The sequence below is a fragment of the Amblyraja radiata genome, chromosome 12, assembly GCF_010909765.2.
Source record: "Amblyraja radiata isolate CabotCenter1 chromosome 12, sAmbRad1.1.pri, whole genome shotgun sequence".
Taxonomy (NCBI): Eukaryota; Metazoa; Chordata; class Chondrichthyes; order Rajiformes; family Rajidae; genus Amblyraja; species Amblyraja radiata.
Window position 1 is genome coordinate 62,270,971 of NC_045967.1, and position 72,089 is coordinate 62,343,059.

The window sequence follows — 72,089 nt, forward strand, 5'->3', positions numbered from 1 at the left end:
GTGTGGCTATTTCATCTTTTATAATTGACTCCAGGATCTTGCCCCCCCATCGATGTCAGGCGAACTGGTCTATAATTCCCTGTTTTCTCTCTCCCACCTTTTTTTAAAGTGGGATAACATTAGCAGCTTCGCCCTTGCTCCCCCTCCCCCTAGTCGCAGCAGAGGCAGAGTGCTCCTAGTCCTTACCTTCCACCCCATCATCCGTCCCATACAACACATAATCTTCCGAAATTTCCACAACCTCCAACTGAAACCCATCACTGGCCACATTTTCCCATCTCCACCCCTCTCCGCCTTCCGCAGAGACAGTTCCCCCCACAACTCCCTGGTTAACTAATCACTTCCCACCCAAACAACCCCCTCCCCAGGTACCTTCCCCAGCAAATGTATAAGATGCAACACCCATTGTTATACCTTTCCCTCGACTCTGTCCAGGGACCCCGACAGTCCTTTCAGGTTAGGCAGCGGTTCACTTGCACCTTCTCCAACCTCATCTACTGTATCCGTTGTTCCAGATGTGGACTCTTATACATCGGCGAGACCAAACACAGGCTGGGCGATCGTTTCGTGGAACACCTTCACTCAGCCCGCCTGAACCAACCTGATCTCCCGGTTGCTGGACACTTTAATTCACCTTCCCATTCCCACACAGACCTTTCTGTCCTCGGTCTCCTCCATTGTCAGAGTGAGGCTAAACGCTATTTGGAGGAACAGCATCACATATTTCGCTTGGACAGCTTACAGCCCAGTGGTATGAATAATGATTTCTCTCACTTCAGGTAGCCCCCACATTCCCTCTCTCTCTATCCCTCCCCCCCCCAAGGTGCACCAGATTCTCATTTTCAACCTACAAACAGCTAACAATTACCTGTATCATCATTTTTTTGCACATCTCATCATTCATTGTTCTTTATCTCTCCACATCACCGTCTATATCTCTTGTTTCCCTTATCCTGAACCAGTCTGAAGAAAGGTCTGAACCCGAAACATCACCCATTCCTTCTCGCCAGAGTTACTGCCTGTTCCGCTGAGTTACTGCAGCTTTTTGTGTCTATCTTCGGTTTAAACCAGTATCTGCAGTTCCTTTCTTCAGCAGTTCCTTCCTACGCAACTTGACAAGAATTAAATTCTACTAACACTCCCCACTTCCTCCACCCTAGACGTTTGACCAGTTCCACAGTTCACCCCATTGTATCCCTCTGGAGATCACACCCTCCCACCCTGGCCAAAATTGGCCGACCAGGCACCGCCCTGCCCGAGGTCATTTGTTGCCAGCCCTGATTTGTCCTGGTATTTTCTAACCTCCAACTCTTCACCTCTCCCCACCCCCACCCCCATCCCCACCCCTTACTTTCACTCTGAATAACGTTCTCTGCCCTCGAAATGTCACCCATCCCTTTTCCCCCACAGATGCTGCCTGTAAGAAAGTAAGAGAAACTCAGCGGGAGAGACAGCATCTATGGCGATAAGGAATAGGCAACGTTTCAGGTCGAGATCTTTCTTCAGACTCCAGACTGTAGAAGGGTCTCAACCCAAAATATCGCATATTCCTTCTCTCCGTAGATGCTGCCTCAACCGCTGAGTTTCTCCAGTAGTTTGTATCTACCTCCAACCTCATCGACTGTATCTGGTTGACTGTGGGGTGCTCCGGACTGTGTAACCAACTACCGGAGCACCTCACCCTCATCCGCAAGTGCCGGCACCTCCCTAGCTGATGACCTGAACTCCTTTTACGCTCGTTTCGAGAGGGGCAACACCACCCCAGGTCTGCCGACTATCGACAATACCGCCAGCGGGCTGGCTAACAAAGCTGAAGGGAGAAATGTGCAACATTCTCGCTGTCCGAGCACGACGTGAGGAGGGCTCTGACACGGGTGAACACGAGGAAAGCTGCAGGCCCCGATGGCATCTCGGGGTGAGTACTCAAGTCCTGTGCTACGCAGCTAGCTCAAGTGCTCACTACAATATTCAACCTCTCCCTGGACAAGTCCGTGGTCCCTGCCTGCTTCAAAAGATCCATCATTGTACCGGTACCAAAAAATGCCTCCCCAGCCTGTCTGAATGACTACTGTCCGGTGGCCCTTACCTCGGTAGTCATGAAATGCTTTGAGAGGCCGGTGAAGAAACACATCTGCGCCTTCCTCCCTCGGAACATGGACCCGTTGCAGTTCGCATACCGTCCGAACAGATCCACGGACGATGCGGTCTCCCAGGTCTTGCACACCGCTCTCTCCCATCTGGACAGCCAGAAGGGGGCTACATGAGGATGCTGTTCATAGACTACAGTTCAGCCTTCAACATGATAGACCCCACCAGACTGGCCGAGAAGCTAATAGAATTGGGGCTCAACACCTCCCTGTGTGCCTGGGTCCTGGACTTTCTCACCGCCAGGCCCCAGGTAGTCAAGATGGGAAGGAATACATCGACGTCGCTCACCCTGAGCACAGGATCGCCCCAGGGTTGCGTCCTCAGCCCCCTTTTGTACTCCCTGTACACACATGACTGTGTGGCTAGGTTTAGCTCCAACTCAATAATTAAGTTTTCTGATGACACTGTGGTGGTGGGCCTGATCTCAGACAACGATGAGAAGGCCTACCGGGAGGAGGTGGCTGGTCTAGCACTCTGGTGTCAGGACAACAGCCTCCTCTTGAACATCAAAAAAACGAAGGAGCTGATCGTGGACTTTAGAAGGGCACGTCATCCGAGGACGTAGAATAGAATATAGTAGAATAGTTTCTTTATTGTCATTGTAACATGAACCATGTACAACGAAATTGTAAAATGTCAGCCAGTCAGTGCACCATTCAAACATTTCTAAAAGCTAACGATACATACAAGGTAAAATATTAAAAAAAGATAAACAACTAAAATAAATATCATATCACGTACACTCCATTGAGGATAAATGGGGATCCTGTGGATAGGGTGAACTGTTTTAAATATCTGGGAGTCCACATCTCTGAGGATATGACATGGACATCACATGCCTCAGCACTCATGAGTAAGGCAAGGCAGCGCCTTTACCACCTCAGGCAATTGAGGAAATTCAGAGTGTCTCCGAGGATTCTCCAGTGCTTCTATGCAGCGGTTGTGGAAAACATCTTGTCCGGAAATATTACCATCTGGTTTGGGAATTGCTCTGCCCAGGACAAGAAGGCTCTGCAGAGAGTAGTGCGTTCGGCCGAACGCACTATGGGAACTTCACTCGCCCCCCTGCAGGAACTATACATCAGGAGGTGCAACTCCAGAGCCAATAAAATAATGGGAGACCCCTTCCACCCATGCAATGGACTGTTCCAGCTGCTACGGTCAGGCAAACGCCTCCGTTGCCATGCGGTGAGAACGGAGAGGTTGAGAAGGAGTTTCCTCCCAGAGGCCATTCCGACTGTAAACTCCTATCTCACCAGGGACTAACTTTACTAAACGTTTTTCCTTCCATTATTTAATATGTAAAAGAATATGTGTGTGTTTATGATTGTGTTTATAGTTTGTTTGGTTGTTTGTTTGTTTGTCTTTTTGCACAAAGTCTGCGAGCATTGCCACTTTTCATTTCACTGCACATCTCGTATGTGTATGTGACGAATAAACTTGACTTGACTTGACTTGACTTGGTTGAGTTACTCCCTGATCAAAATATGGAGGGGACCGGGGGACACAATTTTTTGGCGTCCGCGCGCTCAAGCGCACACTCACACAAACATACACGAGACTTCAGAGGCTCAATCCAGCGCTAAATGCAGCTCAACTCTGCCTGTCTCTCCGGATTAACCTACTGCAATCGGGTGGGGACTGGACAGCGCCGGAGAGCCGGCTGGGATCGATCTTGGCCAAAGATCATAGAGGATATTTGATCTTGGCTGAGGATGAGGCGCTGGTCTGTGCCACATCTCCCTCCTCCAATCATCACGCTGAATCATCATATCCCACCCCCGATGCCTGCTGACCGACGTCTCCCTCGTCCAATCAGCGCCATCGATTAGCAGTCCCACGTCCACTGTCTCGCGGAAAGCGGAGATTTTAAAATCCGGATGAAAAAAACTTGTAGGGGATGTCCCCCACGTCTCAAAACATGGGGGGATCGTGTCCCCTCTGCCCCCCCCCCCCCCCCCGGGTTTTCCGCTCGGATGAATTGAAGTGAGAGTTGGCAAAAGTGTTCACTGGGTTTCATCGACCAGGGCAGAGTGTGTGTGTGTGTGTGTGTGTGTGTGTGTGTGTGTGTGTGTGTGTGTGTGTGTGTGTGTGTGTGTGTGTGTGTGTGTGTGTGTGTGTGTGTGTGTGTGTGTGTGTGTGTGTGTGTGTGTGTGATCTTGCTAAACCTAGCTCGTGTATACAGGAAACACCCTCCCTTTCTCGGAAATATTTGTTTTCTCGGCTGCAGTTTCGTTTCCAATCTGGGGTCGCAGTTTATGTGAAACAGATCTCACAGAAAACGTGTCCACACCCCCCCCCCCCTCCTCCCACTCCCCATGATGGATCCAGTCCAGTGCCGGTGACCACAAACACACACCCACACCACACTCTCACATCACACTCGCACACATGCACACTTCACACACACACACACACACACATACCGTGTCCATGCTGTATCTCTAAATAACTATTCTGTGTCAGGTCAAGGGGGTCAGTATCTGCTCCCATCGCCATGAAGTGGAAGACCACACACAGGCCTTGTCTTTGGTTTGTACTGAAGCATTAAGGTGGGAAATGGGGCTCCCACATGTTTGGGGAATCTGGCCGCGTGGACATTTATTGAGGATTTGATCATTAAAGTGTTATGTTTACAAAACCCAATCTGATGAGGGGGATGTTAGATACAGCTCTTGGGGCGAACGGAATCAAGGAATATGTGGAGAAAGCAAGAATAGAGTACTGATTGTGGATGATCAGCCATGATCATATTAAATGGCAGAGCTGGCTTGAAAGGTCGAATGTTGGGTGGTCCCATAACTGTTGCTGAGGTCCAAGCAGCCATCACATCGCTGCAAAGCGGAAAGTCATCCGGCCCTGACGGCTTCACTGTAGAATATTACAAAGCTTTCTCTGCTCTCCTCGCACCAGTCCTGAGAGATATGTATATTGTCGCCTACTGCCCACCTTGTCGTGGGCTACTATCTCCCTAATTCTTAAAAAGGAGAAAGATCCCCTGTTTTGTAGTAGCTATAGACCAATCTCACTCCTGAATGTGGACCTCAAAATCCTCTCTAAAGCCCTTGCGCTCCGTCTTCAACGAGTGATGCCCTCTATTATCTCGTTAGACCAAACAGGGTTCATACCAGGCCGACAGTCTTCCCACAATACTAGGCGTCTCCTTAACATCATCCATTCACCGAGTAGTGAGACCCCAGAGATAGTGGTCTCCCTCGACGCCGAAAAAGCTTTCGACAGGGTCGAGTGGAGGAATCTATATGAGGCGATGGACAGGTTTGGCCTCGGTAACAGTTTTATTCTTTGGGTCAGTCTATTATACTCGTCCCCGGTGGCCTCAGTACAAACAAACGGCACACTGTCGCCCCACTTCCCCCTTCAGAGAGGTACCAGGCAGGGTTGCCCGTTATCACCACTCCTGTTTGCTGTCGCGATAGAACCCTTGGCGGTCTGGTTACGCTCACAGAAGGGCTTTAAAGGTATTACACGGTTCGACACAACTCATAAAGTCTCATTGTATGCGGATGACCTGCTCCTGTACATCTCGAACCCAGTCAGCTCTCTCCCTGTGATTACGAATATTTTAGAACGGTTTGGCACGTATTCTGGTTATAAACTTAACTACCAAAAGAGTGAGCTATTACCGATTAACTCATTGGCTAAGCATCTCCCTCGCTCTTTAACCTCATTCAAATGGGCAGAGGACGGGTTTCGCTACCTCGGTGTCTTTATCACAACACCCTTATCTGATATGTTCCGCACAAACTTTCTGCCTCTGGTTGAGAAAGCTGAAAGAGATTTTGAACGCTGGTCAGTTTTACTGCTATCCCTCGTGGGCCGGATAAATCTGGTCAAGATGGTCGTCCTGCCCAAATTCCTGTATCTTTTCCAGCGCGTCCCTATACTTATCACTAAATCTTTTTTTGATGAATTAGAAAGGACAATATCTAAATTTTTATGGGGTAGCAAACCGGCTAGAATCCGAAAGGCGATACTGCAGTCTCCTAAGAGTGAAGGCGGTTTGGCACTTCCTGACTTTAGGCGATACTATTGGGCAGCTAACTTGCAAAAACTCCTGTATTGGATGCATGATGATTGCGACCACCTACCGACCTGGGTACACATGGAAAAGGCAAGTTCACATCTCCCGTTGCGGTCTGTCCTATGCTCCCAACTCCCCCTTCCTATAACATCTGTGGGTGCAGGCACAATTGCGTCCCTCTCGCTCAAGATATGGAGTCAACTCAGGAAAAACTTCGGTTTACAAGACCCTTCCATCTTGACCCCACTGCTTAAAAACCACATCTTTAAACCTTCAAGTACAGACCACGCATTCAAAACCTGGCATAGCAACGGTATCAGTAGTATCAAAAACCTATACAAGGATGGCATATTTTCGTCTTTTGCGGAGCTCTCGTCCAACTATAGCCTCCCAAACTCCCACCTTTTTCGTTTTTTCCAGATTAGGGATTTTGTGAAGAAATCATTCCCCCATTTCCCAAATCGCCCCCCTGAAACCCTGACCGATACCATCTTAGCTCTAGATCCCAACCGGAAGAAATGCATCTCTGTTTTGTATAACTTGTTAGGGTCGGTTATATTGAAACCTCATACCTCATTAAAAGCTGCGTGGGAGGGTGAGCTGAATACGAAACTAACAGACCAGCAATGGGACTCTGCCTTGGATTTGATCCATTCTTCCTCCATATGTGCCCGTCATGGCCTAATCCAATGCAAAGTCCTTCACAAAGTCCACTACACAAATGCAAGATTATCTAGAATTTACCCCGCTGTTAGGGACACCTGCAACAGATGTAATCAATCTCCTGCCAACCATAGCCATATGTTTTGCTCTTGCCCTAAGCTAGCAGCCTTTTGGAGGAGTGCTTTCGACTTGATAAGCAGAGCCTACGGCCAGACTATTCCTCCAAACCCACTGTCAGCCATTTTCGGTACCCCTCCCAACACCAACCTCTCTGTTGAGGTGAAACGGGTCCTAACTTTTACAACCTTGTTAGCCCGGAGACTGACCTTGCTTAACTGGAGGCTCACCTGTCCCCCAACACACGCCCGCTGGATTAAGGAGGTGCTTTACAATTTAAAGCTTGAGAAACTTAGGTTCTCTCTCAAAGGCTCTACCAAGACATTCCTAGATACATGGAACCCTTTCTTGGAACTTGTTAACTTGCCCCCGGACTCGGAAGAGGACTGAGTGCTCTCCACCATTGTTCTGCTCTACTGCAGCTGCTCTCCCCTTAACCCCCCCCCCCCCTCCCCACACTTATTTATTTAATTATTTACTTATTTACTGTTATTAGTGACCCCCCTTTTATCTTTTTTTTTCTTTTAATTTTTTTTCTTTATTTTTTAGTACTTTTTGTTTCGTTTATCTTACCATATTTGTGTGGATGTGTATTATGTGAGTGTTGTTTGTCCCCGTTTGGTTCCGACCTGATTCGGGTGGGTTGAAGGTGGGTAGGGTAAGGGCTTTGAGGATCGCTTACATACTGTTGCACAATTATGCCTTGACTGTCACTGTCTGTTATCATTGTATGTATGCAAATTGCTGTGAAATTCAAATAAAAAGATTTAAATCAGAAAGGTCGAACAGCCTCCTCCTGCACCCATTGTCTATGTTCCTATGTCCCCTATGATCTTAGATGTCCATATTTCGCTTGGGCAACTTAGACCTCAGTGCAATGAACATTGACTTCTCTATCTTCAAGTAACCCTTGCTCTCCCTCTCTCTCCATCCTTTCCCCTTCCCAGTTCTCCTATCAGTCTCCATCAGTTCATAACAAGGGAGTTGAGTATAGGAGCAAAGAGGTCCTTCCGCAGTTGTACGGGGCCCTAATGAGACCAAACCTGGAGTATTGTGTGCAGGTTTAGTGTCGAAATTTGAGGAAGTAGAATAGACAACAGGTGCAGGAGGAGGCCATTTGGCCCTTCGAGCCAGCACCACCATTCAATGTGATCATGGCTGATCATCCCCAATCAGTACCCCGTTCCTGCCTTCTCTGCATATCCCCTGACTATGCTACATTTAAGAGCCTTAATTCTTGCTATTGAGGGAGTGCAGCGTAGGTTCACAAGATTAATTCCCGGGATGGCGGGACTGTCATATGCTGAGAGACTGGAGCAGCTGAACTTGTATACTCTGGAATTTAGAAGGATGAGAGGGATTCTTATTGAAGCATATAAGATTATAAAGGGTTTGGACATGCTACAGGCAGGAAACGAGGATAAGAGGTAAGCCATTTAGAATGGAGATGAGGAAACACTTTTTCACACAGAGAGTTGTAAGTCTGTGGAATTCGCTACCACAGAGTGCGGTGGGGGCCGGTTCTCTGGATAGTTTTAAGAGAGAGCTAGATGGGGATTTTAAAGATAGCGGAGTCATTGGATATGGGGAGAAGGCAGGAACGGGGTACGGATTGTGGATTGTGGATGATCAGCCATGATCACATTGAATGGCGGTGCTGGCTAGAAGGGCGGAATGGCCTACTCCTGTACCTTGTCTATTGTCTATTTCCGACTACATTTTATGGGGTCAATGAAAGAGCGTTCAGGTTGCAGCCCTGTTTTCACCAATCTTCCCACCACCAGCACAAGATGCACAAGAAGAACAAGACAGGCACCATTGAGCAGATACAGAGACGTGTGTTCAGCTCTGGCTGATCAACGTATAATTTTGTGCATGGATTAGATAAGCGGAAGACTACATTTTATCTCTGTTTGCTTCTTTGATCACTTCTCCAAGCTAACAATGTTCTTTTCTACATTTGGTCCGCATCCCCTTTGTCCCATTTTCACACCTTACACTTCCTTATCTATGGATCTCCCCCACTCCTGACTTCAGTCTGAAGAACGGTCTTGAACCGAAAACTCACCCATTGCTTCTCTCCAGAGAAGCTCCCTGTCCCGCTGAGTTACTCCAGCATTTTGTGTCTATCTTGTTTCCCCCCCCCGTGATGTATTCAGTCCATTGCCGGTGACCCCATTGGGCGGCACGGTGGCGCAGGCAGCGGTAGAGTTACTGCCTTACAGCGCTTGCAAAAGAGTAAAGAGTAAAGTCACCCGGCAACAGGTGAGCTCACACACATCTTGAACCTTATTGGATAACGTGCAGCAATCCATCCAAGTACTTGACACGGGGAGAGGGAAAGTCCAGACACACAGCGGACTGGAGTAGCGATCACAGCGGACGTTCACTGACGGAGTCTCCTCCTGAACCGAAGTAGGTAAGGAGCAGAATCGGAGTAGCGACACTGGAAACTGTTCAAAACACTCAGTGAGACAGGCAGCAGCCGCGGAGAGAATCAGTTATCAGTTTCTGAGTTATTTCTCTCCAGAGATGCTGCCTGTCCCGCTGAGTTACTCCAGCTTTTTGTGTCTATCTCTAAGTTATCAAATGTGAGTGAAGTGTTTCAGCTCGAGGATCCATTGGCTGCCTGGGCTGCTGAACGTTTCCAGCGTTTGATGTGATTTTTATTTCAGATCTCCAGTGCACTTGGTTTTCATTAACGGGATGAATTGAAGTGAGAGTTGGCAAAAGTGTTCACTGGGTTTGATCGACCAGGGCAGCAGTTGTGTGTGTGTGTGTGTGTGTGTGTGTGTGTGTGTGTGTGTGTGTGTGTGTGTGTGTGTGTGAGTGTGTGTGAGTGTGTGTGTGTGTGTGTGTGTGTGTGTGTGTGTGTGTGTGTGTGTGTGTGTGTGTGTGTGTGTGTGTGTGTGTGTGTGTGTGTGTGTGTGTGTGTGTGTGTGTGTGTGTGTGATCTTGCTAAACCTAGCTCGTGTATACAGGAAACACCCTCCCTTTCTCGGAAATATTTGTTTTCTCGGCTGCAGTTTCGTTTCCAATCTGGGGTCGCAGTTTATGTGAAACAGATCTCACAGAAAACGTGTCCACACCCCCCCCCTCCTCCCACTCCTCATGATGGATCCAGTCCAGTGCCGGTGACCACAAACACACACCCACACCACACTCTCACATCACACTCGCACACACGCACACTTCACACACACACACACACACACATACCGTGTCCATGCTGTATCTCTAAATAACTATTCTGTGTCAGGTCAAGGGGGTCAGTATCTGCTCCCATCGCCATGAAGTGGAAGACCACACACAGGCCTTGTCTTTGGTTTGTACTGAAGCATTAAGGTGGGAAATGGGGCTCCCACATGTTTGGGGAATCTGGCCGCGTGGACATTTATTGAGGATTTGATCATTAAAGTGTTATGTTTACAAAACCCAATCTGATGAGGGGGATGTTAGATACAGCTCTTGGGGCGAACGGAATCAAGGAATATGTGGAGAAAGCAAGAATAGAGTACTGATTGTGGATGATCAGCCATGATCATATTAAATGGCAGAGCTGGCTCGAAAGGTCGAATGTTGGGTGGTCCCATAACTGTTGCTGAGGTCCAAGCAGCCATCACATCGCTGCAAAGCGGAAAGTCATCCGGCCCTGACGGCTTCACTGTAGAATATTACAAAGCTTTCTCTGCTCTCCTCGCACCAGTCCTGAGAGATATGTATATTGTCGCCTACTGCCCACCTTGTCGTGGGCTACTATCTCCCTAATTCTTAAAAAGGAGAAAGATCCCCTGTTTTGTAGTAGCTATAGACCAATCTCACTCCTGAATGTGGACCTCAAAATCCTCTCTAAAGCCCTTGCGCTCCGTCTTCAACGAGTGATGCCCTCTATTATCTCGTTAGACCAAACAGGGTTCATACCAGGCCGACAGTCTTCCCTCAATACTAGGCGTCTCCTTAACATCATCCATTCACCGAGTAGTGAGACCCCAGAGATAGTGGTCTCCCTCGACGCCGAAAAAGCTTTCGACAGGGTCGAGTGGAGGAATCTATATGAGGCGATGGACAGGTTTGGCCTCGGTAACAGTTTTATTCTTTGGGTCAGTCTATTATACTCGTCCCCGGTGGCCTCAGTACAAACAAACGGCACACTGTCGCCCCACTTCCCCCTTCAGAGAGGTACCAGGCAGGGTTGCCCGTTATCACCACTCCTGTTTGCTGTAGCGATAGAACCCTTGACGGTCTGGTTACGCTCAGAGAAGGGCTTTAAAGGTATTACACGGTTCGACACAACTCATAAAGTCTCATTGTATGCGGATGACCTGCTCCTGTACATCTCGAACCCAGTCAGCTCTCTCCCTGTGATTACGAATATTTTAGAACGGTTTGGCGCGTATTCTGGTTATAAACTTAACTACCAAAAGAGTGAGCTATTACCGATTAACTCATTGGCTAAGCATCTCCCTCGCTCTTTAACCTCATTCAAATGGGCAGAGGATGGGTTTCGCTACCTCGGTGTCTTTATCACAACACCCTTATCTGATATGTTCCGCACAAACTTTCTGCCTCTGGTTGAGAAAGCTGAAAGAGATTTTGAACGCTGGTCAGTTTTACTGCTATCCCTCGTGGGCCGGATAAATCTGGTCAAGATGGTCGTCCTACCCAAATTCCTGTATCTTTTCCAGCGCGTCCCTATACTTATCACTAAATCTTTTTTTGATAAATTAGAAAGGACAATATCTAAATTTTTATGAGGTAGCAAACCGGCTAGAATCCGAAAGGCGATACTGCAGTCTCCTAAGAGTGAAGGCGGTTTGGCACTTCCTGACTTTAGGCGATACTATTGGGCAGCTAACTTGCAAAAACTCCTGTATTGGATGAATGATGATTGCGACCACCTACCGACCTGGGTACACATGGAAAAGGCAAGTTCACATCTCCCGTTGCGGTCTGTCCTATGCTCCCAACTCCCCCTTCCTATAACATCTGTGGGTGCAGGCACAATTGCGTCCCTCTCGCTCAAGATATGGAGTCAACTCAGGAAAAACTTCGGTTTACAAGACCCTTCCATCTTGACCCCACTGCTTAAAAACCACATCTTTAAACCTTCAAGTACAGACCACGCATTCAAAACCTGGCATAGCAACGGTATCAGTAGTATCAAAAACCTATACAAGGATGGCATATTTTCGTCTTTTGCGGAGCTCTCGTCCAACTATAGCCTCCCAAACTCCCACCTTTTTCGTTTTTTCCAGATTAGGGATTTTGTGAAGAAATCATTCCCCCATTTCCCAAATCGCCCCCCTGAAACCCTGACCGATACCATCTTAGCTCTAGATCCCAACCGGAAGAAATGCATCTCTGTTTTGTATAACTTGTTAGGGTCGGTTATATTGAAACCTCATACCTCATTAAAAGCTGCGTGGGAGGGTGAGCTGAATACGAAACTAACAGACCAGCAATGGGACTCTGCCTTGGATTTGATCCATTCTTCCTCCATATGTGCCCGTCATGGCCTAATCCAATGCAAAGTCCTTCACAAAGTCCACTACACAAATGCAAGATTATCTAGAATTTACCCCGCTGTTAGGGACACCTGCAACAGATGTAATCAATCTCCTGCCAACCATAGCCATATGTTTTGCTCTTGCCCTAAGCTAGCAGCCTTTTGGAGGAGTGCTTTCGACTTGATAAGCAGAGCCTACGGCCAGACTATTCCTCCAAACCCACTGTCAGCCATTTTCGGTACCCCTCCCAACACCAACCTCTCTGTTGAGGTGAAACGGGTCCTAACTTTTACAACCTTGTTAGCCCGGAGACTGACCTTGCTTAACTGGAGGCTCACCTGTCCCCCAACACACGCCCGCTGGATTAAGGAGGTGCTTTACAATTTAAAGCTTGAGAAACTTAGGTTCTCTCTCAAAGGCTCTACCAAGACATTCCTAGATACATGGAACCCTTTCTTGGAACTTGTTAACTTGCCCCCGGACTCGGAAGAGGACTGAGTGCTCTCCACCATTGTTCTGCTCTACTGCAGCTGCTCTCCCCTTAACCCCCCCCCCCCCTCCCCACACTTATTTATTTAATTATTTACTTATTTACTGTTATTAGTGACCCCCCTTTTATCTTTTTTTTTCTTTTAATTTTTTTTCTTTATTTTTTAGTACTTTTTGTTTCGTTTATCTTACCATATTTGTGTGGATGTGTATTATGTGAGTGTTGTTTGTCCCCGTTTGGTTCCGACCTGATTCGGGTGGGTTGAAGGTGGGTAGGGTAAGGGCTTTGAGGATCGCTTACATACTGTTGCACAATTATGCCTTGACTGTCACTGTCTGTTATCATTGTATGTATGCAAATTGCTGTGAAATTCAAATAAAAAGATTTAAATCAGAAAGGTCGAACAGCCTCCTCCTGCACCCATTGTCTATGTTCCTATGTCCCCTATGATCTTAGATGTCCATATTTCGCTTGGGCAACTTAGACCTCAGTGCAATGAACATTGACTTCTCTATCTTCAAGTAACCCTTGCTCTCCCTCTCTCTCCATCCTTTCCCCTTCCCAGTTCTCCTATCAGTCTCCATCAGTTCATAACAAGGGAGTTGAGTATAGGAGCAAAGAGGTCCTTCCGCAGTTGTACGGGGCCCTAATGAGACCAAACCTGGAGTATTGTGTGCAGGTTTAGTGTCGAAATTTGAGGAAGTAGAATAGACAACAGGTGCAGGAGGAGGCCATTTGGCCCTTCGAGCCAGCACCACCATTCAATGTGATCATGGCTGATCATCCCCAATCAGTACCCCGTTCCTGCCTTCTCTGCATATCCCCTGACTATGCTACATTTAAGAGCCTTAATTCTTGCTATTGAGGGAGTGCAGCGTAGGTTCACAAGATTAATTCCCGGGATGGCGGGACTGTCATATGCTGAGAGACTGGAGCAGCTGAACTTGTATACTCTGGAATTTAGAAGGATGAGAGGGATTCTTATTGAAGCATATAAGATTATAAAGGGTTTGGACATGCTACAGGCAGGAAACGAGGATAAGAGGTAAGCCATTTAGAATGGAGATGAGGAAACACTTTTTCACACAGAGAGTTGTAAGTCTGTGGAATTCGCTACCACAGAGTGCGGTGGGGGCCGGTTCTCTGGATAGTTTTAAGAGAGAGCTAGATGGGGATTTTAAAGATAGCGGAGTCATTGGATATGGGGAGAAGGCAGGAACGGGGTACGGATTGTGGATTGTGGATGATCAGCCATGATCACATTGAATGGCGGTGCTGGCTAGAAGGGCGGAATGGCCTACTCCTGTACCTTGTCTATTGTCTATTTCCGACTACATTTTATGGGGTCAATGAAAGAGCGTTCAGGTTGCAGCCCTGTTTTCACCAATCTTCCCACCACCAGCACAAGATGCACAAGAAGAACAAGACAGGCACCATTGAGCAGATACAGAGACGTGTGTTCAGCTCTGGCTGATCAACGTATAATTTTGTGCATGGATTAGATAAGCGGAAGACTACATTTTATCTCTGTTTGCTTCTTTGATCACTTCTCCCAGCTAACAATGTTCTTTTCTACATTTGGTCCGCATCCCCTTTGTCCCATTTTCACACCTTACACTTCCTTATCTATGGATCTCCCCCACTCCTGACTTCAGTCTGAAGAACGGTCTTGAACCGAAAACTCACCCATTGCTTCTCTCCAGAGAAGCTCCCTGTCCCGCTGAGTTACTCCAGCATTTTGTGTCTATCTTGTTTCCCCCCCCCGTGATGTATTCAGTCCATTGCCGGTGACCCCATTGGGCGGCACGGTGGCGCAGGCAGCGGTAGAGTTACTGCCTTACAGCGCTTGCAAAAGAGTAAAGAGTAAAGTCACCCGGCAACAGGTGAGCTCACACACATCTTGAACCTTATTGGATAACGTGCAGCAATCCATCCAAGTACTTGACACGGGGAGAGGGAAAGTCCAGACACACAGCGGACTGGAGTAGCGATCACAGCGGACGTTCACTGACGGAGTCTCCTCCTGAACCGAAGTAGGTAAGGAGCAGAATCGGAGCAGCGACACTGGAAACTGTTCAAAACACTCAGTGAGACAGGCAGCAGCCGCGGAGAGAATCAGTTATCAGTTTCTGAGTTATTTCTCTCCAGAGATGCTGCCTGTCCCGCTGAGTTACTCCAGCTTTTTGTGTCTATCTCTAAGTTATCAAATGTGAGTGAAGTGTTTCAGCTCGAGGATCCATTGGCTGCCTGGGCTGCTGAACGTTTCCAGCGTTTGATGTGATTTTTATTTCAGATCTCCAGTGCACTTGGTTTTCATTAACGGGATGAATTGAAGTGAGAGTTGGCAAAAGTGTTCACTGGGTTTGATCGACCAGGGCAGCAGTTGTGTGTGTGTGTGTGTGTGTGTGTGTGTGTGTGTGTGTGTGTGTGTGTGTGTGTGTGTGTGTGTGTGTGTGTGTGTGTGTGAGTGTGTGTGAGTGTGTGTGTGTGTGTGTGTGTGTGTGTGTGTGTGTGTGTGTGTGTGTGTGTGTGTGTGTGTGTGTGTGTGTGTGTGTGTGTGTGTGTGATCTTGCTAAACCTAGCTCGTGTATACAGGAAACACCCTCCCTTTCTCGGAAATATTTGTTTTCTCGGCTGCAGTTTCGTTTCCAATCTGGGGTCGCAGTTTATGTGAAACAGATCTCACAGAAAACGTGTCCACACCCCCCCCCCCTCCTCCCACTCCCCATGATGGATCCAGTCCAGTGCCGGTGACCACAAACACACACCCACACCACACTCTCACATCACACACGCACACACGCACACTTCACACACACACACACACACACATACCGTGTCCATGCTGTATCTCTAAATAACTATTCTGTGTCAGGTCAAGGGGGTCAGTATCTGCTCCCATCGCCATGAAGTGGAAGACCACACACAGGCCTTGTCTTTGGTTTGTACTGAAGCATTAAGGTGGGAAATGGGGCTCCCACATGTTTGGGGAATCTGGCCGCGTGGACATTTATTGAGGATTTGATCATTAAAGTGTTATGTTTACAAAACCCAATCTGATGAGGGGGATGTTAGATACAGCTCTTGGGGCGAACGGAATCAAGGAATATGTGGAGAAAGCAAGAATAGAGTACTGATTGTGGATGATCAGCCATGATCATATTAAATGGCAGAGCTGGCTCGAAAGGTCGAATGTTGGGTGGTCCCATAACTGTTGCTGAGGTCCAAGCAGCCATCACATCGCTGCAAAGCGGAAAGTCATCCGGCCCTGACGGCTTCACTGTAGAATATTACAAAGCTTTCTCTGCTCTCCTCGCACCAGTCCTGAGAGATATGTATATTGTCGCCTACTGCCCACCTTGTCGTGGGCTACTATCTCCCTAATTCTTAAAAAGGAGAAAGATCCCCTGTTTTGTAGTAGCTATAGACCAATCTCACTCCTGAATGTGGACCTCAAAATCCTCTCTAAAGCCCTTGCGCTCCGTCTTCAACGAGTGATGCCCTCTATTATCTCGTTAGACCAAACAGGGTTCATACCAGGCCGACAGTCTTCCCACAATACTAGGCGTCTCCTTAACATCATCCATTCACCGAGTAGTGAGACCCCAGAGATAGTGGTCTCCCTCGACGCCGAAAAAGCTTTCGACAGGGTCGAGTGGAGGAATCTATATGAGGCGATGGACAGGTTTGGCCTCGGTAACAGTTTTATTCTTTGGGTCAGTCTATTATACTCGTCCCCGGTGGCCTCAGTACAAACAAACGGCACACTGTCGCCCCACTTCCCCCTTCAGAGAGGTACCAGGCAGGGTTGCCCGTTATCACCACTCCTGTTTGCTGTAGCGATAGAACCCTTGACGGTCTGGTTACGCTCAGAGAAGGGCTTTAAAGGTATTACACGGTTCGACACAACTCATAAAGTCTCATTGTATGCGGATGACCTGCTCCTGTACATCTCGAACCCAGTCAGCTCTCTCCCTGTGATTACGAATATTTTAGAACGGTTTGGCGCGTATTCTGGTTATAAACTTAACTACCAAAAGAGTGAGCTATTACCGATTAACTCATTGGCTAAGCATCTCCCTCGCTCTTTAACCTCATTCAAATGGGCAGAGGATGGGTTTCGCTACCTCGGTGTCTTTATCACAACACCCTTATCTGATATGTTCCGCACAAACTTTCTGCCTCTGGTTGAGAAAGCTGAAAGAGATTTTGAACGCTGGTCAGTTTTACTGCTATCCCTCGTGGGCCGGATAAATCTGGTCAAGATGGTCGTCCTACCCAAATTCCTGTATCTTTTCCAGCGCGTCCCTATACTTATCACTAAATCTTTTTTTGATAAATTAGAAAGGACAATATCTACATTTTTATGAGGTAGCAAACCGGCTAGAATCCGAAAGGCGATACTGCAGTCTCCTAAGAGTGAAGGCGGTTTGGCACTTCCTGACTTTAGGCGATACTATTGGGCAGCTAACTTGCAAAAACTCCTGTATTGGATGAATGATGATTGCGACCACCTACCGACCTGGGTACACATGGAAAAGGCAAGTTCACATCTCCCGTTGCGGTCTGTCCTATGCTCCCAACTCCCCCTTCCTATAACATCTGTGGGTGCAGGCACAATTGCGTCCCTCTCGCTCAAGATATGGAGTCAACTCAGGAAAAACTTCGGTTTACAAGACCCTTCCATCTTGACCCCACTGCTTAAAAACCACATCTTTAAACCTTCAAGTACAGACCACGCATTCAAAACCTGGCATAGCAACGGTATCAGTAGTATCAAAAACCTATACAAGGATGGCATATTTTCGTCTTTTGCGGAGCTCTCGTCCAACTATAGCCTCCCAAACTCCCACCTTTTTCGTTTTTTTCCAGATTAGGGATTTTGTGAAGAAATCATTCCCCCATTTCCCAAATCGCCCCCCTGAAACCCTGACCGATACCATCTTAGCTCTAGATCCCAACCGGAAGAAATGCATCTCTGTTTTGTATAACTTGTTAGGGTCGGTTATATTGAAACCTCATACCTCATTAAAAGCTGCGTGGGAGGGTGAGCTGAATACGAAACTAACAGACCAGCAATGGGACTCTGCCTTGGATTTGATCCATTCTTCCTCCATATGTGCCCGTCATGGCCTAATCCAATGCAAAGTCCTTCACAAAGTCCACTACACAAATGCAAGATTATCTAGAATTTACCCCGCTGTTAGGGACACCTGCAACAGATGTAATCAATCTCCTGCCAACCATAGCCATATGTTTTGCTCTTGCCCTAAGCTAGCAGCCTTTTGGAGGAGTGCTTTCGACTTGATAAGCAGAGCCTACGGCCAGACTATTCCTCCAAACCCACTGTCAGCCATTTTCGGTACCCCTCCCAACACCAACCTCTCTGTTGAGGTGAAACGGGTCCTAACTTTTACAACCTTGTTAGCCCGGAGACTGACCTTGCTTAACTGGAGGCTCACCTGTCCCCCGACACATGCCCGCTGGATTAAGGAGGTGCTTTACAATTTAAAGCTTGAGAAACTTAGGTTCTCTCTCAAAGGCTCTACCAAGACATTCCTAGATACATGGAACCCTTTCTTGGAACTTGTTAACTTGCCCCCGGACTCGGAAGAGGACTGAGTGCTCTCCACCATTGTTCTGCTCTACTGCAGCTGCTCTCCCCTTAACCCCCCCACCCCCCCCCCTCCCCACACTTATTTATTTAATTATTTACTTATTTACTGTTATTAGTGACCCCCCTTTTATCTTTTTTTTTCTTTTAATTTTTTTTCTTTATTTTTTAGTACTTTTTGTTTCGTTTATCTTACCATATTTGTGTGGATGTGTATTATGTGAGTGTTGTTTGTCCCCGTTTGGTTCCGACCTGATTCGGGTGGGTTGAAGGTGGGTAGGGTAAGGGCTTTGAGGATCGCTTACATACTGTTGCACAATTATGCCTTGACTGTCACTGTCTGTTATCATTGTATGTATGCAAATTGCTGTGAAATTCAAATAAAAAGATTTAAATCAGAAAGGTCGAACAGCCTCCTCCTGCACCCATTGTCTATGTTCCTATGTCCCCTATGATCTTAGATGTCCATATTTCGCTTGGGCAACTTAGACCTCAGTGCAATGAACATTGACTTCTCTATCTTCAAGTAACCCTTGCTCTCCCTCTCTCTCCATCCTTTCCCCTTCCCAGTTCTCCTATCAGTCTCCATCAGTTCATAACAAGGGAGTTGAGTATAGGAGCAAAGAGGTCCTTCCGCAGTTGTACGGGGCCCTAATGAGACCAAACCTGGAGTATTGTGTGCAGGTTTAGTGTCGAAATTTGAGGAAGTAGAATAGACAACAGGTGCAGGAGGAGGCCATTTGGCCCTTCGAGCCAGCACCACCATTCAATGTGATCATGGCTGATCATCCCCAATCAGTACCCCGTTCCTGCCTTCTCTGCATATCCCCTGACTATGCTACATTTAAGAGCCTTAATTCTTGCTATTGAGGGAGTGCAGCGTAGGTTCACAAGATTAATTCCCGGGATGGCGGGACTGTCATATGCTGAGAGACTGGAGCAGCTGAACTTGTATACTCTGGAATTTAGAAGGATGAGAGGGATTCTTATTGAAGCATATAAGATTATAAAGGGTTTGGACATGCTACAGGCAGGAAACGAGGATAAGAGGTAAGCCATTTAGAACGGAGATGAGGAAACACTTTTTCACACAGAGAGTTGTAAGTCTGTGGAATTCGCTACCACAGAGTGCGGTGGGGGCCGGTTCTCTGGATAGTTTTAAGAGAGAGCTAGATGGGGATTTTAAAGATAGCGGAGTCATTGGATATGGGGAGAAGGCAGGAACGGGGTACGGATTGTGGATTGTGGATGATCAGCCATGATCACATTGAATGGCGGTGCTGGCTAGAAGGGCGGAATGGCCTACTCCTGTACCTTGTCTATTGTCTATTTCCGACTACATTTTATGGGGTCAATGAAAGAGCGTTCAGGTTGCAGCCCTGTTTTCACCAATCTTCCCACCACCAGCACAAGATGCACAAGAAGAACAAGACAGGCACCATTGAGCAGATACAGAGACGTGTGTTCAGCTCTGGCTGATCAACGTATAATTTTGTGCATGGATTAGATAAGCGGAAGACTACATTTTATCTCTGTTTGCTTCTTTGATCACTTCTCCCAGCTAACAATGTTCTTTTCTACATTTGGTCCGCATCCCCTTTGTCCCATTTTCACACCTTACACTTCCTTATCTATGGATCTCCCCCACTCCTGACTTCAGTCTGAAGAACGGTCTTGAACCGAAAACTCACCCATTGCTTCTCTCCAGAGAAGCTCCCTGTCCCGCTGAGTTACTCCAGCATTTTGTGTCTATCTTGTTTCCCCCCCCCGTGATGTATTCAGTCCATTGCCGGTGACCCCATTGGGCGGCACGGTGGCGCAGGCAGCGGTAGAGTTACTGCCTTACAGCGCTTGCAAAAGAGTAAAGAGTAAAGTCACCCGGCAACAGGTGAGCTCACACACATCTTGAACCTTATTGGATAACGTGCAGCAATCCATCCAAGTACTTGACACGGGGAGAGGGAAAGTCCAGACACACAGCGGACTGGAGTAGCGATCACAGCGGACGTTCACTGACGGAGTCTCCTCCTGAACCGAAGTAGGTAAGGAGCAGAATCGGAGCAGCGACACTGGAAACTGTTCAAAACACTCAGTGAGACAGGCAGCAGCCGCGGAGAGAATCAGTTATCAGTTTCTGAGTTATTTCTCTCCAGAGATGCTGCCTGTCCCGCTGAGTTACTCCAGCTTTTTGTGTCTATCTCTAAGTTATCAAATGTGAGTGAAGTGTTTCAGCTCGAGGATCCATTGGCTGCCTGGGCTGCTGAACGTTTCCAGCGTTTGATGTGATTTTTATTTCAGATCTCCAGTGCACTTGGTTTTCATTAACGGGATGAATTGAAGTGAGAGTTGGCAAAAGTGTTCACTGGGTTTGATCGACCAGGGCAGCAGTTGTGTGTGTGTGTGTGTGTGTGTGTGTGTGTGTGTGTGTGTGTGTGTGTGTGTGTGTGTGTGTGTGTGTGTGTGTGTGTGTGTGTGTGTGTGTGTGTGTGTGTGTGATCTTGCTAAACCTAGCTCGTGTATACAGGAAACACCCTCCCTTTCTCGGAAATATTTGTTTTCTCGGCTGCAGTTTCGTTTCCAATCTGGGGTCGCAGTTTATGTGAAACAGATCTCACAGAAAACGTGTCCCCCCCCCCCCCCCCCCCTCCTCCCACTCCCCATGATGGATCCAGTCCAGTGCCGGTGACCACAAACACACACCCACACCACACTCTCACATCACACTCGCACACACGCACACTTCACACACACACACACACACACATACCGTGTCCATGCTGTATCTCTAAATAACTATTCTGTGTCAGGTCAAGGGGGTCAGTATCTGCTCCCATCGCCATGAAGTGGAAGACCACACACAGGCCTTGTCTTTGGTTTGTACTGAAGCATTAAGGTGGGAAATGGGGCTCCCACATGTTTGGGGAATCTGGCCGCGTGGACATTTATTGAGGATTTGATCATTAAAGTGTTATGTTTACAAAACCCAATCTGATGAGGGGGATGTTAGATACAGCTCTTGGGGCGAACGGAATCAAGGAATATGTGGAGAAAGCAAGAATAGAGTACTGATTGTGGATGATCAGCCATGATCATATTAAATGGCAGAGCTGGCTCGAAAGGTCGAATGTTGGGTGGTCCCATAACTGTTGCTGAGGTCCAAGCAGCCATCACATCGCTGCAAAGCGGAAAGTCATCCGGCCCTGACGGCTTCACTGTAGAATATTACAAAGCTTTCACTGCTCTCCTCGCACCAGTCCTGAGAGATATGTATATTGTCGCCTACTGCCCACCTTGTCGTGGGCTACTATCTCCCTAATTCTTAAAAAGGAGAAAGATCCCCTGTTTTGTAGTAGCTATAGACCAATCTCACTCCTGAATGTGGACCTCAAAATCCTCTCTAAAGCCCTTGCGCTCCGTCTTCAACGAGTGATGCCCTCTATTATCTCGTTAGACCAAACAGGGTTCATACCAGGCCGACAGTCTTCCCACAATACTAGGCGTCTCCTTAACATCATCCATTCACCGAGTAGTGAGACCCCGGAGATAGTGGTCTCCCTCGACGCCGAAAAAGCTTTCGACAGGGTCGAGTGGAGGTATCTATATGAGGCGATGGACAGGTTTGGCCTCGGTAACAGTTTTATTCTTTGGGTCAGTCTATTATACTCGTCCCCGGTGGCCTCAGTACAAACAAACGGCACACTGTCGCCCCACTTCCCCCTTCAGAGAGGTACCAGGCAGGGTTGCCCGTTATCACCACTCCTGTTTGCTGTCGCGATAGAACCCTTGACGGTCTGGTTACGCTCAGAGAAGGGCTTTAAAGGTATTACACGGTTCGACACAACTCATAAAGTCTCATTGTATGCGGATGACCTGCTCCTGTACATCTCGAACCCAGTCAGCTCTCTCCCTGTGATTACGAATATTTTAGAACGGTTTGGCGCGTATTCTGGTTATAAACTTAACTACCAAAAGAGTGAGCTATTACCGATTAACTCATTGGCTAAGCATCTCCCTCGCTCTTTAACCTCATTCAAATGGGCAGAGGATGGGTTTCGCTACCTCGGTGTCTTTATCACAACACCCTTATCTGATATGTTCCGCACAAACTTTCTGCCTCTGGTTGAGAAAGCTGAAAGAGATTTTGAACGCTGGTCAGTTTTACTGCTATCCCTCGTGGGCCGGATAAATCTGGTCAAGATGGTCGTCCTACCCAAATTCCTGTATCTTTTCCAGCGCGTCCCTATACTTATCACTAAATCTTTTTTTGATAAATTAGAAAGGACAATATCTAAATTTTTATGAGGTAGCAAACCGGCTAGAATCCGAAAGGCGATACTGCAGTCTCCTAAGAGTGAAGGCGGTTTGGCACTTCCTGACTTTAGGCGATACTATTGGGCAGCTAACTTGCAAAAACTCCTGTATTGGATGAATGATGATTGCGACCACCTACCGACCTGGGTACACATGGAAAAGGCAAGTTCACTTCTCCCGTTGCGGTCTGTCCTATGCTCCCAACTCCCCCTTCCTATAACATCTGTGGGTGCAGGCACAATTGCGTCCCTCTCGCTCAAGATATGGAGTCAACTCAGGAAAAACTTCGGTTTACAAGACCCTTCCATCTTGACCCCACTGCTTAAAAACCACATCTTTAAACCTTCAAGTACAGACCACGCATTCAAAACCTGGCATAGCAACGGTATCAGTAGTATCAAAAACCTATACAAGGATGGCATATTTTCGTCTTTTGCGGAGCTCTCGTCCAACTATAGCCTCCCAAACTCCCACCTTTTTCGTTTTTTTCCAGATTAGGGATTTTGTGAAGAAGACATTCCCCCATTTCCCAAATCGCCCCCCTGAAACCCTGACCGATACCATCTTAGCTCTAGATCCCAACCGGAAGAAATGCATCTCTGTTTGTATAACTTGTTAGGGTCGGTTATATTGAAACCTCATACCTCATTAAAAGCTGCGTGGGAGGGTGAGCTGAATACGAAACTAACAGACCAGCAATGGGACTCTGTCTTAGATTTGATCCATTCTTCCTCCATATGTGCCCGTCATGGCCTAATCCAATGCAAAGTCCTTCACAAAGTCCACTACACAAATGCAAGATTATCTAGAATTTACCCCGCTGTTAGGGACACCTGCAACAGATGTAATCAATCTCCTGCCAACCATAGCCATATGTTTTGCTCTTGCCCTAAGCTAGCAGCCTTTTGGAGGAGTGCTTTCGACTTGATAAGCAGAGCCTACGGCCAGACTATTCCTCCAAACCCACTGTCAGCCATTTTCGGTACCCCTCCCAACACCAACCTCTCTGTTGAGGTGAAACGGGTCCTAACTTTTACAACCTTGTTAGCCCGGAGACTGACCTTGCTTAACTGGAGGCTCACCTGTCCCCCAACACGCGCCCGCTGGATTAAGGAGGTGCTTTACAATTTAAAGCTTGAGAAACTTAGGTTCTCTCTCAAAGGCTCTACCAAGACATTCCTAGATACATGGAACCCTTTCTTGGAACTTGTTAACTTGCCCCCGGACTCGGAAGAGGACTGAGTGCTCTCCACCATTGTTCTGCTCTACTGCAGCTGCTCTCCCATTAACCCCCCCCCCCCCCCCCCACACTTATTTATTTAATTATTTACTTATTTACTGTTATTAGTGACCCCCCTTTTATCTTTTTTTTTCTTTTAATTTTTTTTCTTTATTTTTTAGTACTTTTTGTTTCGTTTATCTTACCATATTTGTGTGGATGTGTATTATGTGAGTGTTGTTTGTCCCCGTTTGGTTCCGACCTGATTCGGGTGGGTTGAAGGTGGGTAGGGTAAGGGCTTTGAGGATCGCTTACATACTGTTGCACAATTATGCCTTGACTGTCACTGTCTGTTATCATTGTATGTATGCAAATTGCTGTGAAATTCAAATAAAAAGATTTAAATCAGAAAGGTCGAACAGCCTCCTCCTGCACCCATTGTCTATGTTCCTATGTCCCCTATGATCTTAGATGTCCATATTTCGCTTGGGCAACTTAGACCTCAGTGCAATGAACATTGACTTCTCTATCTTCAAGTAACCCTTGCTCTCCCTCTCTCTCCATCCTTTCCCCTTCCCAGTTCTCCTATCAGTCTCCATCAGTTCATAACAAGGGAGTTGAGTATAGGAGCAAAGAGGTCCTTCTGCAGTTGTACAGGGCCCTAATGAGACCAAACCTGGAGTATTGTGTGCAGGTTTAGTGTCGAAATTTGAGGAAGGAAAATAGACAACAGGTGCAGGAGGAGGCCATTTGGCCCTTCGAGCCAGCACCACCATTCAATGTGATCATGGCTGATCATCCCCAATCAGTACCCCGTTCCTGCCTTCTCTGTATATCCCCTGACTATGCTACATTTAAGAGCCTTAATTCTTGCTATTGAGGGAGTGCAGCGTAGGTTCACAAGATTAATTCCCGGGATGGCGGGACTGTCATATGCTGAGAGACTGGAGCAGCTGAACTTGTATACTCTGGAGTTTAGAAGGATGAGAGGGGTTCTTATTGAAGCATATAAGATTATAAAGGGTTTGGACATGCTACAGGCAGGAAACGAGGATAAGAGGTAAGCCATTTAGAACGGAGATGAGGAAACACTTTTTCACACAGAGAGTTGTAAGTCTGTGGAATTCGCTACCACAGAGTGCGGTGGGGGCCGGTTCTCTGGATAGTTTTAAGAGAGAGCTAGATGGGGATTTTAAAGATAGCGGAGTCATTGGATATGGGGAGAAGGCAGGAACGGGGTACGGATTGTGGATTGTGGATGATCAGCCATGATCACATTGAATGGCGGTGCTGGCTAGAAGGGCGGAATGGCCTACTCCTGTACCTTGTCTATTGTCTATTTCCGACTACATTTTATGGGGTCAATGAAAGAGCGTTCAGGTTGCAGCCCTGTTTTCACCAATCTTCCCACCACCAGCACAAGATGCACAAGAAGAACAAGACAGGCACCATTGAGCAGATACAGAGACGTGTGTTCAGCTCTGGCTGATCAACGTATAATTTTGTGCATGGATTAGATAAGCGGAAGACTACATTTTATCTCTGTTTGCTTCTTTGATCACTTCTCCCAGCTAACAATGTTCTTTTCTACATTTGATCCGCATCCCCTTTGTCCCATTTTCACACCTTACACTTCCTTATCTATGGATCTCCCCCACTCCTGACTTCAGTCTGAAGAACGGTCTTGAACCGAAAACTCACCCATTGCTTCTCTCCAGAGAAGCTCCCTGTCCCGCTGAGTTACTCCAGCATTTTGTGTCTATCTTGTTTCCCCCCCCGTGATGTATTCAGTCCATTGCCGGTGACCCCATTGGGCGGCACGGTGGCGCAGGCAGCGGTAGAGTTACTGCCTTACAGCGCTTGCAAAAGAGTAAAGAGTAAAGTCACCCGGCAACAGGTGAGCTCACACACATCTTGAACCTTATTGGATAACGTGCAGCAATCCATCCAAGTACTTGACACGGGGAGAGGGAAAGTCCAGACACACAGCGGACTGGAGTAGCGATCACAGCGGACGTTCACTGACGGAGTCTCCTCCTGAACCGAAGTAGGTAAGGAGCAGAATCGGAGCAGCGGCACTGGAAACTGTTCAAAACACTCAGTGAGACAGGCAGCAGCCGCGGAGAGAATCAGTTATCAGTTTCTGAGTTATCTCTCTCCAGAGATGCTGCCTGTCCCGCTGAGTTACTCCAGCTTTTTGTGTCTATCTCTAAGTTATCAAATGTGAGTGAAGTGTTTCAGCTCGAGGATCCATTGGCTGCCTGGGCTGCTGAACGTTTCCAGCGTTTGATGTGATTTTTATTTCAGATCTCCAGTGCACTTGGTTTGTGTGTGTGTGTGTGTGTGTGTGTGTGTGTGTGTGTGTGTGTGTGCGTGTGTGTGTGGCTAAACCTTGCGTGTCTGAACAGGAAACATATTTTCTTTCTCGGAAATATTTGTTTTCTCGTCTGTAGTTTCCGCTCCGAATTCGCAGTTTATGTGAAACAAATCTCGCAGTTTGAAACGTGTCCAAATTGCACACTTCACGCAAACACACACACACTCACATATCACACTCGCACACTTCACACGCTTCACACAAACACACACTTCACACACTTACACACACACACACACATCGTTTCTTGATCACACCCTCTCCATCACATGAGATAGAGTATCGATCACGGTAGTGATTGTGGGAGATTTCAATTTTCCACACATAGACTGGGAATCACATTCTGTGAATGGGCTGGATGGGTTGGAGTTTGTAAAATATGTCCAGAATAGTTTTTTAAGGAATACATAGAGGTACCTACTGGAGAAGTGGCGGTGCTGGACCTCCTGTTAGGAAATGAGACGGGTCAGGTGGCAGAGGTATGCATTGGGTTACTCCAGCTTTTTGTGTCTATCTCTAAGTTATCAAATGTGAGTGAAGTGTTTCAGCTCGAGGATCCATTGGCTGCCTGGGCTGCTGAACGTTTCCAGCGTTTGATGTGATTTTTATTTCAGATCTCCAGTGCACTTGGTTTTCATTAACGGGATGAATTGAAGTGAGAGTTGGCAAAAGTGTTCACTGGGTTTGATCGACCAGGGCAGCAGGTGTGTGTGTGTGTGTGTGTGTGTGTGTGTGTGTGTGTGTGTGTGTGTGTGTGTGTGTGTGTGTGTGTGTGTGTGTGTGTGTGTGTGTGTGTGTGTGAGTGTGCGTTGTGTGCGTTGTGTGTGTGTGTGTGTGTGTGTGTGTGTGTGTGTGTGTGTGTGTGTGTGTGTGTGTGTGTGTGTGTGTGTGTGTGTGTGTGTGTGTGTGATCTTGCTAAACCTAGCTCGTGTATACAGGAAACACCCTCCCTTTCTCGGAAATATTTGTTTTCTCGGCTGCAGTTTCGTTTCCAATCTGGGGTCGCAGTTTATGTGAAACAGATCTCACAGAAAACGTGTCCACACCCCCCCCCCCCCTCCTCCCACTCCCCCTGATGGATCCAGTCCAGTGCCGGTGACCACAAACACACACCCACACCACACTCTCACATCACACTCGCACACACGCACACTTCACACACACACACACACACACATACCGTGTCCATGCTGTATCTCTAAATAACTATTCTGTGTCAGGTCAAGGGGGTCAGTATCTGCTCCCATCGCCATGAAGTGGAAGACCACACACAGGCCTTGTCTTTGGTTTGTACTGAAGCATTAAGGTGGGAAATGGGGCTCCCACATGTTTGGGGAATCTGGCCGCGTGGATATTTATTGAGGATTTGATCATTAAAGTGTTATGTTTACAAAACCCAATCTGATGAGGGGGATGTTAGATACAGCTCTTGGGGCGAACGGAATCAAGGAATATGTGGAGAAAGCAAGAATAGAGTACTGATTGTGGATGATCAGCCATGATCATATTAAATGGCAGAGCTGGCTCGAAAGGTCGAATGTTGGGTGGTCCCATAACTGTTGCTGAGGTCCAAGCAGCCATCACATCGCTGCAAAGCGGAAAGTCATCCGGCCCTGACGGCTTCACTGTAGAATATTACAAAGCTTTCTCTGCTCTCCTCGCACCAGTCCTGAGAGATATGTATATTGTCGCCTACTGCCCACCTTGTCGTGGGCTACTATCTCCCTAATTCTTAAAAAGGAGAAAGATCCCCTGTTTTGTAGTAGCTATAGACCAATCTCACTCCTGAATGTGGACCTCAAAATCCTCTCTAAAGCCCTTGCGCTCCGTCTTCAACGAGTGATGCCCTCTATTATCTCGTTAGACCAAACAGGGTTCATACCAGGCCGACAGTCTTCCCACAATACTAGGCGTCTCCTTAACATCATCCATTCACCGAGTAGTGAGACCCCGGAGATAGTGGTCTCCCTCGACGCCGAAAAAGCTTTCGACAGGGTCGAGTGGAGGTATCTATATGAGGCGATGGACAGGTTTGGCCTCGGTAACAGTTTTATTCTTTGGGTCAGTCTATTATACTCGTCCCCGGTGGCCTCAGTACAAACAAACGGCACACTGTCGCCCCATTTCCCCCTTCAGAGAGGTACCAGGCAGGGTTGCCCGTTATCACCACTCCTGTTTGCTGTCGCGATAGAACCCTTGGCGGTCTGGTTACGCTCAGAGAAAGGCTTTAAAGGTATTACACGGTTCGACACAACTCATAAAGTCTCATTGTATGCGGATGACCTGCTCCTGTACATCTCGAACCCAGTCAGCTCTCTCCCTGTGATTACGAATATTTTAGAACGGTTTGGCACGTATTCTGGTTATAAACTTAACTACCAAAAGAGTGAGGTATTACCGATTAACTCATTGGCTAAGCATCTCCCTCGCTCTTTAACCTCATTCAAATGGGCAGAGGACGGGTTTCGCTACCTCGGTGTCTTTATCACAACACCCTTATCTGATATGTTCCGCACAAACTTTCTGCCTCTGGTTGAGAAAGCTGAAAGAGATTTTGAACGCTGGTCAGTTTTACTGCTATCCCTCGTGGGCCGGATAAATCTGGTCAAGATGGTCGTCCTACCCAAATTCCTGTATCTTTTCCAGCGCGTCCCTATACTTATCACTAAATCTTTTTTTGATGAATTAGAAAGGACAATATCTAAATTTTTATGGGGTAGCAAACCAGCTAGAATCCGAAAGGCGATACTGCAGTCTCCTAAGAGTGAAGGCGGTTTGGCACTTCCTGACTTTAGGCGATACTATTGGGCAGCTAACTTGCAAAAACTCCTGTATTGGATGAATGATGATTGCGACCACCTACCGAACTGGGTACACATGGAAAAGGCGAGTTCACGTCTCCCGTTGCGGTCTGTCCTATGCTCCCAACTCCCCCTTCCTATAACATCTGTGGGTGCAGGCACAATTGCGTCCCTCTCGCTCAAGATATGGAGTCAACTCAGGAAAAACTTCAGTTTACAAGGCCCTTCCATCTTGACCCCACTGCTTAAAAACCACATCTTTAAACCTTCAAGTACAGACCACGCATTCAAAACCTGGCATAGCAACGGTATCAGTAGTATCAAAAACCTATACAAGGATGGCATCTTTTTGTCTTTTGCGGAGCTCTCGTCCAACTATAGCCTCCCAAACTCCCACCTTTTTCGTTTTTTCCAGATTAGGGATTTTGTGAAGAAGACATTCCCCCATTTCCCAAATCGCCCCCCTGAAACCCTGACCGATACCATCTTAGCTCTAGATCCCAACCGGAAGAAATGCATCTCTGTTTTGTATAACTTGTTAGGGTCGGTTATATTGAAACCTCATACCTCATTAAAAGCTGCGTGGGAGGGTGAGCTGAATACGAAACTAACAGACCAGCAATGGGAATCTGCCTTGGATTTGATCCATTCTTCCTCCATATGTGCTCGTCATGGCCTAATCAAATGCAAAGTCCTTCACAAAGTCCACTACACAAATGCAAGATTATCTAGAATTTACCCCGCTGTTAGGGACACCTGCAACAGATGTAATCAATCTCCTGCCAACCATAGCCATATGTTTTGGTCTTGCTCTAAGCTAGCAGCCTTTTGGAGGAGTGCTTTCGACTTGATAAGCAGAGCCTATGGCCTGACTATTCCTCCAAACCCACTGTCAGCCATTTTCGGTACCCCTCCCAACACCAACCTCTCTGTTGCGGTGAAATGGGTCCTAGCTTTTACAACCTTGTTAGCCCGGAGACTGATCTTGCTTAACTGGAGGCTCACCTGTCCCCCGACACAAGCCCGCTGGATTAAGGAGGTGCTTTACAATTTAAAGCTTGAAAAACTTAGGTTCTCTCTCAAAGGCTCTACCAAGACATTCCTAGATACATGGAACCCTTTCTTGGAACTTGTTAACTTGTCCCCGGACTCGGAAGAGGACTGAGTGCTCTCCACCATTGTTCTGCTCTACTGCAGCTGCTCTCCCCTTAACCCCCCCCCTCCCCACACTTATTTATTTAATTACTTACTTATTTACTGTTATTAGTGACCCCCCTTTTTTCTTTTTTTCTCTTTTAATTTTTTTTCTTTCTTTTTTTTTAGCACTTTTTGTTTCGTTTATCTTACCATATGTGTGTGGATGTGTATGTATGTGAGTGTTGTTTGTCCCCGTTTGGTTCCGACCTGATTCGGGTGGGTTGAAGGTGGGTAAGGGTAAGGGCTTTGAGGGTCGCTTACATACTGTTGCACAATTATGCCTTGACTGTCACTGTCTGTTATCATTGTATGTATGCAAATTGCTGTGAAATTCAAATAAAAAGATTTAAATCAGAAAGGTCGAACAGTCTCCTCCTGCACCCATTGTCTATGTTCCTATGTCCCCTTTGATCTTAGATGTCCATATTTCGCTTGGGCAGCTTAGACCCCAGTGCAATGAACATTGACTTCTCTATCTTCAAGTAACCCTTGCTCTCCCTCTCTCTCCATCCTTTCCCCTTCCCACTTCTCCTATCAGTCTCCATCAGTTCATAACAAGGGGAGTTGAGAATAGGAGCAAAGAGGTCCTTCTGCAGTTGTACGGGGCCCTAATGAGACCAAACCTGTAGTATTGTGTGCAGTTTTAGTGTCGAAATTTGAGGAAGGAGAATAGACAACAGGTGCAGGAGGTGTTGCAAGAAATGTAACACCTGTCCCTTCACCTCCCCCCTCGACTCCATTCAAGGTCCCAAGCAGTCGTTCCAGGTGCGACAAAGGTTCACCTGTATCTCCTCCAACCTCATCTACTGCATCCGCTGCTCTAGATGTCAGCTGATTTACATCGGTGAGACCAAGCGTAGGTTGGGCGACCGTTTCGCCGAACACCTCCGCTCAGTCCGCAATAACCTACCTGACCTCCCGGTGGCTCAGCACTTCAACTCCCCCTCCCATTCCCAATCCGACCTCTCTGTCCTGGGTCTCCTCCATTGCCAGAGTGAGCAACAGCGGAAATTGGAGGAACAGCACCTCATATTCCGTCTGGGGTCCTTGCGTCCTTATGGCATCAACATTGAATTCTCCCAATTTGGCTAGCCCGTGCTGTCTCCTCCCCTTCCTTCACCCTCTAGCTGTCTCCTCCCACCCCCCCATCCGCCCGCCCTCGGGCTCCTCCTCCTCCTCCCCCTTTTCCTTCTTTCTTTCCCCACCCCCCATCAGTCTGAAGAAGGGTTTCTCTGGATAGTTTTAAGAGAGAGCTAGATGGGGATTTTAAAGATAGCGGAGTCATTGGATATGGGGAGAAGGCAGGAACGGGGTACGGATTGTGGATTGTGGATGATCAGCCATGATCACATTGAATAATAGTAATAATAATAACTTTATTTATAAAGCACTTTAAACAACTGCAGTTGCCACAAAGTGCTGTACATGAGAACTCATGAACAAAAAGCTTTTACATACAATTAAAAACCATTAAAAACCGTAAAACGAAGGACTATAAAAAACACACTAAAAATTAAAATTGAAAGGCGGTGCTGGCTAGAAGGGCGGAATGGCCTACTCCTGTACCTATTGTCTATTGTCTATTTCCGACTACTGTTTATGGGGCCAATGAAAGAGCGTTCAGGTTGCAGCCCTGTTTTCACCAATCTTCCCACCACCAGCACAAGATGCACAAGAAGAACAAGACAGGCACCATTGTGCAGATACAGAGAAGTGTGTTCAGCTCTGGCTGATCAACGTATAATCTTGTGCATGGATTAGATAAGTGGAAGACTACATTTTATCTCTGTTTGCTTCTTTGATCACTTCTCCCAGCTAACAATGTTATTTTCTACATTTGATCATAATCCCCTTTGTCCCATTTTCACACCTTACACTTCCTTATCTATGTATCTCCCCCACTCCTGACTTCAGTCTGAAGAACGGTCTTGAACCGAAAACTCACCCATTGCTTCTCTCCAGAGATGCTGCCTGTCCCGCTGAGTTACTCCAGCATTTTGTGTCTATCTTGTTTCCCCCCCCGTGATGTATTCAGTCCATTGCCGCTGATCCCAATGGGCGGCACGGTGGCGCAGCCTTACAGCGCTTGCAAAAGAGTAAAGAGTAAAGAGTAAAGTCACCCGGCAACAAGTGAGCTCACACACATCTTGAACCTTATTGGATAACGTGCAGCAACCCATCCAAGTACTTGACACGGGGAGAGGGAAAGACCAGACACACAGCGGACTGGAGTAGCGATCACAGCGGACGTTCACTGACGGAGTCTCCTCCTGAACCGAAGTAGGTAAGGAGCAGAATCGGAGCAGCGGCACTGGAAACTGTTCAAAACACTCAATGAGACAGGCAGCAGCCGCGGAGAGAATCAGTTATCAGTTTCTGAGTTATCTCTCTCCAGAGATGCTGCCTGTCCCGCTGAGTTACTCCAGCTTTTTGTGTCTATCTCTAAGTTATCAAATGTGAGTGAAGTGTTTCAGCTCGAGGATCCATTGGCTGCCTGGGCTGCTGAACGTTTCCAGCGTTTGATGTGATTTTTATTTCATATCTCCAGTGCACTTGGTTTTCATTAACGGGATGAATTGAAGTGAGAGTTGGCAAAAGTGTTCACTGGGTTTGATCGACCAGGGCAGCAGTTGTGTGTGTGTGTGTGTGTGTGTGTGTGTGTGTGTGTGTGTGTGTGTGTGTGTGTGTGTGTGTGTGTGTGTGTGTGTGTGTGTGTGTGTGTGTGTGTGTGTGTGTGTGTGTGTGTGTGTGTGTGTGTGTGTGGTCAACGACAGAGGATGGGGGGAGCGAAGGTGAGAGGAATGTTTGTTGGTTAATTTTAAAGTCTAATTCCTTTATTCTGCAGATGCAACTTGTTCCTGAGAATCACTGGGAGATTCAAAGCAAGTTACTGTCACAGGGTTTTATCCCAACACAACTAGAGAGCAGTCCTGAACTACTAACTACCTCTCCCGGGGCCCTCTGACTATCTTTGATCAGACTTTACTGGCTTTACCTTGCACTAGACGTTATTCCTTTATCGTATATTTGTACATTGTAAATGGTTCAATTACAATAATGGATTGTCTTCCCGCTGACTGGATAGCCACACAACAAAAGCTTTTCACTGTACCTCGCTACACGTGATAATAAACTAAATTGAACTGAACTGAATTAAGCTGGAAAGAGCGCAGAGAAGATTTACGGGAATGTTTCTAAGTCTCGAAGGCTTGAGCTCTAGCGAGAGGTTGGGCAGACTAAGACTTTATTCCTTGGAGCGCAGGAGGATGAGGGGTGATCTGAAAGATGCGTATAACATCATGAGGGAAATTGAGGGTGAATCCACAGTCTCTTACCCGTGGTAGAGGCTTAGGGTTAAAGTGAGGGAGGAAAGATTCCATTGGAGCGTGAGGGTAAGAGGGTAATTTACACCTCTGCTACAGAAAGAACCACCAGCAACCTCTCTGCTTTCCTCTAGGAGAACACACACAACTGAAGACAAGGAGGAGTCCCGGTGCCCAGACCTCTCCCCCCCGGGCAGTGCTGGGACCACTGGATCATCACACAGGCGAGACAAGGACAGACAGAGAAGGAGAATGGAAAATGCCAGCTCCAGGTATGTCCGGATATATCACACAATGTTACTTCTCCACCTCTCCTCCCTCACCTCAAGCACAGCGCTGGAGTAACTCAGCGGGTCAGGCAGCATCTCTGGGGTACAGGTGGCGTTTCGGGTCGGGACCCTTCTTCACTCTGATTGTGATTGGAGGGAGGCGACTGGATGAGGATTGGGGGCAGGACTAAGTCAGGTAAGTGATAGGTTGATAGATGTTGGGGGAGGGGGGAGGGGGTGATGATTGAAGGAAGGCCAGTGATGAAAAGACTGAGAAAGGTAAATCATGTCTGACGAATCTTATAGAATTTTTCGAGGATGTAACTAGTAGCGTGGATAGGGGAGAACCAGTGGATGTGGTGTATCTGGACTTCCAGAAGGCTTTCGACAAGGTCCCACATAAGAGATTAGTTTACAAACTTAAAGCACACGGCATTGGGGGTTCAGTATTGATGTGGATAGAGGACTGGCTGGCAAACAGGAAGCAAAGTGTAGGAGTAAACGGGTCCTTTTCACAATGGCAGGCAGTGACTAGTGGGGTACCGCAAGGCTCAGTGCTGGGACCCCAGCTATTTACAATATATATTAATGATCTGGATGAGGGAATTGAAGGCAATATCTCCAAGTTTGCGGATGACACTAAGATGGGTGGCAGTGTTAGCTGTGAGGAGGATGCTAGGAGACTGCAAGGTGACTTGGATAGGCTGGGTGAGTGGGCAAATGTTTGGCAGATGCAGTATAATGTGGATAAATGTGAGGTTATCCATTTTGGTGGCAAAAACAGGAAAGCAGACTATTATCTAAATGGTGGCCGACTAGGAAAAGGGGAGATGCAGCGAGACCTGGGTGTCATGGTACACCAGTCATTGAAATTGGGCATGCAGGTGCAGCAGGCAGTGAAGAAAGCGAATGGTATGTTAGCTTTCATAGCAAAAGGATTTGAGTATAGGAGCAGGGAAGTTCTACTGCAGTTGTACAGGGTCTTGGTGAGACCACACCTGGAGTATTGCATACAGTTTTGGTCTCCAAATCTGAGGAAGGACATTATTGCCATAGAGGGAGTGCAGAGAAGGTTCACCAGACTGATTCCTGGGATGTCAGGACTGTCTTATGAAGAAAGACTGGATAGACTTGGTTTATACTCTCTAGAATTTAGGAGATTGAGAGGGGATCTTATAGAAACTTACAAAATTCTTAAGGGGTTGGACAGGCTAGATGCAGGAAGATTGCTCCCGATGTTGGGGAAGTCCAGGACAAGGGGTCACAGCTTAAGGATAAGGGGGAAATCCTTTAAAACCGAGATGAGAAGAACTTTTTTCACACAGAGTGGTGAATCTCTGGAACTCCCTGCCACAGAGGGTAGTCGAGGCCAGTTCATTGGCTATATTTAAGAGGGAGTTAGATGTGGCCCTTGTGGCTAAGGGGATCAGAGGGTATGGAGAGAAGGCAGGTACGGGATACTGAGTTGGATGATCAGCCATGATCATATTGAATGGCGGTGCAGGCTCGAAGGGCCGAATGGCCTACTCCTGCACCTAATTTCTATGTTTCTATGTTTCTATAAGGAGAACTCGCGGGATAGATGGGCCGAATGGCCTAATTCCGCTCCTATGCCAAGAGAAGAGACGTGAAATGGGAAGCTGGAGGAATGGATATAGGTGATGGGGGAAAGGGCGGGATTGTGGGATAAATGGTGTGTATCCAGGTGGAACAATGGGAAGAGAAGAGGGAAAGGGAGAGAAGGTGCTTGTCCTTTATTTCAGTTGGTTTCATTTCAACTGGAAACTTTCACCGAACATGTTTCCTTTCAGCCAACAGGCAGCTCTGTCTGAGACCCCCTCATACTTCACACAGGAAGAGCTCAACAAAGTGAATTCTGAGTTCGAAACGGGAGGTGTGGAAAATGTACAACCTCTGCTGGAGAAGAAGGTGAAAGAACTGGACAACACCGAACTGAACATCGCCGTGACGGGAGACACGGGTGCAGGAAAATCCACCTTCATCAACGCCATGAGAGGGCTTCGTAGCGAAGATGAGGGAGCGGCTGCGGTTGGGACCACGGAAACTACAATGGAGCCAACCGGATACACACATCCCACTCTGCCCAATGTCCGCTACTGGGACCTGCCGGGGATCGGATCTACACGATTCACTGCGAGTTCTTACCTGAAGGAAATGCAATTTAAAAAATACGATTTCTTCATCATAGTGTCAGCTGGTCGATTCACAGAGAATGATGCAAATCTTGCCAAGGAGATTAAGCGGCTGGGGAAGGAGTTCTATTTTGTCCGCTCTAAGATTGACGCTGACCTTTATTCAATGCGGAAGGAACGGGGGGAATTTGATGAAGATGCAGAAATGGAAAAGATCCGGAGTGCCTGTGTCAGTCAGTTGGGAAAGGCTGGGATCCCTGATCCCACCGTGTTCCTGATATCCAGTTTCAAGAAGAATATGTATGATTTCTCTCGGTTAATGAAAACACTTGGAGATGATTTACCAAATATAAAGGAATCTGTCTTTATCCTGGCCCTTCCCATCTTCAGTAACGAGATTATCCATAAGAAAGGTGAGGTGTTGAAGGGACGTATCTGGATGTTGGCGATCCTCGCAGGGGGAGCGGGAGGGATCCCTATCACGGGTCTCTCTATCGCCTGCAACATTGGGATATTGATTGGAGCGATAATCTTTTTCCGTGAATGCCTGTGTCTGGATGATGCTGCTCGCAGCAGATTGGCCGAGAGAAAAGGCAAGTCCATGGAAGAGTTGGATGCGGCAGCACCATCACCCCTGTTGGGAAAAATAACTGTAGACGTAATAATATGGCTGTGTAAAGCCTTTGTTGGTGTTTCAGCCTTTGCAGCCGTTGTTTGCTATTTCCCATTCGTCGGTTACCTTTTTGCAGCCGGGTCAACATTTCTGGTGGCCTACAAGGTACTGAATAAAGCGCTGACGCTTCTGATGGAGATCTCAGAGAAGGTGCACGATTTTGCCAAAGGCGCCGCGTAGCCGCTCTGCACCAATATCCATCCCGTCAGTTCACGTCGCGCTGGGCTTCACACTTTGAAAAAAGCTAACGCCCAATCGTGCGCTAATTCTACTCGAACTGATTGCTGTTTGCTTGGATGTATCTGTAAATCCGCCTTTTGCGATATCTTGCTAAAACTGTTGCTAAATTTTGCTAAGTCTCCCATTTGCTAAATACAATACCTTCCCCTCCCATTCCCACACTGACCTTTCTGTCCTCGACCTCCTCTACTGCCAGAGTGAGGCCTCGTACAAATTGGGGGAACAGCATCTCATATTTTGCTTGGGAAGCTCACAAATCCGCGGTACGAATATTAATTAGTCCAATTAATAGACCCCTTGCTTTCCCTCTCCTCCCCCCTTCTGGTTTTCGGACTGGTTTCACTGTCCTCCCGAATGAATTTTACTGATGGAATGCCTCCTTGTCACCTTCCCCTCGGCTAACAATGATCCATTCTACATTTGCCTTTGAGCAGCATCCCCTTTGATCTCTCATTTTCACACATTACCCTTCCATATCTCTGTCTCCCTCTCCCTTAACTATCACTGCAGAGGGTCTCGACCTGAAACGTCACCCATTCCTTCTTTCTGAGATGCTGCCTGTCCCTCTGAGTTACTCCAGCATTTTGTGCCTATCTTCATGTTCTCCTGAGATGCTGCCTGGTCAACTGAGTTCCTCTAACACTTTAAAAAAAAACTGTAAACCAGCATCTGCAGTTCCCTGTTCCTGCTGTTTGCTGCAATCATTTTTGGAAATATTCCACATCCATTTTGAAATTTCTGACACAGTCGTACATTACTGAGGGAGTGGCATATTTCAGTTGGGCAGTTTACAACCCAGCGGAATGAATATTGATTTCTCTAACTTCAAGTAACACTTGCATCCCCTCTCTCTCCGTCCCCCCCCCTCCCCCCACCACCCTCGTCATCATACTAGTCTCACTATCGTCCTGTTGAGTACCACAGTCTGTATAACTCGTTACCACCTTCCCCATAGCCAACAATGCACCATTGTGGGCTCTATCTGTCCTTCATCATCGCGCCTTGTTTTGATTTGTCATTTTACATATATTTCATCCATTTGTTCTCTGTACCATTCCACATCTCTCGTTTCCCTCTCCCCTGACTCTCAATCCGAAGAATGGTGTCGGTCCGAAATGTCACCTATGCCTTTTCTCCAGAGATGCTGCCTGTCCTGCTGAGTTACTGCAGCGTTTTGTGTCTGTCCGTGATTCTACCAGCCAGTTTGTGTCCCTCAGAACTACCCGACAAGCAACAATAAACCAGTCCTCATTCAGCAGCAACACACTCCAATGCATCTACTTTGGTGTCATTGTGAACTGGAAAGTCAGCGCCTTCATTAGATTGTGCCTGGCAGCGAGTGTCTGGGAAGAACGTTTCTCTCCAGGACGGGAAACTTCCAGTGTGGGGAAAGTGGGAACGTGTCTGAGAACCTGCCACTTGTCTTATTCCCAGTAATCTTCACCAAGGTGAAGGAGCGGTGATACATCTGCAAGAAGACCAACTCTCTGTGAGGGAACTGGGACCATGTCTATCATCTACAGCTCCAGACAAAGAGATATGGAGAATGTTTAGAACTGATGAGAATGACCCGCCTGAAATACATCCCAGTGGAATGTGGGCGGCACAGTGGCGCAGCGGGTAGAGTTGCTGCCTCACAGCGCCAGAGACACGGGTTCAATCCTGACTACGGGTGCTGTCTGTTTATGCATGGGCTTCCACCGGGTGCGACGGTTTCCTCCCACACTCCAAAGACATACAGGTGTGTGTGTTAATTGGCTTCTGTCAGCATTGTAAATTGACCCTAGTGTGTAGGATAGTGCTAGTGTACGGGATGATCGATGGGCCACGTGTAATCAGTGGGCCGAAGGGCCTGTTTCCGCGCTGTATCTCTAAACTAAACTAAACTGTAACCATGACTGTTTTGGTATTATTTTGCATTCTGTTATTATATGAAAACGTTGTTTCTAATGTAACCGACAATTACTATTGTAGCTTTGATCATACAGCTCGTTGATTGAACAGGAAACGCTGATGGTAAAATAAGCCACATTGGGGGGTTTAATATGTACTTGTGTAGTAATGTGGACCCTGTTCCCTTCAACTGATTTGTTGATGGGGAATGTGTGTAATCAGATTAGTCTCGCACAGCAACAGGTGACTCTTTGACATATGTAATACTGTTGCTGTTGATGGGTCAACACATGTGAACTGTTTAGACAAGTAGAATTGTATCTATTGTTAATTAACAAGCTTGCTTCAGTACAAATATACACAATAAAAGTTCTATATAAAGCCTAACTCTTAGTATTCGTCCGTTAATTAAAATGACTGCAGCTGATCCGTGTTAGTGAAACTTGTGAGATCCGGTTGTGTTTCAACATGCTGAATATAGAGACAGATATTTCCCCTGGAGGAACGGGTTACATATCACTGCCAGGTCGTGCGGCACTGTGGTCAACCCAGTTCTATAACCCGGGCATTGATGTTGAAAATGGGGCAGCACAGTGGCGCAGCGGGTAGAGCTGCTGATTCACGGCGCGGGTGAAACAAGTTCCATCCTGACATCGGTTCTTGTCCGTGTGGAGTTAGCACAGTCTCCCTGTGACCGTGTGGGTTCCCTCTGGGTGTTCCGGTCTCCTCCCACATCCCAAAGACATGCGTGCTTGTAGGTTGATTGGTCTCTGTAAATTACCCCTAGTACATAGAGAGTGGGCGAGAAAGTGGGATAACTTAGTCAAGTCAAGAGAGTTTATTGTCATGTGTCCCAGATAGGACAATGACATTCTTGTATTGCTGCAGCACAACAGAATATTGTAGTCATAAATACAGATCAGATCAGTGTGTCCATATACCATAGAATATCTATATTACTAAAAGTCTGATCTTGACCGCTTTTGGCTCGCTGTGCTGCGATTTCCGAGAGAATGGAGCCACCTACAGCCGTCATTTTTGGCCACCTCACTCAGAGCCCCCTTCCGCCTTCCTGGACTGGAGGATTTTTTCCAGCGATGAAAAATCAGAGAGATAGTAATGTTTTTTTTTAAATTGCCATTCTCTCTGCTGCCCCTGCTGGTGGGAGGGGGCAGGGACCATAATACCAGGAAGTGGTGTGCCTCACTCAGTCTCTGCAAGATGGAGGAAGCCAGAGGGTCACGTGTCTCTGAGCTCTGAATAACACTGAACACATGTCTACTCAACTGTGAGTTCCCTTAATGTGGTTTGAAAATGAAAATATGGTTGGTTTGAAGTAAACAGGCACTGCATGCAAATGATTGTTTGGGGGGTTTGGGTTGAAGTGAAAAGGCACTGCATGCAAATGGTTGTTTGGGGGGTTGGGGTTGAAGTGAAAAGGCACTGCATTTGAATGTGGTGTTGATGCACCCTGCATGAAATGGTATGAAACTGCATTTGAATTTGGTGGCCTTGCACCCTCCTTGAAATGCAATGAAACTGCACCTGAATTTGGTGGCCTTGCACCCTGCTTGAAGTGGTATGAAACTGCACTTGAATATTGTGGCCTTGCACCCTGCTTGAAATGGAATTTCAAGGAATAGCCGTGAGTCAACTGCCAGCCCACCAGCTGTGAGTGAGCTGCCAGCACTCCAGGCTTGAGGGACTGAGCTGCCACCCCAAGAATCCATTTGGCCCACAATGTCCATACTAGCCCTCTGGAGACCAGTAGTACATGTACCCAACAACACCCATACCAGCGCTCCAGAAATCCCCCCCACCCCACTGGCCACCAATATTGAAATTGGTGGGGAGGTGGAATATTACATTGGGGGACCAACCCTCCCGTGTGAACATGGGACCCAACGGGTCCCACTTAGTCTAGTATATATATACACACATCAATTATCAGATGAAGTACAATAGGCTGATATAGTTCAGAGTTTGTTTGAAGTTGTGTTTAATAGTCTAATGGCTGTGGAGAAGAAGCTGTTCCTGAACCTGGATGTTGCAGATTTCAGGCTCCTGTACCTTCTACTTGATGGCAGTGGAGAGATGAGTGTGTGGCCAGGATGGTGTGTGTCCTTGATGATGCTGGCAGCCTTTTTGAGGCAACGACTGTGCTAGATCCCTTGGATGGTAGGGAGGTCAGAGCCGATGATGGACTGGATGATGGACTGATGAGGAGCAGTGGTTACAACTTTTTGCAGTCTTTTCTGCTCTTGGACGCTCAGGTTGCCGAACCAAGCCACGATGCAACTGGTCACCATGCTCTCTACTGTGCACCTGTAGAGGTTCGAGAGGGTCTTCCTTGACATACCGACTCTGCATAATCTTCTCAGGAAGTAGAGGCGCTGATGAGCTTTCTTTATGATTGTGTCAGTGTTCTGGGACCTGGAGAGATCTTCGGAAATTTGCACACCCTGGAATTTCTTGACCTTTTCCACCATCGTCCCGTTGATATAAGCGGGACTATGGGTCCCCATCCTACCCCTTCCAAAGTCCACAATCAGTTCCTTGGTTTTGCTAGTGTTGAGGGCCAGGTTATTGTGCTGGCACCATTTTGGTCAATCAGTCGATCTCACTTCTATACTCTGACTCGTCCCCATCAGTGATTCGTCCCACAACAGCAGTGTCATCGGAGACTTCATGATGGAGTTCGTACTATGAACGGCTACGCAGTCATGAGTATAGAGTGAGTACAGCAGGAGGCTGAGCACGCAGCCTTGAGGTGCTCCCGTGCTCATTGTTATTGAGGATGACACATTTTCACCAATATGGACAGACTGTGGTCTGTGAATGAGGAAGTCGAGGATCCAAATGAGGACACAACTTAGAACTAGTGTGAAGGTGAGATCGATGGTCGCCCTCGACTAGTTGGGCCGAATGGCCTGTTTCCATGCTGTATCTCTAAATAACTATTCTGTGTCATCTCAAGGGGGTCAGTATCTGCTGCCATAGCCATGAAGTGGAAGACCACACACAGGCCTTGTCTTTGGTTTGTGTCATTGATAACTATGAACTGAATCAGCATGTAACGGAGCCCACACACAACAAAGGTCACACTCTGGACTTAGTCATGTCCAAGGGTGTTAGCATTTCTAAGGTTGTTGTGATTGATGCTGCCCTCTCTGATCATTCCTGTGTTTTCTTTGAGAGTGCTATCTCTGTGCAGACTAATGTTCAAAGAAAAGTAATCACAAAACGGGACATAACAGAAAACACCTGTGGAACATTTATTCAGGCTTTCTCCTCCACGCCCACTCTCCCTTGGGTCTCAGTAAATGAGCTTGTTGATAATTTCAATGTGAAAATTACAAATATTATTGATGCCATTGCACCCACTAAGGTGAAAGTGGTCCCTAGCAAAAAGATGTCTCCATGAAGAAACGTCACGTTGGTAAAAATTGAAAAAAGAGAGTCGGAAAGCTGAACGTAGGTGGCGGAAAACAAATCTCCAGGTTCACTATTACATTTATAAAGAAAGACTTCGAATCTACAACTTGGAACTGAGAAATGCAAGGCAATCCTTCTTCTCTGACATCATTGCCAAAAACAATAATAATGCACGGGCCTTGTTTACTACTGTCGACAGGCTAACAAACCCTCCTGTGTCAGTAGCCCCTGAACTGCTTTCCACAAGGGCCTGTAATGAATTTGCCTCCTTCTTCACCGACACAATTCAGAAAATGAGGCAAGCAGTCAGTGCCTCCACATCAGGTGCAGGACATGTGTTGTCCATGTGTCCACTTATAATCAATTCAAATACCATGACACAATTTTATGTTATTAACCATAAAACCTTGGAGGATATTATACAACATTTGAAATCCTCCTCCTGCTGCCTCGATATTCTACCAACAGGCCTTTTCAAAGGTGTATCAAACTGCATGACCTCAGACCTTCTACAGATTGTAAACACGTCCCTTCTCTCAGGTTTTTTCCCACAGGCCCTGAAAACTGCTGTTATCAAGCCTCTCTTAAAAAAGAACAACTTAGACACTTCACTACTGAACAATTATAGACCAATATCAAACCTCCCATTTCTCAGTAAAATCATTGAAAAAGCTGTTTTTAAGCAGCTGAACAATTTCATGTTAATGAACAGCTGTTTTGATGTCTTCCAGTCAGGATTTAGACCACACCACAGCACCGAGACGGCTCTTGTTAAGGTCTTCAATTACATTCACTTAAACACAGACAATGGCAAAATTTCAGTCTTAGTATTACTAGATCTCAGTGCTGCATTCGACACAGTCGATCACAACATATTACTCGACCGTCTGGAAAACTGGGTGGGACTTTCGGGCACAGCATTAAAATGGTTTGAATCCTACTTGAAGGACAGGGACTACTTTGTGTCTATAGGTAATTACACATCTGAGCGTGCAAACATTACATGTGCAGTTCCCCAGGGCTCCATTCTGGGGCCTCTTCTGTTTAACATCTACATGCTTCCACTGGCTCAGATCATGAAAAACATCAAAATATGTTACCATAGTTACGCAGACGACACACAAATCTACATAACAATATCACCAGGAGACTATAGTCCAATACAAGCACTGAGTAGATGCATTGAGCAAATCAACGATTGGATGAACCAGAATTTTCTCCAATTAAACAAAGAGAAAACTGAAATAATTGTTTTTGGAGCCAAGGAAGAACGATTAAAAGTTAGCACCCAGCTTCAAATGGTAATGCTAAAAACAACAAAGCAAGCCAGAAACTTAGGAGTAGTCATGGACTCAGACCTGAACTTCAACAGCCACATAAAAACAGTCATAAAGTCAGCCTACTATCACCTTGTCAGAACTGAACGAGGAGGAGGACACAAATGCAGGCTCAGACACAGGGCAGATCAGTCTTCGGCGATTAATCGGTCCAAGTCAGTACACAGGTAGGCAAAACAGAGGCAACAGTACCATATAGGAGCAGGCAAGAACCAGTGGTCGAAAATACAGGCAAAGGTCGAGATCACAAGGTCACAAGATTTCGAGAGCTGGAACGAGGTGATACCAAGTAGCATACACCACGAACTGGCAATGGGAACTAAAACACAAAAGGCTTCAATACAGACTAGCAGGGGATAACGAGACACAGGTGAAACACATCAGGGCGTGGCCAACAATCACATGAGGGTAAACGACCTGACAGGAAATGGGACCTGAAACAAGAGGAGATGTGAGACACCAAAATAAAACAAGAATGCAAACTCTAATACTAAAAACCAATAAGAAACAGAAACTAGATCAAACGCGAGACCTGACAGTACCCCCCCCTCCACGGCCGGCTCCTGACGGCCCAGGATCTTCAGGATGTTGGCGCCGATAGTCCCTGATAAGTTCCGGGTCGCATATGTTGCGAGCTGGCACCCAAGACCGCTCCTCAGGTCCATACCCCTCCCAATCCACAAGATACTGACAACCACGACCACGCCGGCGCATCCCCAGCAACCGGCTGACCGTAAACACTGGACCCCCATCAAGGAACCGGGGGGGCGGAGGGGGTGTGGAGGCAGGGACCAGAGGACTCTCCTTAAATGGCTTCAGACGGGAGACATGGAAAGTAGGGTGGACCCTCATGGCACGGGGGAGTTTGAGACGAACCGCCACAGGATTGATGACCTTCGATATGGGGAAAGGACCAACAAAACGAGGAGCCAGCTTCCGGGATTCCACCCTCAGCGGTAAGTCTCGAGTGGAGAGCCACACCCTTTGACCAGGCGAGTATACTGGAGCCGGCGTTCTTCCACGGTCAGCCATCCTCTTGTAACGCGCAGAACTGCGCAACAGCATCTGACGAGCCCCATTCCAAACCTTGCGACAGCGACGGACGAGAGCCTGAGCGGAGGGCACACTGGACTCCTTCTCCACAGCAGGGAACAATGGCGGTTGATAACCATAGGCACACTGGAATGGAGAGAGACCAGAGGATGAGCAAGGAAGTGTGTTGTGTGCATACTCCACCCAAATAAGGTGTTTGCTCCAAGTTGAAGGGTTCTGTGCCACCAAGCACCGCAGTCCTGTCTCCAATTCCTGGTTAAGGCGTTCAGTCTGTCCATTGGATTCCGGGTGATAACCAGATGTAAGGCTGACCGTGGCGTCCAACAGAGAACAAAACTCCTTCCAAAACCTGGACATGAACTGAGGCCCCCGGTCAGACACAATGTCTCTGGGAAATCCATGAATGCAAAAAACATGAGACAGCATGACCTCTGCCGTCTTCTTGACGGAGGGAAGCTTGTGCAACGCAATGAAATGGACCATCTTAGAAAATCTGTCCACTACAGTCATGACTGAGGTGTTACCTTCAGAAGAGGGCAAGCCCGTGACAAAGTCCATGGAGATGTCTGACCAGGGGCGGGAGGGGACAGGCAGCGGATTCAGGAGGCCAAAGGCGGCCCGACGGGAGGTCTTGTTCTGAGCACAAATACTGCAGGCGGCGACGTACTCCTTAATCCCCCTCTCCATGGAAGGCCACCAAAACCGCTGTTTGGCCACAAACAGGGTTCGGCGGACACCGGGATGACAGGAGATCCGAGACGTATGAGCCCAGTGAATCACCTGTGAACGAAGAGACTCGGGAACAAACAGACGATTAGAAGGACACCCTAGCGGAGACTGAACACCAGCAGTTGCCTCGGAAACTCTCTTCTCAATCTCCCAAGTAACCGCCCCAACAAAACAGGAAGCAGGCAGAATGGGAGTTGAAACCTTAGGGGATGGGTCAGGATCAAACTGTCTGGAGAGAGCATCAGGTTTGCCATTCTTGGCACCAGGGCGGTAAGACAGTACAAAATCAAATCGATTAAAGAAGAGAGCCCACCTTGCTTGGCGCGAGTTGAGGCGTTTGGCTGACTTGATGTATTCCAGGTTTTTGTGGTCTGTCCAAACTAGAAACGGCTGCTTGGTACCCTCCAACCAATGTCTCCATTCCTCCAAGGCTGTTTTAACCGCTAACAGTTCACGGTTACCCACATCGTAATTTCTCTCAGGAGAAAGCTTCTTTGAGAAGAAAGCGCAGGGATGTAATCGACCATCTGTGGGGGATTTCTGTGAGAGTACGGCCCCGATGCCCACACCCGAGGCGTCCACCTCAACCACGAACTGGAGTGACGGGTCAGGGTGAACCAGGATGGGGGCTGAGGAGAAGCTCCTCTTGAGTCTCATAAATGCAGTTTCTGCTTGAGAGGACCAAGAGAAAGGCACGTGGGGTGAGGTAAGAGCATGGAGTGGTGCAGCAGTGACACTAAAGTTCCGGATAAACTTCCTATAAAAATTAGCAAACCCAAGGAACCCCTGAAGTCGCTTACGACTGGAGGGTGTAGGCCAGGTGGCCACAGCACTGACCTTGCTCGGGTCCATCTGTATACCAGCAGGTGATACAACATAACCAAGGAATTGAACAGTGTTAACATGAAATTCACATTTCTCAGCTTTCACAAACAGATCATTCAGGAGCAAACGTTCTAGCACCTGGTGTACATGCTGCACATGGGAAGTCTCGTCTGGAGAAAAAATCAAAATGTCATCAAGGTACACAAACACAAATCGGTTCAGCATGTCCCGTAATACATCATTAACCATGCCTTGAAAAACTGCTGGAGCATTAGTAAGACCAAACGGCATGACCAGATATTCATAATGACCACTGGGTGTGTTAAACGCAGTTTTCCATTCATCCCCGTCCCTTATCCTCACCAGATGATACGCATTTCTAAGATCTAACTTAGTGAATACTGCAGCGTCTTTTAACAGTTCAAATGCAGAGGAGATAAGAGGAAGAGGGTATCTGTTCTTAACAGTAATGTCATTGAGTCCTCTGTAGTCAATGCAGGGCCGAAGTGTTCCATCCTTCTTATCCACAAAGAAGAATCCAGCTCCTGCAGGTGAAGAAGGTCTGATGATCCCAGCAGCAAGGGCACCGTCAATGTACTTTTCCATGGCGAGCCGCTCAGGTGAAGACAAGGAGTAGAGATGGCCCTTAGGAGGCGCTGTACCTGGCAGAAGGTCGATGCAGCAGTCGTACGGTCTATGCGGCGGAAGAGATGTGGCCTTGGCCTTGTTGAACACCTCCTTTAGGTCTAGATAATACGAGGGAACCTTGAGATCTGGAAAATCCTCCTCCCTTGAACGGGGAGGCTGCCGGAGGGTGGTCCTGGAAGATCCCAGCAAACTGCTCCTTGACGGATCCTTCATAGACTCAGGAGAAGAACCATGCAGATAGATGAGTTTACAGTTATTCCCCCAAGAAATTACTTCCCCAGTACCCCAGTTCATGTGAGGATTATGGTAAGACAGCCAAGGGAGCCCCAAAACCAGAGGATGAAGAGGACAGTCGAGGAGATGAAAACTGAAGGTCTCAAGGTGATTACCTGCCACGATGAGTTGAACAGGTTGAGTTCGGTGAATTACCCTGTACAGTAGGCGCCCATCCAGTGCACTAGCCTCCATAGGATCTTGAAGCTGTTCACGTTCCAGCTTCAATTCATCAGCCAAGCGAATGTCCATGAAGTTCTCATCTGCCCCAGAATCAACCAAAGCCTGCAGGGAGTGCCACTGGGAATGCACCAACAATTGTACCGTCGACAATGGACGAGAGGAACGGCTCATAGGAGTGGTACAGCTCACCAATGTCCTCTCTTTCATTGGTGAGCTTTGTCTTTTACTGAACAGCTGTTCAACAAATGTCCCAGTTCACCACAGTAAAAACACCTCATTTCCCTTAGGCGGCGCTGCCGTTCCTCCGGACTGAGTTTGGCTCGTCCCACCTGCATGGGCTCCTCCGAAGATGCAGGTGGCGCTGTAGGCTGACTGGACCGGCCGAGAGGGAAGAAGTCCCGACTGGAAGGTGAAGGGCGACGCTGCCGCCACTGCTGGGAGGAGGACCGAACTGCAGCCGATCTCCTCTCTCGATCTCTCTCTCTGAGCCTAGCGTCAATTTGGATAGCCAGGGAAATCATAGACTCGACGTCGGAAGGCAGGGTTAGAGGAGCCAATTGATCTTTGATAGCTTCAGACAATCCATTGCGAAAAGCATCCAACAAAGCAGCCTCATTCCATCCACCCTTAGCAGCAACAGTTCGAAAGTCAATAGCAAAATCCATAACAGAGCGATTACCTTGTTTCATGGAGACCAGGTTCTGTGAAGCCTCTCGGCCAGGATTGGAGTGATCAAACGTGCGGGACAGAGCTTCCATGAACAGGACCGATGTCTGGCAAACAGGAGAATTCCGAGACCACTCCGCCCTGGCCCAAGCCTCCGCCCTACCCGACAGGTGCGTGATGATAAAGGCTACCCTTGAGCGTTCTGATGAAAAGGAAGCCGCTTGAAGTTCGAAATGCAGTCCACACTGAATCAAAAAAGGTCTACATTTCTCCGATTCCCCCGAAAAGTTTTCCGGTCTTGCCAGGTGGACGAATGGAGATGCTGCAGCAGCCGCGGCCATCGGAGCTCCTGGAGACACAGACAAGGAAACAGACTCGGCAGGCACGGGAGCCGCAGCAGGAAACAAAGAATTCAGCCGAGTAACCAGGTCTTCAAACCGAGAACTTAAAGTGTTCACCTGTGAACCGATGTCTGCCTGGAACCCCTGCTGACGCTCGCCGAGATCCCGGAACCCGGCGACGATCGAGGAGAGTTGACCCTCGTAATGCGAGATGCGCTCCTCTTGCTTCTGGAGCGCTGCACGAAAAGGATCAGAGCCCGCTGAGTCCATTGTTGGCCAGTTCGTAATGTCAGAACTGAACGAGGAGGAGGAAACAAATGCAGGCTCAGACACAGGGCAGATCAGTCTTCGGCGTTTAATCGGTCCAAGTCAGTACACAGGTAGGCAAAACAGAGGCAACAGTACCATATAGGAGCAGGCAAGAATCAGTGGTCGAAAATACAGGCAAAGGTCGAGATCACAAGGTCACAAGATTTCGAGAGCTCGAACGAGGTGATACCAAGTAGCATACACCACGAACTGGCAATGGGAACTAAAACACAAAAGGCTTAAATACAGACTAGCAGGGGATAACGAGACACAGGTGAAACACATCAGGGCGTGGCCAACAGACTAGCAGGGGATAACGAGACACAGGTGAAACACATCAGGGCGTGGCCAACAATCACATGAGGGTAAACGACCTGACAGGAAATGGGACCTGAAACAAGAGGAGATGTGAGACACCAAAATAAAACAAGAATGCAAACTCTAATACTAAAAACCAATAAGAAACAGAAACTAGATCAAACGCGAGACCTGACACACCTAAAGAATATATCAAGGATTAAAGGACTTATGTCTCAGCAGGATTTGGAAAAACTTGTCCATGCATTTATCTTCAGCAGGCTCGACTACTGTAACAGTGTCTTTACAGGTCTCCCTAAAAAGTCGATCAGACAGCTGCAGTTAATTCAGAACGCTGCTGCTCGAGTCCTCACTAAGACCAACAAAGTAGATCACATTACTCCAGTTCTGAGGTCTTTACACTGGCTTCCTGTCTGTCAAAGAATTGATTTCAAAATACTACTGTTGGTTTACAAAGCACTGAATGGTTTAGGGCCAAAATACATTTCTGATCTTCTGCTTAGCTACGAACCACCCAGACCTCTCAGATCGTCTGGGACAGGTCTGCTCTGTGCCCCCAGAGTCAGAACTAAACATGGAGAGGCAGCATTTAGTTTTTATGCACCACATATCTGGAACAAACTCCCAGAAAACTGCAGGTCTGCTGCAACTCTCAGCTCTTTTAAATCTAGACTGAAGACTTTTCTGTTTGCCGCTGCCTTTCAGTAAACAATACAATTTATTAATTACCTATATTGCACTGTAACTTCTATTCCTGGTTTTATTCTATTTTAAATATTTTATTTGATTGCTTTTAATTTTGTAATTATTTTATCTGAATAATCTAATAATCGTTTTACATCTAAATGTCATTTCATATGTGTTTCTTTCCAATGCTTATAATGTTTTATGTAAAGCACTTTGAATTACCTTGTTGTTGAAAGCTGCTATACAAATAAACTTGCCTTGCCTTACTGAAGCAGTAATGTGGGAAATGGGGTTCCCAGATGTTTGGGGAATCTGGCCCCGTTGACATTTGTTTATTGACTGGACTAAGTGGGACCCGTTGGGTCCCATTCTCACACAGGAGGACTGGACCCCAAACGTAACATTCCACCTCTCCACCAATTCCAATATTCCGCCACTCACACATAGCCCCCAACCTGATGGGTTCCCGTTGTGATACCTCTGATCCCCCCTCCTCCCCTCCCCCCCACCACTCTGCCCCTTGCCCCCGACCAGTGGGGGGAGACTGCTGCCCCCTGCCGCTGCCATGGCCTGCCGTGAGGGGGTGTGAGGGGATGGGGGTGTGTGGGTGGGGTTGGTGAGCCCCGCCAGTACCCGACTCACTCAATCCCCCACTCTCAGTCCTCACTTCCCCAGGATCTCGAGCTTGCAGCAATCAGGCAGGCTCCGTGCTCCGGCCAGCTTCTGGACTCACAGTTCACTGACTCACGGCTTCTGGACTCACAGTTCACTGACTCACGGCTTCTGGACTCACAGTTCACTGACTCACTCACAGCTTCTGGACTCACAGTTCACTCACTCACGGCTTCTGGACCCACAGTTCACTCACTCATGGCTGCCAGACTCACAGTTCACTCACACGGCTTCTAGTCTGGACTCACAGTTCACTCATTTACGGCTTCTGCACTCACAGTTCACTCACTCAAGGCTTCTGGAATTACAGTGCACTGACTCACAGTTTCAGGACTCACAATTCACTGACTGACGGCTTCTGGGCTCACAGTTCACCCACTCATGATATCTGGACACAGTTCACTCACTCACGGCTTCTGGATTACCAGTACATTCACTCACGCCTTCTGGACTAACAGTTCACTCAATCACGAATGCTGCACTCAACTCTCACTCACTCACGACTTCTGGACTCACAGTTCACTAACTTACAGCTTCTGGAATCATAGTTCACTCACTCATGGCTTCTGGACTCACAGTTCACTGACTGACGGCTTCTGGACTCACAGTTCACAGACTCTCAGCTTCTGGACTCACAGTTCCCAGACTCACGGCTTCTGGACTCACAGTTAACTCACTCACGGCATCTGGACTCACAGTTCACTCACTCACGGCTTCTGGACTCACAGTTCACCCACTCACGAAAGCTGCACTCGACTCTCACTCACTCATGGCTTCTTGACTCGACTCTCACTCACGACTCACGCCCGGCTCCAGGACTTTATTCTCCTCGCCCTGGTGATTGACAGCGAGTGCCGGAAGGAGCGTTATCTTCCTGGCGACTGACAGGCGAGAAGACCAATCTACTGATCTCACGATTTTTAAACCTTCATAACTCATGTAATATTCCACCTATGAACCTGGTGCGGTTGGAGCAGAGGGAAACGGTAAGGTGGCAAAAAAATCCTGGCGATATAGGGTACCGTTTTTGCTCCAATTTAAAAACAACGCAAACCAGAAGAGGACAAGATGAGAGTTTTAGTAATAGTATAGATAATTAAAGTGTTAGGTTTAAAAACCCAATCTGATGTGGGGGATCCGTGCATCCGTGTCTTTCCGAATAGGAAACCATGGATGACTACGGAGGTCCAGCGTCTTCTGAAGGAGCGGGACTTGGCCCACAAATCTGGCAACAAAGAACTGTACAGCGCTGCCAGACACAACCTTAAGCGGGGCATTAATTCAGCTAAAATGGCCTACAAGGAGAAGATCGAGGACCATTTCACCTCCAGGGATACAGCACGCATGTGGCAGGGAATACATCACCTAACAAACCTCAGGGGCAGCAGGGACCCTCCGACAGCTGCAAATACATCGCTGGCAGAGGAGCTCAACCACTTTTTTGCCCGTTTCGAGAGAGGTCCGAATGAAAGGACCTCTCTCCAACTGCTGACCAGCCACTTACCCTCCAGTTAGAGGAGGTAAAGCGGGCCCTGAGAACTGTTAATGCTAGTAAGGCTGCAGGCCTGGATGAGATCCCAGGCAGGGTGCTCCGGGACTGTGCTCACCAGCTTGCTGGGGTATTCACGGACATTTTTAACCTTTCCCTAGCACACTCCTCCGTGCCAACGTGCCTGAAAACCACCACTATCATCCCGGTGCCCAAGCAGACAATCATCAACTCCCTCAATGGCTACAGGCCCGTTGCTCTTACATCTGTAGTCTCCAAGTGCTTTGAAAGGCTGGTCCTAGGTCACCTTAAATTATCTCTCCCCCCCTCACTCGACCCACACCAGTATGCATATAGGGCTAATAGATCTACAGAGGATGCCATAAACACTGTCCTCCATGCTGCACTACAACACCTAGAGGAGAAGGGGTCATATGTCAGGATGCTTTTTGTTGATTACAGCTCAGCTTTTAATACAATCATACCCAGCAAGCTGATCACAGAAATGCTAGACCTTGGCCTCAGCAGTCAACTGTGTCGATGGATATTGGACTTTCTCAGTGAACGCCCACAGACGGTGAGACTTGGACCCTACACCTCGACATCCCTGACCCTCAGCACAGGAGCACCGCAGGGCTGTGTGCTCAGTCCGCTCCTCTACGCCCTATACACACATGACTGCTTGCCCCATCACCCCGCAAATAGGATCATAACATTTGCGGACGATACAACCGTGGTGGGGCTCATCTCAAATGGGAACGAGGTCGCCTATAGAGAGGAGCTGCACAGACTTTCTGAGTGGTGTGCTCACAACAATCTCTCTCTGAACACTAAAAAGACAAAGGAGATCATCACTGATTTCAGACGACATAGAGCGGAGCTCAGGCCACTGGAGATAGGGGGCGAGGAGTGGAGAGGGTGCCTAGTTTTAAATTTCTGGGGATCAACATCAGTGAGGATCTTAAATGGTCTGTGAATTCTGCTGTAGTTGTAAAAAAGGCGCAACAGAGACTTTACTTCCTCAGAAAACTGAGGAAGGCCCATTGCTAAACTGCTGGAGTCTTTCTACCGCTGTTCGGTAGAAAGCATACTGACTTACTGCATAACTGCCTGGTTTGGGAACTGTTCAGCAGCTGACAGAGCAGCTCTCCAGAGGGGGATAAAAACTGCCCAGGGTATCATTGGACTCCCTCTGCCCCCTCTGGAGGACATTTACCACTCCAGATGCCGCAGCAGGACCTGTAATATCGTGAAAGACGTTACACATCCTTGTTACCACCTTTTCACACTGCTGCCCTCAGGAAAAAGGTACAGGTCGCTAAAGTCACGCACTGCCAGACTCAAGAACAGCTTTTACCCATCAGCAATCTTGGAACTGAACTCTGTCTCGGGAGTGGGTTATGGAGAAGGAGGGGGGGTGGGAGACAGTGTTAATTTATGTAAATGTGAATCCATGGGTGGGTTTGGGGAGGGAGGGAGTGTAAGAAATATGAGTATGTGAATGTTTGAAGTTCTTTTAAATGGAGAGACACAGTAATCTCCAAAGATCATAGAGGAGCAAGATAGACCACTCCTCCGAAATCCAATGGACTGACGTGTAGTACGTGACGGAATGTCACGGCCGCCATTTCTTTAAGCGACACGCGACTTCCGGTATGCCACCCGCTGTGATCCAAAGCAAAGATTATAGAGCTCCTCTATAATCTTTGATCCAAAGCAAAGATCCTCGAGTATCTTGTAGCGGGAACAGCCCCCTCCTTTGCGTAGTTTCCCTTGCATTGTATTGTGCAGTTTCCCTTTAACACACACTGCACAAAATTAAATTTAACGTATATATATTTTATATATTTTATATGAATGTGTCTGTGTGTGAGAGGCAAGTTAGAGATAATAAAGTTTATTCTCATGGATCAGAAGCAACTTTGATTTAAATAATCACTATTAATTAATTTGTCTTGTAAGATGATGTACATAAACCATAAAGGCAATTATATATATAATTATATAATAATAATAAATATATGCAGATATATATATTTATACACATACATATATATACACACATACATACATACGTATACACATACAAATGCACACATACATATGGATACATTTATATACATACATACACACATATATAAACATATATATACATACATATATACACACATATACATATACATGCATATATACACATACATGCATATATACACATACATATATATTTATACACATGATCATTTTCCAACGATCAATAGATTTACGATCAGTGGATTGGAGGATAGCTAATGCTATCCCACTTTTCAAGAAAGGAGCGTGAATGAAAACGGGGAATTACAGACCAGTTAGCCCGACTTTGGTGGTGTGAAAGATGCTGGAGTCAATTATTAAAGATGTAATAATGGGGCATTTGGATAGCAGTAAAAGAATTAGTCCAAGTCAACATGGATTTATGAAAGGGAAATCATGTTTGACTAATCTTCTGGATTTTTTTGCCGCAAGGCTTGGTGTTGGGGCCGCAACTGTTTACCATATATATTAATGATTTGGAAAGGGAATTAGGAGCAAAACTAATGCATACATACCTACATATTTAAATTCATCTGATAAGTTGGTCAAATAACATGGGCACCTTCTTGTTTTTTTTGAGACATGGATTTTTTAAATGTGAATGTCTCATAGCAACACATTTGTTGGTCAGCAGTATTTTGTACCAACCCCCACAATTTCAAATAATTGTAAATTGAACTTCTTAACTTCGGTAGGCGGCGCGACTCACGTCAGCAGCGGCCTCTGCAGTCCGTCTGCGTTTTTATTATTTTATGTCTATGTTTTTATGTAGTTTTTGTTATTTTTGTTGGGGTATGTGTGTGGGGGGGTGGGGGTGGGGGTGGTGTGGGGGGGTTGGGGGTAACTTTTAAATCTCTCCCTGCACGGGAGACCCGACCTTTTCTTTGTCGGGTCTCCGTTGTCGTTGGGGCTGCAACGAGGAGCGGCCTCCAACAGGAAGACCGGAGCTGTGGTGCCGACTACTCACCTCACCGTCGCGGAGCTGGCCGAGTCCAGAGCGGGTGGAGCTGTGGTGGACGCTGCTGCGGCCCGACCCCCGGAGATTCGGTGGCTGCAACTGCGGGTTTGGCGGACGGCGGCACCGGGAGCCCGCGGGTCCCTGGAGGGAGTCCGCTTTTCGGGGCTTCCACAGCGGCGACTTCTCCCGCCCGAGTTGCGGGGTTGAAGAGCTCCTCGAGCGGGGCCTTACAGCACCGCCCCGCGCGGCTTGGAATGGCTGCGGGACTCTGCGAGCGCACGCCGGGGGCTCTAACACCAAGACCCGGTGTGCGGCCTTGCATCACCCGGCATGGCTTTAATGGCCACGGGACAATCGCCATCGCCCGCCGGGGGCTTTGACTTTGACTTTGACTCTGACATCGGGGGGGAGAGTGCAGTGGAGAGAGAAGTTTTTTTGGCCTTCCATCACAGCAATGTGATGGATGTTTATGTAAATTATGTTGTGTCTTGGGTCTATTTGTTTGTAATGTATGGCTGCAGAAACGGCATTTCGTTTGGACCTCAAGGGGTCCAAATGACAATAAATTGAATTGTATTGTATTAAACAAGGAAAACAATTTTTATTTACATCATTTTGTGTGGCTGTCAAGGTGGCTGTGTTGACTGTAATTATGAGACTGCCGGGCAGTATCACTGTGAATGGCGGTGGCTGTGTGTTTTAATGCAAGTGTGAAAAGGAGAGTAAATTTAAAGAGACAATGTGAGAACCATCAGGGTTTCATCCAAGAACCAATTTAAAGGCAAGTTTCCATCAATTACAGTATTTTAATTGAAAATCTTACTCTTAATATTCTTCCTAATTAGGCTTTTTGTGTTCCCTCTTGAACCTTGTGTCTCCCAGAGCCTCTGGGGAGGTTCTGGAGATACAATAATCCAATCTTGAGGCAAATAACCATCTTTAAAACTGGCATTGCCTGCCTTTAATTCTACATTCTCCGAGGATGCTGGATGCCGCGACAATCTCTTGCAACAAGTACAGAAAGGCAGGCAACTGCAAAAAGATCAGAGAGGAAAGAGTATGGAAGGGAAAGGCTTTTCAGAATCAGAATCAGATTTTATTTGCCATGTTTTGCAACATACGAGGAATTTCATTGGCCAGGTCAGTCATACAATTAAAAGCAACAGCACTCAAATACACATTTTAATACGGACATTCACCACAGTGACTCCTACACATTCCTCATTGTGATGGAAGGCGAAATAAAGTTCAAGTCCCTTCCTTTTGTTCTTCCTCGGTCGGGGGCCTCAAGCCCCCCGTTCAAACTCCGTTCAATGGTGAACTCCTCTTGGTCTCCAGGCCTATAGTGCTGCACAAATCACTGCACCACATGCATCTATTTATTCCCTTTTCACATGGTTCATGCAGCTGGATATTAACTTGCCGACATGGAAAGAGATGCAGTGAGCATTCAATAGTTCAGACTTCTGGGTGAATTAAGGGGCTGCTTGATGGGCTGAGGGTTATCGAGATTGTCTGATTGTCATTCTTTTGGAAGAACTGATGGAAGTTCTTATGGAAAAGCTGATGAATTGACTACGGGATGAGCTGGTGGGCTCGAGGATTGCTGGATGAGTGTTCTAGAAACATAGAAAATAGGTGCAGGAGGAGGCCATTTGGCCCTTCGAGCCAGCACCGCCATTCATTGTGATCATGGCTGATCAGCCCCAATCGATAACCCGTGCCTGCCTTCTCCCCATATCCCTTGATTCCACGAGCCCCGATCTATCTAACTCTCTCTTAAATCCACCCAGTGATTTGGCCTCCACTGCTCTCTGTGGCAGGGAATTCCACAAATTCACAACTCTCTGGGTGAAAAAGTTTTTCTCTCACCTCAGTCTTAAATGGCCTCCCCTTAGTTCTAAGACTGTGGCCCCTGGTTCTGGACTCGCCCAACATTGGGAACATTTTTCCTGTATCTAGCTTGTTCAGTCCTTTTATTCATTTATATGTTTCTATAAGATCCCCTTGCATCTAACAAGAGTGTTTTATTGTCATGTAGAACAATTTCCTGCATCTAGCTTGTCAGATAGAACAATTAAATTCTTACTTTCAGCAGCACAACAGAATCTGTAAACATAGTACACTGTAGACAATATGATAAGATACCCCCTCATCCTTCTAAACTCCAGTGAATACAAGCCTAGTCTTTTAAATCTTTCCTCATATGACAGTTATGTTAGGTTATTTGATGGTTAGGACAGGTTTAGAGGGGTATGGGCCAAATGCAGGCATGTGGGACTAGTGTAGATGGGACATGTTGGCCAGCGTGGGCAAGTTGAGCTGAAGGGCCTGCTTCTAAGCTGTGAGACTCTATGACTAGGTGATCTGTTGAGGCTGGTGGTATGCCATGAGGGACAATGGGCATGGACCTTTGTAAACCACCACCTGGTTGAGTCTCCTTGAGTCACCATCGGCATTGATAACATCAGTCAGGGGTTGATGATCTGCAAAAAACAAGTTGGTCTCATTCTTGTTCTCTCATGCGATACAGGCAGCAGATCTGAACTGCCTGTGTTTGCCCTCTTGGCTGTCTTGTCAAATTACGCTGGAGATTAGAGTCACCCCTGAAACAAACAGTGCCTTGTGATCCACAGGGGAAAAAATAAAATCTAAATGCAGAACAATGGATGGTTTAAATCAAAGAAAATGATACAAAGAGGCCATTAGAGCAATACCGATCTAGGAAACTGACAGCAGATTTTACAATGCATTTAAACCTCTCCCATTTTTATGAGATGCATTCCTGGAATATGTAGGAAGTTTATTGTAACCTAGTGCCCTAGTGGATTAAGGGCGGCATGGTGGTGCTGCGGTAAAGTTGCTGCCTTACAGTGGGTGCTGTCTGTACGGAGTTCGTAGGTTCTCCCCATGACTGAATGGGTGTTCTCCGAGATCTTCGGTTTCCTCCCACACTCCAAAGACATACAGGTTTGTAGGCTTGGTATAAGTGTAAATTGTCCCTAGTGTGTGTAGGATGGTGTTAGTGTGCGGGGATCGCTGGTCAATGCGGACGCGGTGGGCCAAAGGGCCTGTTTCCACGCTGTATCTCTGAGAGCTGAGAGCTGCCAACTCTCACGAAGAGGTAAGGGAGGGAGAGAGGGAAGGGAGGGAGAGAGGGAAGGGAGGGAGATCGAGAGAAGAGAGGGAGAGAGAGAGAGAAATAAAAGCAAGGATAAGCCATCTAAGTTCACACCACCATCAGTAAGATAATTGTTGATCCTGCACCTCAACACCTTATTCCCACATTCTCTCCATTATCCTTCATCCTTTTCGTATTTGAAAAAAATATCTCTCCTTTCAAGGACTCGACTTCCACCATCTCACGCGATCAAGAATTCCAAGATTCCCAGCCCTTGAGTGAAGAAACTGCTCCTTGTCTCATTACTAAATATCATTACCCATATTCTGAGACTTTGGCCCTCATTCTAGATCACCAGACCAGCCGCAATCTCCACCCACGAGTCCAATCTAAACAGAGGTAGACACAAAATGCTGGAGTAACTCAGTGGGTCAGGCAGCATCTCTGGAGAAAAGGAATAGGTGACATTGCAGGTCGGAAGCCTTCTTCAGACTGCGTTCTGACACTTCTTCTTCTTCTTCTTCTTCTTCTTGCGTATGGCGTGCACAGCCTAAAGTTGTAGGACAACTTGTTCTATTTGATCCTATTTGACTGTGCACACCGGGTTGATTGCATTTGTCGAAACAGGGCGGACCACGTGAAGGTTGCAATCTCCCACCCCGTGTTCTGACACCAAAGAGCAAAATGGCCAACGTAGATACAATAATAAATATATCGCCATTTGCATTAGTTTTGTGCAGTTAACAAATCACAATTTCACACAATGTACATAAGAGGGCAGTTATTTGACAAATACTCTGCAGTTCGGTGCAGGAGATCTTGTCGACGAATATTCTGGACCCACTGTTGACATCTGAAATTACAGGAGATATCATTTAGGATTAACTAATAAGAAAAAAGATGATCATAACTACATGCCTGAACAATGGATGATATATCACTTAAATGCAATTGTTTGCAGTTGTGTGGAGAGACCTGTATATTGAAGATGCTTTTTGCCTCTAATATGTCGATTTACCTTAAATGTAGAAGAGCTTATTAAAATCTTCTTACAAAGACCATTAAGTATTTTCTTTCTATCCTCTTTTGGACCCAAGGCATAGCAGAGCTGCCAACTCTCACGAAGAGGTAAGGGAGGGAGAGAGGGAAGGGAGGGAGAGAGGGAAGGGAGGGAGATCGAGAGAAGAGAGGGAGAAGAGAGGATAGATTGTGTGGGAGGTGTGAGAAGGGGGGCTATTCTTCCTTTGTTTCTCTTGTTCCCTGTTTGTCTTTCCTCTTTTTTCTCCTTTCTCCTGTGTTCCCTCTCTCCTTTCCCTCTTTCTCTCCTTTCCCTCTTTCTCTCCTTTTCCTCTTTCTCTCTCTCCTTTCTCCTTTTTTCTTTCTTCTCTTTCTCCTTTTTCTCTTCCTCCCTTTCTCTTTCTCCTTTTCTCTTTCTCCTTTTTCTCTTTCTCCTTTTTTCTCTTTCTCCTTTTTTCTCTTTCTCCTTTTTCTTTTCTCCCTTTGTTGGTCTTTTACCTTCTCCCTTCTAACGTGCCGTCCGTCCCATTCCGACCAAGATTATAGAGCAGAGCTCCTCTCGTACCTTTGATTGCGGCCGCCGCCGCCGAACCCCCCGGCCCACCATTGCACCCAGAGATGATAGAGCAGAGTTGTATAATATTTGATTGCACCCTTCTTCACGGCGGGCTTGTGATCTTTGCTTGTGATGTATCGACAATTCGAGGGACATAACGGGTAACAGCCGCCGCGTTCTCGGACTTGAATCTGAGCTCGAAAAATCTCGTGGTCACTGGGCCTAATGTGTCCCGCGGGCCATGTTTTGGAGACCAATCCCTTACAAGAACAAAACCAAAAACGTACAGAAGTGTTAAATTTGTCTTTATTATTATGGTGAGTAAAGATCTATTAAAAATAAGTCTACTAACTTTCTAATGTACCGACAAACCTAGTTTCACAATGGCCGTTGATGGGAGAACAGAAAATAACATTTTCACCACAGAATATCGACAAAAAATAATAATAATATTTTCTTACCTTTCTTTTTTATTGGGGAACCTAAAGAATGACAGGTCTGGTCGTTTAGATTTACGATTAGAACAATTGATAGCGGAGCAGTGAGATGAAGATTTACATGAGGACGCCATGACAGCCCAAAAAAATGCTCAATAAAATGGCGTCGACAATCACACACGTGATACTACGCGTTTTTCGAGGAGTGGTCTATCTTGCTCCTCTATGATCTTTGGTAATCTCGTTGTATGTGACACATGCAATGACAATAAAGCATTCTGATTCTGATTCTGATATTAGACTTAGCTCTTGGGGCAAATGGAATCAAGGGATATGGGAGAAAGCAGGAACAGGGTACTGAATCTGGTTGATCAGCCATGATCATATTGAATGGCGGAGCTGGCTTGAGGGCCAAATGGCTACTCATGCACCTATTTGGTGGGGGCGCTGCAATGGTGGCAGCCTTGTCAGCAGCGCGTTAGTTTTTTAAACTTTAAATTTTTTTTAGTATGTTTTAAAGTATGTTTTTAATGTTTCTTTGTGTGTTTTGTGTGGGGGGGTGAGGGGGAAACCGTTTTGGCCGCCTCTTCCATGGAGAGGCAACTTTTTCCAGGTCGCCTCCCCCGTGGCCTAACAGCAAGGATCGGCGCGACCTTTCCCGGAGACGCGCCCGGGGCTTCAGCGGCAGGCGCAGCGTGGACTCTCGGCGTGGAGCGGGTGAGCCCTCGTTGGGGCTCGCTGGAGGGGAGCGCTCCGTTTCGCTGGCCCGGGGCAGCCGGCAGCCTGAAGCCGCGGTCTGCACAGCTCCAGCTGGCGCGGCGTCTACACCCTCGTGGGGGACCCGGGGGAAGAAGAAGCCATCACTGCCGGCCCGCGGCCAACTTCTACCGTGGGCCCGGGGGCGACTTACCATCACCCCTGGAGGGGAGCTTCGACCGCCGGCCCTGCGGTCTGCGGTGCTTCTGGCTGCGGCGCGGCGGGAACTTTAAACTTTAAATCTCGACCGCCGGCCTGCGGCCTACACCAACTTAAAGCCGCGGTCTCCGGTGGGGAAGAGCCGATCCTGGACTTACCTGGACTTGTACCATGTCCTTTTACCATCTGGATGCCCGCAACAACGACTGCGGAGGGTGGAGGTCCCGACCACGGGGGAAAATGGAGGAGGACTGGTCAAATTGTGTGCCTTCCACCACAGTGATGAATGCTGTGGTGGATGTTTATGTTAAATTTTTATTGTGTTTTGTGTGTGTTCTTTATAATTGTACCGCTGCTGACATATTCATTTCACTTGCACTTTATGTGCAATGTGACAAATAAACCGTATTGTATTGTATTGTATTTTCCTCTTGGATGTCCAAAAATCGCAGTGGAGCTGAGTGGGAGACACCTGCCACCTGCAGGCGATGGTGGAGACTGCAGCTTTCCTGGCACTGAGCTGATGTGCATTTTTCATGGGAAACAAGGAAATGGCAGAACAGATAAACGAGTACATTGGTTCTGTCTTCACTAAGGAAGACACAAACAATGTCCCAGAAATACTAGGGGACCGATGATCCAGTGGGAGGGAGGAACTGTAGGGAATCTACATTAGTCAGGAATTGGTGTTAGGTAAACTGTTAGGGCTGAAGGCAGATAAATCCTCAGGGCCCGATGGTCTACATCCCAGAGTACTCAAGGAAGTGGCCCTAGAAATCATGGATGCATTGGTGATCATTTTCCAATCTTCTCTCGACTCTGGTGGAGTGGAGGGTAGCCAATGTAACTCCACTTTTTAAGAAAAGAGGGAGAGAGAAAACGGGGAATTATAGACCAGTTAAGGGGCTGTCCCACTTGGGCGACCTAATCCGCGGGTCCAGAAGGGTGTCTTCGACCTTCAAGCTCGAGGGCACTCGCCTGGAAAGCCTCGAGCTGGATCGACCGACCACACACACACACACACACACACACACACACACACACACACACACACACACACACACACACACACACACACCACACACACACACACACACACACACACACACACAAACACACACACACACACATATCGCAAAGGCGGGGGCCAGGGAGAGCGGGGGAATGCTGTGTGGAATTCAGACCTGCGATGAAGAAGAAGGTAAAACAGCTGCACAGTAATGGTGTCCTTTAGAGAGCGCAGAGAGGAGTAGTGGGGGGGGGGGGAGAGGGGAAGAGAAGGAGAGAGAAGGGCAGAGAAGGAGAGAGAAGGGGACAGAAGGGGGGTGAGGGGGAAGGGGGGGAGAAGTGGGGAGAAGAGGGGAGAAGGAGTGGAGACACTTTTAAGAATGAATAATAAAGTTAACGGGCATTTTACCTACTGGTCAGTTTTCCCTGGTCCTGAAAACTCCAATGAGCCAATCAAAATGTCCGGTCAGCGAAGGAGATTGCCTACGGCTGCCCTCGACTGCCTGCAACTAAATAGTGACCCCACTCCACTGCACTACGAGTTAAAAGTACCCATGCCGACCAAATTTTACTCACGGAAAATTCTTCAACATGCTGAAAATATTTCCCGCGACCTAGCTGAGGCCACAAGTATTCGGGAACTTCCCTCGAGCAAGAAGGAGAGTTCCAGCCACCTCATAGGACGTCCCAGGACCATGTGTCAACCATGCTGCGAGTTTGAAGGTCGAAGCCACTCTTCTAAACTCGCAGATTAGGTCGCCCAAGTGGGACAGCCCCTTTAGTCTTACATCGGTAGTGGGGAAGATACTTGATTATTAAAGATGTTATAGCAGTACAGTTGGAAAGCAGTGACATGATTTGTCAAAGTCAGCTATTATTTATGAAGGGGAAATCATGCTTGACTAATCTGGAATTTTGTGAGGATGTATGAAGTAAAATGGATAAGGGAGAGTCTGAGGATGTGGTGTATCTGAACTTGCAAAAAGCCTTTGACAAGGTCCCACACAAGAGATTAGTGTGCAAAAATAGAGCACATGGCATTGGGGGTAAGGTATTGACAAGGATTGGCAGGCAGGAGCCAAAGAGTCCATTTCAGAATGGCTAGCATTCTGGGACACCAGTTTTTACAATATACTAGACCAAGTGGACCCGTTGGGTCCCATATTCACACGGGAGGGCTTGTCCCCAACGCAATATTCCACCTCTCCACCAATTCCAATATCGGTGGCCAGTGGAGGGGACGAGGATTTCTGGAGCGATAGTATGGGTGTTGTGGGTTGAAAGGACTTGATTCCAGAGAGCTAAATGTGAGGTTCTCCACATTGGTAGCAAAAACAGGAAGGCAGATTACTATCTAAATGGCGTCAAGTGGGGAAAAGGGGAAGTACAACGGGATCTGGAGTCTTTGTACATCAGTCTATGAAAGTAAGCATGCAGGTACAGCAGGCAGTGAAGAAAGCGAATGGCATGTTGGCCTTTATAACAAGAGGAATCGAGTAAAGGAGCAAAGAGGTCCTTCTGCAGTTGTACAGAGCCCTAGTGAGACCACACCTGGAGTATTGTGTGCAGTTTTGGTCCCCTAATATGAGGAAAGACATTCTTGCTATTGAGGGAGAGCAGCGTAGGTTTACAAGGTTAATGGCGGGACTGTCATATTCTGAGAGAATGGAGCAGCTGGGCTTGTACACTCTGGAGTTTAGAAGGATGAGAGGGTATCTCATTGAAACATATAAGATTGTTAAGAGTTTGGACACACTAGAGGCAGGAAACATGTTCCCGATGTTGGTGTAGTCCAGAACCAGGGGCCACAGTTTAAGAATAAGGAGTAAGCCATTTAGAACGGAGATGAGGAAATACTTTTTCTCACAGAGAGTGGTGAGTCTGTGGAATTCTCTGCCTCAGAGGGCGGTGGAGGCGGGTTCTCTGGATGCTTTCAAGAGGGAGCTAGATAGGGCTCTTAAAAATAGCGAAGGGGATATGGGGAACGGGGTACTGATTGGGGTTGATCAGCCGAGATCCCATTGAATGGCGGTGCTGTCCCGAAGGGCCGAATGGCCTACTCCTGCACTTATTGTCTATAGTCTATTTCATTTCAAGCAGAGTGTAGGCGACCAATTCATTTCATTTCAAGCAGAGTGCAGACTCACAGTTCAGTTCACTGGCGCATAGACTCACAGTTCTGGACTCAACTCTCACTCACGATCTTCCGGGTTAACTGATTCATGTCCGGCCTCCAGGGATTTATTCTCCTGGCCCCCCGGAAGGGGTGTTACCTTCATCATGCTGACTGACAGGCGATGAGACCAGTCAGCTGACCTCATGAATTTTTAAACATTCATAACTTTTTTTATTATTTCACCGATCAGAAAAAACCTTGGGGCGGTTGGAGGAGAGGAGCACGGTGACGAAGCTGGGGAAAAAATCATATCTACAGAGGGTAAAGTTTTTTCTAAAATGTATTTAAAACATAGGCAGGAAGTGGTCAAGATGAGATTTTTAGTAATAGTATAGATATTAACGATTTAGACAAGGGAATTAAATGTGACATCTCCAAGTTTAGGGATGACCCAAAACTGGGTGGCAGTGTGAGCTGGATTAGGATGCTAACAGGATTCTATGAGGCTGCAGCGTGATTTGGATAGGATGGGTGAGTGGGCAGATGCATGGCAGATGCTGTATAATGTGGATAAATAGAAACGTAGAAACATAGAAAATAGGTGCAGGAGGAGGCCATTCGGCCCTTTGAGCCAGTACCGCCATTAATTGTGATCATGGCTGATCGTCCCCTATCAATATCCCGTGCCTGCCTTCTCCCCATATCCCTTGACTCCACTTGCCCCTAGAGCTCTATCTAACTCTCTCTTAACTGTCTCTTAAATGTGAGGTTATCCACTTTGGCAAGAACAGCAAGGCAAATTATTATCTGAGTGAAGTCAGATTAGGAAAAGGGGAGGTGCAACAAGACCTGGGTGTCCTTGTACATCAGTACCTGAAAGTAAGCATACAGGTACAACAATTTCAAATTTTTTTTTTTTTCAATTCAATTCAATTTATTTGTCATTTGAACCCCTTGAGGTCCAAACGAAATGCCGTTTCTGCAGCCATACATTACAGACAAATAGAACCCAAGACACAACATATTACATAAACATCCATCACATTGCTGTGATGGAAGCCAAACAACTTTTCTCTCCACTGCACCCCCCCCCCCCCCCCCCCCCCCGATGTCACAGAGTCAAAGTCAAAGCCCCCGGCGGGCGATGGCGAATTGTCCCGTGGCCATTAAGCCACGCCGGGTAATGCAAGGCCGCACACCGGGTCTTGGTGTTAGAGCCCCCGGCGCGCGCTCGCAGAGACCCGCCGCCATTCCAAGCCGCGCGGGGCGTTGATGTAAGGCCCCGCTCCAGGTGCTCTTCAACCCCGCAACTCGGGCGGGAGAAGTCGCCGTTGCGGAAGTCCCGAAAAGCGGTCTCCCTCCAGGGACCCGCGGGCTCCCGGTGTCACCGTCCGCCAAACCCGCAGTTGCAGCCACCGAATCTCGGGGGTCGGGTCGCAGCAGCGTCCACCACAGCTCCACCCGCTCTGGACTCGGCCAGCTCCGCGACGGTGCGGTGAGTAGTCGGCACCAGAGACCCCGGTCTTCCTGTTGGAGTCCGCTCCTCGTTGCAGCCCCAACGACAACGAAGACCCGACAAAGAAAAAGTCGGGTCTCCCGTGCAGGGAGAGATTTTAAAGTTACCCCAACCCCCCCACACCACCCCCCCCCCCCCCCCCCACACACATACCCCAACAAAAAATAAACAAATAACAAAAACTACATAAAAACATAGACATAAAATAATAGAAAACGCAGACGGACTGCAGAGGCCGCTGCTGACGAGAGTCGCGCCGCCTACCGGCAGTGAAGAAAGCGAATGGCATGTTGATCTTCATTGCGAGAGGATTTGAGTTTAGGAGCAAGGAGGTCCGACTGCAGTTGGTCGGAGCCCTGGTGAGACAGCACTTGTGTGCAGTTTTGGTCTCCTAATTTGAGGAAGGATATTCTTGCTATTGAGGGAGTATCGCGCAGGTTCACCAGGTTATTTCCCGGGATGGCGGGACTGACATATGATGAAAGAATGGGTCGACTGGGCTTGTATTCACTGGAAGATGAGAAGGGGATCTTATAGAAAGATATACAATTCTTGAAGGATTGGACAGGATAGATACAGGAAAAATGTTCCCGATGTTAGGGGAGTCCAGAACCAGGAATCACAGTTTAAGAAGCCTGCTTCTGGGTCCGATCGAGCAAGGCTGAGCATCAAAGGTTATGGGGAGAAGGCAGGAGAATGTGGTTGTGAAGGAAAATAGATCAGCAATTATCGAATGGCGGAGTAGACTAGATGGGACGAATGGCCTAACTCTGCTTCTATGTCATGGTCTCCCTCTGCTGGTGTATCTAATTTGTCCACTGCCACACCAACCATGTCTCTCTCTCTCTCTCTCTCTCTCTCTCTCTCTCTCTCTCTCTCTCTCTCTCTCTCTCTCTCTCTCTCTCTCTCTCTCTCTCTACTGGATCACAGCCACACTGACCTCATCCTCTCTCCCTCTGCTGGCAGCTCCTGTATTTGACTGAACTTGGATGTACTGCTAGAGATACAACAAACTACAGATGTTGGTTAATGCACAGAAGCACACAGAGTGCTGGAGCAACTCAGCGGGTCAGGCAGCATCTGTGGAGAACATGGATAGGTGACGTTTCACAGAGTGCTGGTGTAACTCAGTGGGTCAGGCAGCATCTGTGGAGAATATGGATAGGTGACGTTTGACAGAGTGCTGGAGTAACTCAGTGGGTCAGGCAGCATCTGTGGATAACATGGAGCTGGGCTGAAATTAAATCCTCACCAGCCAGCTCTGCCCAGCATTTTCCTCGCGAATGTCCGGTCCCTGGTGAGTACAATCGACGAACTAAGGCTGCGGATCACCACACACAGAAGGATCGCCGACTGCAACGCCATGGTCCTCACCGAAACATGGCTCAACGACAACATCCCAGACAATGCCATCGAGCTGGAGGGGCACACTGTCTTCAGGGCCGACAGATCAGTGGAGGACTCCGGTAAGACCAAGGGCGGCGGACTGTGCATCTATGTGAACAACTCATGGTGTACGGACGTTGTTATGATTGGTAGTCACTGCTCTGCTGACCTGGAATACCTGATGTTAAAGTGCAGGCCCTTCTATTTGCCCAGATAATTCACATCGACTGTTATCACTGCAGTCTATGTACCACCGGACGCTAATGCCAGGCTAGCAATGGAAGAGCTGCAAGCTGCTATCATCAAACATCTATCTGCTCACCCAGAGGGGGCATTTATTGTTGCGGATGATTTCAACCACTCCGACCTTAAAACTGTACTCCCCAGGTTCCATCAGCATGTTTCCTGCCCAACCAGAGGAAACAATATTCTGGACTTAGTTTATACTAATATTACTGAAGCCTACAAAGCCCTCCCCCTCCCCCACCTTGGTCAGTCTGACCACCTCTCTCTGTTCCTGCTCCCCAAATACATACCTCTGATCAGACGTGTGAAAACTACCACGAGGACAGTGAAGGCTTGGCCTGAGGGGGCTGTCTCTGTTTTACAGGAGCAGTTCAGCAGACAGACTGGAGTCTCTTTGCTACTCAGTCCACCTTCAATTCACAAGTGGACATCAACTCATACACCTCAACAGTTATGGACTATATAAAATTCTGCACCGATAATGTCACTACCCACAAAGAAATAAAGACCTTCCCTAACCAGAAGCCGTGGATGAGCAGGGAGGTCAGACTCCTACTGAAGGCTCGCGATGCCGCTTTCAGATCTGGCGACGCTGAGGGATACAGCTCATCCAGGGCCAATCTGAAAATGGGAATTAGGAATGCTAAACTCAATCACAAACGGCGGATTGAGGAGCACTTCCAAAACAACTCTGACCCCAGGCGCATGTGGCAAGGAATCAAATCCCTTGCCGATTACCAGAAAGTTAACACCCCTCCCCCAGACAACGCCACCCTTCCTGACGAGCTAAACCATTTCTATGCTCGCTTTGACCGGGATAACAAAACCCCAGCCATCAAAGTTGTATGAGATGCACTGAGCAAGGTGAATGAGCGCAAAGCTGCCGGCCCCGATGGCATCCCTGGCCGGGTGCTTAGGGCATGTGCTGGACAACTATCCTCAGTCTTTACCGACATTTTCAATCTCTCACTGGCCCAGGGTGTTGTCCCCACTTGCCTCAAGACATCAACCATCGTGCCAGTGCCCAAACAGTCAGCCACAGGGAGCCTCAACGATTTCCGCCCAGTGGCACTCACCCTCATGCTCAGCCCTCTCCTCTACTCCCTCTTCGCCTACGACTGCATCCCTAAGTACGGATCCAACGCCATCATTAAGTTTGCTGACGACACCACGGTGGTAGGACTGATCAGTGACAACGATGATTCAGCCTACAGAGAGGAGGTCCAGCACCTGACAACCTGGTGTGCCAATAATAACCTCGTCCTCAACTCCAAGAAGACGAAGGAACTTATTGTCGACTTCAGGAAGGTCAGAGGGGGCAGACATACCCCCATCCACATAACCGGGACTGAGGTGGAGCGCGTCTCCAGCTACAAATTCCTCGGGGTACACATCTCGGAGGATTTGTCCTGGTCCCTCAACACCTCCAAGCTGATCAAAAAGGCACAGCAGCGCCTTTACTTCCTGAGGAGGCTCAAGAAAGCCCACCTGTCCCCCCAGATCCCGACCAACTTCTACCGCTGTACCATCGAGAGCATCCTGACCACCTGCTTCACGGTATGGTACAGAAGCTGCACCGTTGCGGACAGGAAGGCACTACAACGGGTGGTGAAAACCGCGCAGCACATCATCGGTGCCCCGCTCCCTGCCATGGATGCCCTCCACCGAAAACGGTGTCTGAGACGGGCTGGGAAGATCATTAAAGACCCCTCCCACCCCAACCATGGACTGTTTGCCCTCCTCCCATCAGGGAGGCGGTACAGGAGCCTCAGGTCTCGTACCAGTAGGATGAGGAACAGCTTCTACAATTATACCATCACATTGCTGAACTCGGAGTCCCGCCGATAGATTCCTCCGGTCCCTCCAACCCCATTGTTTAATTATTCTGTATTTTTGATTATTCTGTATCTTTTTTTTTTATTTCTATATTGCACTACTACTACGGACTGACGCTAAACTGCATTTCGTTGTACCCATACTTAGTATCTGTGCAATGACATTAAAGTTGAATTGAATTGAATTGAATTGAATTGAATAGGTGACGTTTCACAGAGTGCTGGAGTAACTCAGTGGGTCAGGCAGCATCTGTGGAGAATATGGATAGGTGACGTTTCACAGAGTGCTGGAGTAACTCAGTGGGTCAGGCAGCATCTGTGGAGAATATGGATAGGTGACGTTTCACAGAGTGCTGGAGTAACTCAGTGGGTCAGGCAGCATCTGTGGAGAACATGGATAGAAGTTCAAGTTCAAGAGAGTTTATTGTCATGTGTCCCTGATAGAACAATGAAATTCTTGCTTTGCTTCAGCACACAGAACATAGTAGGCATTGATTACAAAACACATGAATAAATAAACTAATGAAGTGCAAATAACAAATAATGGGTTATTAATGTTCAGAGTTTTGTCTGAATCAGGTTTAATAGCCTGATGGCTGTGGGGAAGTAGCTATTCCTGAACCTGGTCGTTGCAGTCTTCAGGCTCCAGTACCTTCTACCTGAAGGTAGCAGGGAGATGAGTGTGTGGCCAGGGTGGTGTGGGTCTTTGATGATACTGCCAGCCTTTTTGAGGCAGCGACTGCGATACATCCCCTCGATGGAAGGAAGGTCAGAGCCGATGATGGACTGGGCAGTGTTTACTACGTTTGTAATCTTTTCCTCTCCAGGGCGCTCAAGTTGCCGAACCAAGCCACGATGCAACCGGTCAGCATGTTCTACTGTGCACCTGTAGAAGTTAGAGAGAGTCCTCCTTGACAAACCGACTTTCCGTAATCTTCTCAGGAAGTAGAGGCGCTGATGAGCTTTCTTGATGATTGCATTAGTGTTCTCGGACCAGGAAAGATCTTCAGAGATGTGCATGCCCAGGAATTTGAAGCTCTTGACCCTTTCAACCATCGACCCATTAATATAAACGGGACTGTGGGTCCCCATCCTACTTCTTCCAAAGTCCACAATCAGTTCCTTGGTTTTGCTGCTGTTGAGGGCCAGGTTATTGCGCTGGCACCATATGGACAGTTGCTTGATCTCTCTTCTATACTCTGACTCATCCCCATCAGTGATACGTCCCACAACAGTGGTGTCGTCAGCGAACTTGATGATAGAGTTCGCACTATGACCGGCTATGCAGTCATGAGTATAGAGTGAGTACAGCAGGGGGCTGAGCACGCAGCCTTGAGGTGCTCCCGTGCTGATTGTTATCGATGCTGACACATTTCCACCAATACGAACAGACTGTGGTCTGTGGATGAGGATTATCGAGGATAGGTGATGTTTCACAGAGTTCTGGAGTAACTCAGCGGGTCAGGCAGCATCTGTGGAGAACATGGATAGGTGACGTTTCACAGAATGCTGGAGTAACTCAGCGGGTCAGGCAGCATCTGTGGAGAACATGGATAGGTGACGCTTCACAGAGTGCTGGAGTAACTCAGCGGGTCAGGATGGGTGACATTTTGGATTTGGACCCTTCTTCAGACTTGAACACAGTCATTGGCAGACTGATTTCACTGAGGCAGACAGGCTAAGCAGGAGACACATCCCCGGCAGGTTGGGTTGTGAATTACCTAGGGTAGCATGCATTTCCAAATCTTGACCGCAAGCCAATTAATTGCAAGAAGATAGATGAGTCTGTTCATACCTTTGAATGGAATGCAGTGAACTTCATTCCTAAAGGGCTGGGAATTCCATGAAGGTGAATACTTCAGTAGCACTTGATGTGTCAATACTGTTGAAGTAAGTAAGTAAGTAAGTTTAATGGCCAAGTATTCACATACAAGGAATTTGCCTTGGTGCTCCGCCCACAAGTAACAACATGACATACAGTGACAGTTACGAATGACTCAGAAAACACTAAACATTAATAATAATAAGACATTAATGATAAAACACCATTGATCAAACATGTGAACCAACAAACTACCAGATCAAGGGGAAGCTACAGATTTTTGGCTGTTGAGTAGAGCAACCACTCGTGGATAAAAGCTGTTTTTATGTCTGGCTGTGGCAGCTTTGACAGTCCGGAGTCGCCTTCCAGTGGGAAGTGATTCAAAGTTTGTAGCCAGGGTGAGAGGGGTCAGAGATGATCTTGCCCGCTCACTTCCTGGCTCTTGCAGTTTACAGTTCATCAATGGAGGGAAGGTTGCAGCCAATAACCTTCTCTGCTGATCGGACGATTCGCTGCAGCCTCCAGGTGTCGTGCTTGGTGGCTGAGACAAACCAGACCACGATGGAGAAGGTGAGGACAGACTCTACGATGGCCGTGTGGAATTGGACCATCATTGCCTGTGGCAGATTATGCTTCCTCAGCTGCCGCAGGAAGTACATCCTCTGTTGTGCCTTTTTGACTGTGGAGTCGATGGTAGTCCCCCCCACTTAAGGTCCTTGGAGGTGATGGTTCCCAGGAACTTAAAAGATGTGACTGTGGTGTTGTTGATGGTGAGTGGGGTGAGGGGAGGGGGAGCTCTCCTAAAGTCTACAGTCAATTCCACTGTCTTAAGAGCATTGAACTCTAGGTTGCTGCTATGGCACCAGGACGCCAGCTGTGACACTTCCTGTCTGTAGGCAGATTCCTCCCCATCCTGGATCAGTCCAATCAGGGTTGTGTCGTCCGCAAACTTGAGAAGCTTGACTGACAGAGGTGTCTGTGGAGGTGCAGTCGTTGGTGGAGAGAGAGTAGAGGAGAGGAGAGAGTACAAAGCCTTGCGATGTGCCTATGCTGAGTGTTTGCGGGTCAGAGATGTGCTTTTCCC

The 72,089-nt window shown here is 47.5% G+C and overlaps 1 protein-coding gene and 1 long non-coding RNA gene across 3 annotated transcripts; one reads left to right on the forward strand and one right to left on the reverse strand.

Annotated features, from left to right (window-relative positions):
* Positions 1-32,667: 32,667 nt before the first annotated feature.
* On the forward strand, positions 32,668-37,649 carry LOC116979285 (interferon-inducible GTPase 5-like). 2 transcript variants are annotated; one of them, XM_033030896.1, is made up of 3 exons: positions 32,668-32,770; positions 33,944-34,081; positions 35,890-37,649. In XM_033030896.1, the coding sequence occupies exons 2-3, from the start codon at positions 34,062-34,064 to the stop codon at positions 37,082-37,084; spliced, it is 1,215 nt and encodes a 404-aa protein (XP_032886787.1). In that variant the 5' UTR covers positions 32,668-32,770; positions 33,944-34,061; the 3' UTR covers positions 37,085-37,649. The 2 variants fall into 2 exon arrangements, with proteins under 2 accessions (XP_032886787.1, XP_032886788.1); XM_033030897.1 differs by having other exon boundaries at positions 32,704-32,766.
* On the reverse strand, positions 36,578-41,926 carry LOC116979287. The gene is made up of 3 exons (XR_004413673.1): positions 41,917-41,926; positions 41,397-41,399; positions 36,578-36,615 (listed from the first exon to the last, which is right to left on the reverse strand). It is a non-coding gene; the product is annotated as an uncharacterized LOC116979287 (long non-coding RNA).
* Between the last annotated feature and the right edge of the window lie 30,163 nt (positions 41,927-72,089).

What these genes read in the sequence shown, in the direction of transcription:
- LOC116979285 (XM_033030896.1), top strand. Translation starts at nt 34,062, where the DNA reads ATGGAAAATGCCAGCTCCAG. An exon ending in ATGGAAAATGCCAGCTCCAG is followed by an intron (nt 34,082 to 35,889) that starts GTATGTCCGGAT and finishes GTTTCCTTTCAG; the next exon opens with CCAACAGGCAGCTCTGTCTG.